This window comes from Phoenix dactylifera, unplaced genomic scaffold (assembly GCF_009389715.1).
Source record: "Phoenix dactylifera cultivar Barhee BC4 unplaced genomic scaffold, palm_55x_up_171113_PBpolish2nd_filt_p 000092F, whole genome shotgun sequence".
In the NCBI taxonomy this organism is placed as follows: Eukaryota; Viridiplantae; Streptophyta; class Magnoliopsida; order Arecales; family Arecaceae; genus Phoenix; species Phoenix dactylifera.
In genome coordinates, this window is record NW_024067680.1 from 1,385,285 (window position 1) to 1,436,875 (window position 51,591).

Genomic DNA, 51,591 nt, shown 5'->3' on the forward strand with positions numbered 1-51,591 from the left:
GGAATCTCCCGAGGCTCGGCCCTCGGATGCCAGGCTAACCCGATGACCATCCCGGGAGCAGACTAGCCTGAAGCCCCGACCGGTCGCCTCGGCTTGCGCCAGCCTTGGCCGACCAACGAGCGGAATCTCCCGAGGCTCGGCCCTCGGATGCCAGGCTAACCCGATGACCATCCCGGGAGCAGACTAGCCTGAAGCCCCGACCGGTCGCCTCGGCTTGCGCCAGCCTTGGCCGACCAACGAGCGGAATCTCCCGAGGCTCGGCCCTCGGATGCCAGGCTAACCCGATGACCATCCCGGGACCAGACTAGCCTGAAGCCCCGACCGGTCGCCTCGGCTTGCGCCAGCCTTGGCCGACCAACGAGCGGAATCTCCCGAGGCTCGGCCCTCGGATGCCAGGCTAATCCGATGACCATCCCGGGACCAGACTAGCTTGAAGCCCCGACCGGTCGCCTCGGCTTGCGCCAGCCTTGGCCGACCAACGAGCGGAATCTCTCGAGGCTCGGCCCTCGGATGCCTGGCTTAGTGCCGGAAGAATTTCCTGAGGCCTAACCCTCGGATGCCTGGCTTAGTGCCGGAAGAATTTTCTGAGGCCTAACCCTCGGATGCCTGGCTTAGTGCCGGAAGAATTTTCTGAGGCCTAACCCTCGGATGCCTGGCTTAGCGCCGGAAGAATTTCCTGAGGCCTAACCCTCGGATGCCTGGCTTAGCGCCGGAAGAATTTCCTGAGGCCTAACCCTCAGATGCCTGGCTTAGCGCCGGAAGAATTTCCTGAGGCCTAACCCTCGGATGCCTGGCTTAGTGCCGGAAGAATTTTCTGAGGCCTAACCCTCGGATGCCTGGCTTAGTGCCGGAAGAATTTCCTGAGGCCTAACCCTCGGATGCCTGGCTTAGTGCCGGAAGAATTTTCTGAGGCCTAACCCTCGGATGCCTGGCTTAGCGCCGGAAGAATTTTCTGAGGCCTAACCCTCGGATGCCTGGCTTAGCGCCGGAAGAATTTCCTGAGGCCTAACCCTCGGATGCCTGGCTTAGCGCCGGAAGAATTTCCTGAGGCCTAACCCTCGGATGCCTGGCTTAGTGCCGGAAGAATTTTCTGAGGCCTAACCCTCGGATGCCTGGCTTAGTGCCGGAAGAATTTCCTGAGGCCTAACCCTCGGATGCCTGGCTTAGTGCCGAAAGAATTTCCTGAGGCCTAACCCTCGGATGCCTGGCTTAGTGCCGGAAGAATTTCCTGAGGCCTAACCCTCGGATGCCTGGCTTAGCGCCGGAAGAATTTCCTGAGGCTTAACCCTCGGATGCCTGGCTTAGTGCCGGAAGAATTTCCTAAGGCCTAACCCTCGGATGCCTGGCTTAGCGCCGGAAGAATTTCCTGAGGCCTAACCCTCGGATGCCTGGCTTAGGGCCGGAAGAACTTCGAGAGTCAGGAGTCGGCAAGACGCTGCCAAGGGTTAAAAAGAAAAAAAAAAAGAGGAGGACGAAAGCGAGATGAAGAAACATTCGACTTATATTAATTTTCATTATTTCAGGGCCAAGGCCCATACAATTTGGCAAAATGCCGACATACAAAAAAAGAGGACAACGAAAGGTACAAGAGGTCAGCTTGGAGGAACCCCCGGGTCGGGAGCGTCGGGCTCGTCCGCAGGGGGTAGGGAGGCGGTAGGAGAATCAGCAGGCGATGGCGCCGGAGAGGAGTCGAGAAGGGAAATCCCACTCAGGTCAACTTCGGGGTACTTAGCCGACACCCTTGCCAGGCCCTCCTCGAAGCCTAAGATGAAGGATTCGGACCCCGCGTCCGACGCGTCACGGACGAACTCGTCAGACTGACGATAGGCCCGTACCGCCTCCGACATATCACGGGTGAACTCGGCGGACTGACGATAAGCCTGTACCGCCTGGCGCCCGATCTCCGCACTCTTCTCGGTCAGCGCCGCCTCTGCTCGCTCCGTAATCTGAGCCTTAGCCTCCAAGACCTTCGCCACAATCCGGTCTTCAGCCTCGGAGGAGACCCTCAGCAGATTAGCCTGAGCCTCCTTACGCCCCGCCTCGGCAGCAGTGCGAGCGGCCTCAGCTTCCTCCAGGCGCGAACGGAGCTCTTGGTCGTTCGCGCGGGACCTCTCCAAGGCTGACTCCAATTCGCCCAGTTTGGCTTCAAGAGACCGGGTTCGGTTGCGGGCGCTGTCGGCAGACCGCTGAGCCTTCTCCCACCTCTCTCGATAGTCCGCGACCTTCCGGGACTGCTTTTCAGCTCGTTCCTCCGCCTTCTTAACCCTGCTTTCGAGGCCCGAGGCGACTTTGAGTTGCTCCCGAGCTTCCAACAGTTGCTTCTCAAGGGCGGCGAAGCCGAGTGCCTGCTCTTCGGCCTCCCGGAGCCTCGCCTCGAGGTCCCCGGTCGTCCTGCTCGCCACAGCCTGGCCTCCCTCTTCCACTGCTTTCAGTCGGTCCTCGGCCTTCGCCAGAAGCCCCGCCTGTTCCTTGTAGCACTCCTCTAGACGGATCATGTACTGGGCGAGCTAAGAGATAGGAAAAGTGAGGGCGTCAGGCGGAGAACAACAGAGCTAATAAATGGTGAAAAGCGGCCAGAAGAACACTCACCGACATGAGACAGACACAGCTGGCAGCCCCGACGTCAGAGACCCCCAACTCCCGGACCCGCCGACGGTCCTTCTCCAGCAGCACTGTTTCGATGAGGTTTCGGGCGCCATCGGTAGTGAAGGCCGACCCCGATTTCTCCCCGGAGCCGGATGGTGGTTCTGCAGCCTTACCCTTATCCATCGCCTGGGGAAGAGTCCTGCTGATTGTGCTCGGGGCGGGGGTCACTCCAGGAATTGATAGGGCCCCGCTCGGCCGGGGCCTCGGCGCGTCCCTCCTCGGATCATCAGGAGCCGGCTGAGTCGAAGGCCGGGCCGGGGACCGATCACGTCCGACCCGTCCGTCTTGAGCGGGCTCGGATGATACCTCCGGAATAGCGACAGTCTCACCACCGGAGGGCTGATACAGCGTCAGCTGCCGGTCCGTGCCCACGGCGTCTCCCTGATCGGTGGGCCCGGACTCGTCGGTCGGCGTCGGAGGCACCTCCTTGCGGGACTTCTTCGCCGGCGGGGCCCCGCTCGGAGGAGCTCGTTTCCTCCTCCGGACCGCTTCCAGTAGGGACGACCTACCAACAGCCGGTCCCTTGTCCGACCGCATGACGTCGTCAATCTCTGCAACAAGAACGAGATGGTCGAGGGCTGAGAAACCGAAGGAAAGAACGAGACGAAAGAGGAGAAAAGAGTCAAAAAAGAAATGGTGGCGGGCTCACGGTCGGTGGGGACCGAACTCAGACCGACATTCACCAAGGTATCCTCGGAAATAAGGCGGGCCACCGGGGGGAGCTGGCCCTCGGCAACCAACCCCTTCAAGGCGGCCAAGCCATCGGATTCCTCCCTCGACAGTCTCGATAGGCCGATCGGGGACTTCATCGGCGTCTCCCAGGTCGCCCTGATTCCCCAAGAGGGATCTACATCGATGAAGAAGAAACGCTCCTTCCAGCCGTGAATGGAGGAAGGAGCCTCTTTGACGAGGCCGCACCCTCGCCGCGCCACAAAGCACCACCACCCTTTGTCCTGGGGGTGGCCACTCAGGCTGTAGAACTCCCAAAAAACATTCAGAGTGGCGGGAATCTCGTGCATGCGGCAGAGAACCTGGAAGACCGTCAGGGCACGCCACGAGTTCGGCACCAGTTGCGTCGGCGCAACTCTTAAACCCCGGAGTACCTGCACGACTAAGTCCGAAGGGGGAAAGCGGAACCCAGCCTGGAGAATGCCCTCATTGATGGCGATCTTCCCTGGAGGAGGATGGGACATCCTCTCCTCAGGCCCCGGGAGCGTAACGTTGCAGGCCTCGGGAAGGTGGTACCGAGCCACGAGTTTGTCTAAGTCCTCGGCGACCAGCTCCGACTTAATGTGGTCTGCTCTCACGTCGCCCATTCCTAATGGCCAATAAACCTACGGTCAGGACGGGGACAAGAAGGGGGGAAAGACCGGGACGACTGGGGTACACTAGTACAAAAGGAGAAAGTATGAAGAGCCCTAAGTAGAAAAATGGGGTAACTCACCGGAAGAGAAGGAAGAACGGCTCCGAGAGCGTCAAAGGAGAAGCAAGCGAACAGTCCGACGGCAACAACGGCAGCGCAAAGGGAAAACTCGAAAATGTCTGTAAAGAGGAAGACGGACGGGGGAGGGTCCCCGGTTAAATAGGCGGAAAGGCGGGTGATGCCTCGATGACGCCAGAGGACGCCTGGCCGCCGAAGGGTCGCTCGCGCCCCAAAGGCGAATCGACACCATTAAGGAAGGATGTCCGCCGAAATCCTCAGACTGCCAGATCAGCAACAACCGCCATACGCCATAAAGAAGGCGGGGAGCTCGAAGCGCGCGCGCCTCTCCGAGGGATGGCGGCAATCTCGAAGCATCACTCCCTTCACCCGTTCTCCTTCTGGTTCCAGGCTCGGAAGTGGGGGGCTACTGTTACGGGGGAACTAAGCCGCCATGCTCCACGTGACCGGCACGCGCGCCCATGAAGACTACGGCTGTCCTTTGATCCAGCAATCCGACCCCGAGTCGGACATCTTCGGCTCCACAGCCCGACCTCGAGTCGGCTGCCCTTTGATCCAGCAATCCGACCCCGAGTCGGACATCTTCGGCTTCGCAGCCCGACCCCGAGTCGGCTGCCCCTTAATCTAGCAATCCGACCCCAAGTCGGATGTCCTCAGCAACGCAGCCCGACCCCGAGTCGGCTGCCCCCTGATCCAGCACTCCGACCCCGAGTCGGAGATCTCTTGATAACGACAGGCTGCTTCCCAGAGGCACGCCGAGACCTCCTGCTCCACTACTCCCTACAACGGCTGTATCCGATGCTGTTCCACGATCTCCTGTATCAACCGTACAAAGCGGAACTCCACTACGCCCTGTCATGGCCGTACCCAGCGCTGCTCCACGACGCCCTGTAACGGCCATGTCAGTGGCCACTCCATCGCGCCCCACGATGACAAACCCCCCTGAGAGACCCCCCAGCCAGGTATATATGCGGCTGGGGGGGAGAAGGGGGGGTAAGCAATATCTTCCAGAGCACTCTCTTGCTTGCGATTATCATCTCTCCTCCTCCTCCAATCTCCTCTGACTTGATCGTCGGAGGGCCCCCACTACCCCAGTGGTGGTGCGAGGCTTGCTTGCAGGTTTCCCGGTGGAAGGTGGAGCGTAACCAACACCAACCAAGACAACTCAGACGGAACCCCGTTCACACCGCTGTGTCAATCGTTCTCGGTTTGGACCCCCAGCAACAATGTATATCCTGTAATAAGAGGCATTTGCCACTGATCTTGGCGTGACCCTGGATCCAATGGATAACTGCCATCGAAGCCCCTTCGAGCTGAATCTGGTTGGCTCTAAGGACAAGGTGAGCAACATGAAAAAACTTAAATATTTTCGAAGTAACATGAAAAAAAATTATTTTTGAAAAAATTATATAAACCCCTCCAACTTTGGATGACTACACATTCTCAACTAAGGGTGCAATCGAGCTGAGCCAAATCGAGTAACTAGAAGCTCAAGTTAATATGAATCTGAATATTTGAGCTTAGAACTCAACTCGAAATTAATCGAGCCTTAATATCTAAGCTCAAACTCGATTCCACAAAAAAAAAAGAAGCAATACTCGAGATTAATTCGATTCGACTCGTATATCAATCGATCCATACTCGAGCTCAAGTTAAAGCTTGGGTCATAATTAATAAAATATGATTAAAAGTTAGAAGTTAGATTAAATTAAAAATATATAAATATTATATTTTAAAATATTAAATTAATAATATTTTATAAATAAAATATAATATTATTAAAAATATTTATATTCGATCATGCTTGTGAATCTTCGAGCTAAATATTTTGCTACTCAAGCTCGAAAAACTGTTTGAGCTATTAAAGCTCAGTAATAGTTAAGTCATGTTAAGCTTGGACTCGAGTTGAGCTGAAGCAGCTCGGTTCATTTGCATCCCTATCCTTAACTTTAAAAGTTTCACATCGACCCTTCAAATTTCTGAATCATTTCAAACTAATCCTACCATTCATTTCCATTAACAAAATGGTGTCATATGACCATTATATGGTAGCATAAAAATACTATGACCAAAATACACTTTATATCAGTTGTTTGTGGGGTGAAGTCCTAGCATAGATCTCAAAGTATTCTTAGTTTATAGTCCATAGTTAAGGATCACATACTACATAGATCTCAAAGCACTCCGAACATCTTTATTTACTCCTTGGACAGATTTCAAAGCACCCTTAATATATGGCCCATATTTGTCAAGGATCATCCACTACACAGATTTGAAAGCACTCCGAGCACTTTCATTCATTCGCCTGCACGAATCTCACAAGCATCATTAGTATATAACCTATAGTTAAGGATCACCCATCGTGGAGATCTCAAAGCACTTCGAACCTCTTCAAGCATCCACATGCACAAATCTCAAAGCATCTTTAGTATATGTCTGATAGTTAAGGATCACTAACCATGCAGATTCCAAAGCCCTCCGAACCTTTTCAATCATTGACTTGCACAAATCTCAAAGCATCCTTAATATATGGTCATAGTTAAGGATCACCCACTATGCAGATCTCAAAACACTCCAAACTTCTTCATTCATCTGCCCGTAGAGATCTTAAAGCACTTTTGGCATATGGGCCATTGGTCTATCGTTAAAGATCTCCCACCACACAGATCTAAAAACACTCAACTCCTTCATTCATCTTACTAAAGAGGATGAGGGTATTTTGGTTATTTGTAATGGTAGACTAACATCGTCTGTTGGTATGGAAGCCGGATGATCAGCTTTTAACTAGTTGGAAACTTGAAGGGTCGGTTTAAAACCCTTTTAAGTTGAAGCCTTGAGGGGGTGTCTCTGGGAAATATTCATAGTTAAGGGAGTGTCACTATAATTTTTCTTCATTTTTTTGTTGATTGGTATTTTTTATATCAAGATTTATTTTTAATTTGTTGACATATATGAGACGAATGATAAAAGATGTTTTTTTCTTAAAAAAACTTGGAGTTACACCGTGAAATTTGTTGTATTTAGGAATGAATTAAGGGATAAGGATTATCAAGTGAAATAAACCATATGAGACACAGCACACAGGAACTGTAGATGTCGGACTCCAGATTTTCCTAACACTCGACAACTCCTTTGATACATTTGCGCGCAAGAAGTTCAAAATTCCAAACCAGCACTAGCAGAATTTAGGGCAACATGGTAGGGTTATGTGTATGCAGTAACCACATTACAAGCAGATCACAGTGTATTGGAAGGGGACTCCAAAATAGTTATCTCTTGGATCTCATTAGAGGCAGAACACCATTTACCTAGTCATCTTTTGATGATAGATCTTCGGAGGCTCAAAGCAAATATCACCTCATATGTTGTTAAGCATTTTTGTAGGAAGGCAAATAGGGCAACGGACTGGATGACTTCCTATGTCGCCAATCATAGTGGCTCAATATTTTAGGAGCCTTCCTCAGTTTTACTCACTTCTAAGGCTATGTAAAGCAGCCGTTCCAGCATTAAGACATCTATAGGAATTGTAATTTGTTTTTTTATTGGTTACTAGATTAAACTAGACTAATTTAATTTGTACCAATTCGTAATTTTCTTTCTGATTTAGTGAATTAGATAAATAAGATTCAACCCATTTGTGATCCAATTGGGGTCTTTTTAGGGTTTGATTTTATTTTACTAGGGTTGAAATGGATTATTAATAAGGATTTCATATTAGACTTAAGGTCACAAACTTAGCCTGTCATTTTCAGATTTTGGAGTTTAGTCAGATTTTGGGTTCACTCTTGACATGAGAGAATAATTCATAAGCAAACATAATAGCTTGGTTAGCAATAAACATATGACCTTGATTCTAAAAAATAAAATCATTTCAAGCTTCCATAATTCAGAAAGAATGAAGGGAAGAGCAATGTTATAAAAATCTTTGCAAGAACCTAGTCCATTAGGAAGCCAAAAAGAAGTTTCAAGTACATGATGAGCTAGCATGTGAGGTATTGCTTTAGTTGCAACATTGAATAGCGCAAGGACAACAAACAAATAACTGCTCCATATTCTCCTCTATCTCTATAAAGCTATCACTAAGGTTTTAAATCTTGGACAACGAAGATATCTCAGTTTCTCCATAGAATTGGATGCCACACTATCCCCCTCTATCTTGAAAGGTACCTTCCATCTCTCTCCCCTTTTTCTCTACTTTTTTCTTTGCTTTTTTCCTCTCTCTTTTTTTTCTCTTGCCTTTATTCCTTCTTTCCTTTTTTTCTTCCTTCCTTTCTTTCTTTCTTTCCTTCCTTTCTTTCTTTTTGTTATTCCTTCCTTTCTTCTTTTTTTTCTTTCTTTTTTCTTTCTCTTTCTCTTTCTTTTCTTTCCTTTTTTCTTTCTCTATCTTTCTTTCCTTTCTTTCTTTTCGTTTTCCCTTTCCTTCTTTCCTTTTACTTATTTCTTTTCTTTCATTTTTTCCTTTCTCCCCTTTCCTTCCCTTCTTTCTTTTCTTTTTCTTCTTCTTTCTCCATATAATGGGCTTTGAAATTCTAGTCTGTGTCTATCCCCTTTTCTCATAGAAATGTGATGGGATGGCTAGGACATCATCCATCCCATCGAAACTTCAAACCTTGGCTGTTATAAACTAAAACCCTATCCTAAAAAGCTAGCTAGAATATGTTATTGGATTTCGCTTTATATAAGTACCCAAAATCTACATAAAGTATAGCAGATTTCGAAGAAAACAAACTATTTTTTCAAAGATAATTCAAGCATTCCCATGTTGTTTTTAACTCTACTATAGGGGCAGAGAAATTATATATTCAAAAGGTGTTGCTGTCAGAACTCTGCTATTAAAATCCCAAACTACAAAACCTGCTCCTACTTGAAACCTCCTTAAATTTGAACCTTATTAACTAGTCAATCTTAGGGTATGAAGCTACTAAGCTAGAAATCTTCCATTGTGATAAAATTTTGCTAGAGTCTTGTAGGTATCTATGAGAGTGTGCTGGCCAAATTTGGGCACTTGATGGAATTAACGAAATGTGAAGGTAAAAAATCTTGCACTTTGGTCTTGATTGGTTTGCTTGGATGCAGAATTGGATGGTAGGAAGGTGGAATTGATGGGAAAACTCAATTTAATCTAAGGGAAATTGAGTGTTTCAAGGCATAGCTATTGCATGTTGAGATCTTTGGGGTAATCTCCCCAAGGGGATGTCTGTCGGTGTCTATGGAACCATGTTGATACAACTAGTAGCAAAATCTAATAACTCAATCAATTAGGTTAGCAACCAAATTTTGCTAGAAGCAATGAATTATTGACCGATAGAGTGCTGACCAATGAGTTCAACTACAACATTATCAACAATAGTCTTAATGTATTTGGAGATCTCCTATCCAAGAGTACTTTTGATGAAGGAACTTAGCGTTTAAGACATCTTCTTTGCGACAATTGATCCTAAAATTATATTTTAAAAAGCCTCCTATCGGTAGACTAGTCTATGGTGATGAAAGAGGTGGGATGATTCAGCTAAAAAAATCGAAAGGAAGATTCTCTTTCTTATAATTGCTAGGTCTCCTGATAAATTTAATCTATTGTTCTGAAGATATTCCCCACAGTATGAATGTTTCACTGCTGAAACCTGAAGGGCATGCTTGGTCAATTTTAAGAAGTCGCTCAACTAAAGTGTCACAGAGAAACATCAAAGGCAAACCCATGCACCATGGACAATGTGCCAAGACTAAATAGAAGAACCAAAATATTTTCAAATCCTTGAGGAGAAGGGGTTGGTTTTCTTCACACTCAATTGTTATTCTTACAAAAATAAATGTTTGTATAGACATAATTGCAGCTCAGAAACAACCACTATGATTTTCCTCAAAACTCTAACATTGCTCATAATCACAATCATTCACCAACTGCTACACTAACCTTATCTAGACTCTGTTCCAAGGGTTCATATTACCTTACATGCAAATTCAATACTCAAATTTACCTCTATCCTCATAACTGTGTATCTTATCCTCCTTCTAACCACAACCAAAGTACACACCAATGTTCCAGCGATAATCCTTTTTAGCATGGTCTCTACCACATCTGAAATATTTGTTGCCATCCATTTGTTGGTCTTGTTTTTTGCTGATCTTGTGGCCAAACCTCCAATATTTCCACTACTCCACCCTTGCATTTCACTTGACTTACTCCTCTTTTGATTTCTTTCCCTTTCTGCATGTGCTTCATTTACTTCTCTTTTAATTATATCCTTGTTCACCACAACTCCAAAAGTTGTTAACTCAAAGGAAACGGCTTTCTTCCAAATTTCTATTCTCAATCTCATCTCAAATTTGTGAACTTGGCTTTCCGCATCCTCTACTAACTTTGGAATAAATTTATCTAGCTTTGTAAACTTGGCCTCATATTTAGCTATTGTCCTACCTCTTTGCTTCAATAAGGCAAGGTACTCCTGCTCCTTTGGAGTTCTCATGCGTCGAGGAAAGTAGTTCTTATAGAATGCTCCATGGAGTCAATCCCAAGTGAATGGCTCCACCTTATGCTCATACTTGTGTTCTAGCATTTTCACCGATTAATCTTATACATCTCCCTACAACATATAGGAGGAAATGACACCTTCTCATCATCCCAACTTCTTGGAACTGCAAATGTTTTCTCTATTTCTTTTAGTCAAATCTCAGCTTCTAGGGTTTGTGGTTCCCTAGAAAGTTGGTGGTGCCAACATCTTAAACTTAGAGATACCACTATGCTGCTACTGTTGAGCCCCAAATCACTTCCGTTGCTGCGCCTGCTATTGTTGCAACGGCTCCTATTGCATCTTTTGTTGTTATAGCATCTGCTTTTGCATCTACAACATTCCAACTAATATTTGCATTAGTTGGAGCATACCATGTTCATGCTGCTCTATCTAAGTATTTTAAGATCAATGACTCCCTCCTGCTGAAGAGTGCCATCAATCTGCTAGGAATACCGCCAGTCTGCTATTTGAAGATTCCCTAGCAGCATTTCTGGTGGGCCTTTTCATCCAACATGGAGATATCTTAACCTATATCTATCAGACAATAGTTGAATATGAGAAAATCATAAAGTCATATTATAAATAACAAAAGAACATATCGCAAGTGTCCACCCCACCTACACTCATCTTATGTTTAGCTATAAACATTATAACTTATGCTCTAATACCATAATAATCGCCATGCCTCCAATTCAAAATCATGAGATAGGAACATGGCAACCACTGCATACACTTACAGAATTTTCCCACAAGCTTGCAAGGCTTCCATCATAATATCATAATAATTAATATATCCAAGTTAATAAACATATCCAAATTTTTTGTTCATGAGAGTCTTACATCAATTATTCTTCAAACATAGCTTTATAACATGTTTCCTGTATTAAACTAAGAAAGCAATATTAATTCTAAGATATGTTGGAATGATCGTCTCTCACTTCTAATTACACACCTGTAACAATACCCTGTTAGCATCTAACTCTTCAAATCTATAACAAAAGAAAAGTCTGAATAGTAAGCTCAATAGCCTAATAAGCAATGAGCATCTCAACTAGATAACTCGGACAAGTTTTTTTACTAACACTAAATATATAGGCAACGTTAATATGTTTAAATAAGGTAAATAAGACTATATGTAATTTCTTAAATACTTAGTTCATATGGATAAGAACAACTTAAAATATCATATCCCTGCTCATATATATATTTGTAAGAACCATTAAAAAATATTATAATTCAACTTAACAGCCTTTCTGACTGTGACTACACTTATATTGTGTGGCTGATAAGCTTGAAAATAGTCAAAGTATCAATAGAGAACACCGATTGGTAGGGTATCAAAATGCTAATGCATAATCATTCATGACAGGGTATTGAAGTGCCAATGTATAAACCAAACTGGCAGGGTATTGAAGTGCCAATATATAACTCCCAACAAGAGGTTATGAAAGTACCAATGCATAACCCAAAATGACAGAGTATCAAAATGCTGATGCATAACCTTTATTGACAGGATATCAAATATAATCAGGCTTCAAAATGTATCGAAGATCTTTTTATAGAATAATATACGCCATGTTCTAATTAAACTATGCATACTCTATATATAAAATCTATAATCAACATGCGTAATATTCCATAATAAGAATTTTGCTTTGGAATTACAATCTATTTTCCATTCAAATCATAATTTCATAAAATTCAAAAATCACATGTACATTGATTTATAATTTATTTTATATTAAAAATAATTTTATTTAATTAAAAAATTTACAAAAAATGGATCATTGCTCATCTTGCAAGAATAAGTAGGAGGTAAATCTAATTAATTCTGAAAGTCCTCTTACGACCATAATATCTAAAATTATATTTTATCAAACTATAACCATTATAATTCAAAATAAAACCTAAGTCTCGGCACCCCACACAAAATCATCACCAGTAATTAAAGAATATTATGATGGAAATCATGTCAATGATGAAAAATATGAGAAAAAGTTGAAGAAATATGGCCAATCGGAAAGCATCCTTCTGTGGCCACATCATGGCCATCATTGAAAAGTTATTTTATGGCAGCCACTACAGGCTGCTACTAAATCTTAATCTTTTAGTGACCAGGATCTGGCTACTGCTAAAAAAGTTGCTTTTAGTGGTGGCCACATTTTAGGTCACTAAGTATTTTAGTGACACGATTTTTAGTTACCAGTGTGGCAGCCACTACTGGCCGCTACTAAATACATTTAGCGATGGCTTTTAAAAACTTTTAGTGGTAGTCACAGTAGCTACTGAAAGTCAATTTTCTTGTGGTGAAGAAGAAGAGAGGAAGAGAGGAGAAAGGGGAGAGTGAGGAAAAGTAAGAAGGGAGGAAAAACAAGGAAGTGGTCGGTCATTCCCCTAGGAAGAGGTAGAGTGAGAGGGAAGATGGTGGTGAAAGGCAATGACCGTGGTCCTTCACTACCTAAAGACCCATATCTAGCAATAGTGGTGTGGCAGCCATGTTAGGTCTTGGCATCAATTGATGCTTCAACATTGGTCATGAGGGGTCATAGAGGAGAGGCTCGGTTGGAGGACTAGCAGTCAACGGTTGTTTGAAACGAGAAATCAGACTAGTGAACGATGAAACAAGGGAGCGGATGGGTGTTGTAATTGGGAAGGTGCTAAGAGGATGGGAATCCCATGATGTCTTGTCGAAATTAGTCTTAAAGAAAAAGAGAGAGAAAAGAGTGCCCCAAGTATCAGCTATAGCCATCGTGATGATGGCGGATGATAGTAAAATCCCCAAAAAATGAGAAAAAAGAAGAATAAAAAGAGATTTGAGGTGCGACGAGGTGGTGGGATGTTTTAGGGCCTATTTGGATAATCTTGTTGGATCATCAAGATTAGAAACAAGATTTTTAGTATTACAAAATATGAAGCCTAGCCCGACCCATGTTAATCACTTTCCCATTCCATTTCTATTGGAAGAAAAAAAAATGTTGCTAAGGTCTATTTTTTTCTCCTTCCTATTGGATTCAAGCCATCTCACTTGGAAGCTATTCTTGGGAATTTTATGAATATAGGCTTGGCCCGACCTATGGTTTTGTGTTCCTACTGCATCGTACAAGATTATCCTGACATGCCCTTAACAATTAACAGATTCTCTCCATAGACTTGTTAGAGTTTGACAAGGAAGCAGATTGAGAAATAGTTTTGGCATGCGATCCTTGAAACTTAGAATTCTTATGCTTTAGGTGAGGAAGGAAAAAATATGCAAGCCATATTGTTTAGGAGGATTGTTGAAGCCAACAATTTTAAAAGTGAAATGTATATTATGCAATTATCTTTGAAACTTTGAAGTATAAACCTTGCTATATGATTGTGCAATGTATCTTTAAAATGAAAAAGGAGTAACAAATCTATGAATATAATCAATATTTGTAATAATAATCATGTGACATTAAAATACATCTTCATTCAATTAATTTGCTCTTCATTTTACTTTTATCTCAAAAGTTTTATGGTTTCTAGTTTTACATTAATGTTGAGATTTTTGTCTCCTTGGCCATTTGTCCATGTAATTAGTAGTATAGAGCAATCTACAAAGCCTTTTTTATCTAGTATTAGCAATTATTGTTCTTAATTGTTTGAATTAGGTATCTTAGGTTTTTATGTTGTATTGATTTGAGACTTGTATCTTATCTTATTATGACAGAATCACCCCATCTCCACCCTAAGGGTTATAAAAATCTATTGAGAAAAATAGATGGCTGTGATGATAGAACTATAGATCCTCCAATATAAGGTATGCCAATCCCCATATCCATGACCTCATTAAGAGTCTGCATGTTTGAAACTAAAACATCCTCTGAACATGTCACTAGCTCCTCAGATTTTCAACTAGAAGAAGAATACCTTCTCCATTAGCATCATATAGCTACTTTCGTTGAGAAACAACAATGTCTCAACTACCATCCGTATTCTTTAGCAAATTCCTTACATTGTTCCTAACCCAAAAAATGAAGTTATTACTAATAACAAGCTACAATTGAGACATGCAATTTCAAACAGATTCAAATTTGCTTCCAATTAGAATGTTAAATTAAATACTTCCTAAGTTGTAAAAGTAATTATAGGTACCCAAAAATTCCACTAGATAACTATGATTTTGGTAAGGCTACAAATGGATCGGGTTGACCCATGACCCGACCCGACCTGCTTAGACCCGATTCGACCCATTTTGGAGAACCAGTGGGGCTGGGTTGGGTTCTAAAATTGGATCCGTTCTATTTTTCGGGTTGGATTTGGATTTATTGAATTCAGACCCGACCCAACCCGATCCATTTGAATTTTAGGCAATTTTGGTTTTCTAGCCCTACGACCCAAACCCGGTAAACCTTTTGGACCCGAAAAAGCCCCTATTGTTCTCTAAGTTATGCCTTATGACTGATATGCATGTCCTGTATATGAGCAATATTTTGCATCTTGAGTTTATAGCTCTAATTCAAAATATAGAATAATTCATGCAGTTTCATTGCTTGGTTTTGAAGGTTTATTAAAGAATAATGAGCATTTGTAGCAACAAAGTAACAACCAGGCCTCGAAATGTATGAAGACATGGGTTGTTCCCTAGATAATCTGATTTGATGAGTATTGCATGTTGTTTTTGCAGCCAGTTAACCTTATCTGGTTTGTAATTTTTTTCTTCAATATCCAAAAAAAAAGTCATTGAGGTTGCTTTCTGTTTCACACTCACAGTTATACTCTTTTATATTCATTTGGACCCGATCTGGACTCGAATTGGACCTAACTCAGACTCAATTTTTTTTGGGTTAGGATCGAATTATATATGAACCCAACTCGACTTGAATGACCCATTGAGTTAGAAATTTTAGCTATAGATCCAACCCGACCCGACTTGACCCGATCTTCTATTGGATTGAGTCTGATCCAACATTAGAACCTGAATAAGAAACCGGATTAGATCGGGGTCACTCATGACCCGGTCTGACCCAACCTATTTGCACCCCTATATTTTGGCATTCAATGTCATTATAGAAATTTGAATTGGCACCTATACCCCAATGCGAACTTGCTAAGTTACTTTTTTTGCAAAGATTATATTGATATCAAAGATTTGCCTAATAAATGTGGGAAGATATACTCATGAAAATCGACAAGACTACAATTAATTATTAGTCAAAAATAGGCTATAACGGCACAATTTTAACAATGGAAAATGTGCTTTTATCGTGAACCTCAAAGTGCTCATTCTTATAAATAGGATACTGCAGAAGTCTCCCAATTCGCAGTTCCATCACCAAGGACAGAGGCGTTTCCTTGAATCACCATCCACTTGCAGGTTAGCCACTCTTTTTATCCAATTTCTGCAGCATACTCTACAATCCTCAATAGTGAAGCAAAAGATTTTCATTTTTCAGTCTTCTATTATATCTACGGTATGCCATACTGACTCGAACTAGGTAGTATAGGGCACCGTACCATACTTATTCGATACCGGTATCTAGTACAGGTGATGTACCGACACTCGGTACATCAAAAAAAATTTCATATCATACCATACGATACTGTGCTACTGTGGCACCGATACAGGGTCCGATATCGAAACGGTGAATCTTGATTGTATCGGATGATTCCATCTTCGAATCAGGTGTTTATTCATTTAAAATTCATGAAAAACAAGAATAGTTAGGTAATATGTTTTTAATACAATAGAAATTTATCCAACTGTTTTTGGAATATGGGAAGTCTATGCATACAAGACTTTTTGCTTTTACTTTCTTTCAAATGAGAAAATTTTGTTTTCCTAGTAAAGTTGAGATATACCTCCAAAAAGGCACATTCTGAAAAAAAATAGAAAAAAAATAAAAATCTAGGCATTTTGTAGGATCGAAGAATGTAGAACCTACATACATTCTGTATTAAGTTGATTGCCTCAAAGTAGTATGCATAAAAATAGATATATGAAGACTTTATATGCTATCCACCAATCTATATAAAGTTTTCATTTTCTTCTTAGATGATAGTGGTAAACAAGAAGAAAGTATGAGGAGGATTTCTACCCCATAGGGCATTCAAAGCATGCGTGAAATAGTATGTTTTTTAAACAAAAGTGAATAAAATAAAGAAAATGGAAGCAATATACTGGAAAGTAGAATATTTATGAAGATTCTCCTTTCTTCCTTGCATATTAACTACAATTTCTGTTGATTTTCCAATAGTTTCTAAATGCACTTTCCACTTTCATAAGATTTCAATTAGAAGAATGTGCATTCATTATCCAAGCAATTGTGGTGACTGGCATGGAATGGAAACCACAGGAAAAATCCAGATGCAAATAAATAAAGTTGACCTCCTTGATAGTGCATTGTATCATAGTGTGTGAAGCGAAGGAATTTACTCCAGAAAGTCAATGTGTGCATAGTATAAAGGGGTTTTGATGACTGGGTAGTTACAGATATAGGTCATACAAAGAGGCAAATCCCTTTCTTCCCCTTTGTACCTGAAAATTTTATATTGATTTGTGAAGGATATAAAACATAAGCAATAATAAGAGAAAAAATTCCCATCCCATCCTCCTATTCTTCTTGTTATATTTTTTTTAATATCATGCATGCATGATTTTGTGGCTCTATAACTCCACAAAAGTTCCATTCAAACTCCTCTCTATTTCTGTGTCCCCACCCTGCCTTCTCCACTTATGTCTTCTACACTATGGCTTTTTAGTATATTTTTCTAATGTCATGCATGCATGACCTTGTGGCTCTATAAGTCCTCAAAAGTTCCATTTGAACTCTTCTCCTCCTCCATGTTCCTACCCTGCCTTCCCCATTTATGTTTTGTACACAATGGCTTCTCGCTGTAGGAAATTCTACTAGCATAGAAAAGGAGAGAAAGAGATAGATTAGAGTTGCCAGAGTTCTTAAGAGGAAAATCCCTCTTGGGAAAAAAAAAAGACTCAACCTTTATCCCTTGCTTCATTAGTTCTTTAGATGGGAGGCATATATGTTGGGGCCCTTCTCTAGGGGTTTTCTATTTTCAAGATGCATCTTTCTATCTCCTAGTTATAGGAATTCAAATGGGCCAAGTCTTGGGCCAACATTTAGTTTGCTTGGGCCGGCTTCTGGTGCCAACCTTGTGAAAATTTCTTCAAATCCCTTGTTGCCCAAGATGATAACCCAAGAGGAGAGATGAATTGGATTTTTCAAAAAATTTTATAAGCCTAAACAATTTTTAAGTAAAACTAATCTGAAATTAATTATGCACAACAAAACGAGTGATACATAAATGCACATGATGGAAACAAGCAAAAATAATACAAACACAAAAATTTTATAATAGTTTGGAGCCAAACTCAGCTCCTGCGTCCGCTCCTCAAGACTTCTTCTTTGAGAATTTTACTATAATTTATGAAAAAGATTTCAGTATAGTTGTTTTTCGGGCTCATAACTAAACTCAGTTTATCTTTCTGGCAATCAACCAAAATCAAGCTATTTCGCTGGTACAACTAAACCAAACCCAAGTTCTAACATTGAGGAACTCTTTGCTGATTTCTAAGCTCAGCAAAACTTAGTCAATTTTTTAGAGAATCGACCACAACCTAGCTCTCATGGGTACAACCAAATCTTACAAGACAGCTAATTTCTCATAGTATCAGCCACACCAAAATCCCACACGAGATTCTCTAATCTCATGCACAAAGAAAGATAGAAAATATAATACAAACTAACCTCTACAAAGGTTGAATATATGTCATTATAGCTCGAGATTGATTACTCCGAATCTTAGGATCTTAAAGTGAATAAATTTTAGTACTTTCTTGTTTTTCTTTCTTGCTCACTCTTGATCTTTTGGGAAACACAATAATTAAAATCTAAAGCTCTATTTCTATAGATCTTTGAAAGCTCACTCTAAAGTGGGTAGCAGCTTTGAATGGTCACTTCTCAAATTAACTCTTGAGTCCAAGCATAAGAAGTAGTGGTTGACTTGTATTCCTTTTCTTTTGCCTCATCAACTTAATCTTCATAATCCCTCTTCTTTAAGTGTTTCTATGCATTTATATCTTCAAAAAATAGTTAGAAGATATTTCTAGCTGTTAGATAAGCTGAAATAGCTGTTGGGAGTGAAAACAACTATTTTTGTTTCACAGAAAAAACTAGTTGTTACTGTTGTCGGGTGCAGATGGGTCGACTCGACTTCTTCAAGGATCGACTCGACTTTTTCGAAGGTAGACTCATAATATTTAGGGGCTGACTCTTCTTCTTCAAGGGTCGACTTGAAAAAGTGTTTGTTTTTGCTACGATCTATCTTTCATATGCGGTTATAGTGGGTCAACTCATCTATCTTTAGAGTCGACTTGAGTTTGCATATGGTCGACTCATGATCCACTAGGGTCGGCTCACAAAAGGGCTGATTTTTATTGCCTTCTATTTTCTATCTATAACTATTCTAGGGTCGACTCAACTTGTGCGGAGGTTGACTCGTGCTTGGCTGGAGTCGAGTTATAATTGTCGAAGGTCGACTCGTCCACTACAAAAACTCCCAAAACTTTTCAAAAAACTTATCCAACTTTGAGATTTATTCTTCTAGGTTTCTCCATGCTTCTCTAACCTTTCAACCTCGTTGAGCTTTCTTTAAAACAAATTAACTACTCCGAGAGTACAAATTATTAGTATCATAATCAAATATTTTGTGCTCATTAAAATCAATCTATTGGGTCAACATCTCTAGACCAAGCCAGGCCCATTTGCATCCCTACTTGTAGTCTCTCGAGGTGGTGCTTTTTATGGTTTCGACGAGTTTGACATGAATATTTAGGGTGCTTATATATTTCTTCTTGATTTTTTAATGTTAATTCCTCTTAGATCTCGCCTTTCCTTGACAAATCTACCTTGATCAAATTCTAGAACTCTTTGAGGCAACCTCCTCCTTTTAGGATACTTATAAGCCTCCAATATATAGTTTGTTTCCTAAAATAGGTGCTACTTATAAAAATATATTTCTCTTATATATTTCTACCGCTTCTCTGTCTCCATAGGAAACCTTTGAGTCATCTCGTAAAGAGAAAAAATGGCTGCTGGTGGCTCAAGAAATAGTGCTGTCATTTTCTTCACTGATGATGAATTGAAGGATATGAACGGGCTGACGAAAGGCGAAGATTTTGTTGAGATCCAATGCGGCTGCACAAGCAAATACGGGGACACTGTTGGAAAGCTCAGAATATTTAGTAATGGTAATCTAGAAATTAGATGCGAGTGCCCATCATGCAATATCATAGCTGAAAAAGGTTAGATGGTTCTCTCCTTGTGATAAATTTAAATTATATTTATTGCATTACACTAGCTTTGTATAGTCATGTTCTGTTTGGTTCAATTGTTTTAATTGTATTTAGTTTTATATATTTGGAGATTTTTTCCTAGATGTGCACTTTATGTTCTATTTAATTGTATCTAATTTTAATTTAGATTGTTTATGTATTTGGTTTTGGACAATGCTTGTTTTTGATACATAAATTCCTTCATATTGGCACTATTAATGTCAATCATCTTTCTTCCACTTTGCAAGATTTGGTTAAGCCAAGTAATATGAAAGTCCCTTAAAAGCGCGCAATGCTAACTGGTTGAGTTTTGCTTCAATTGGTTACTACAGATTTTGTAACAACCCAGGACCTCACCCAAAATGGCTAGCCGGAAGGTATTATTTGGGTTCCTTGATCCTGTATAAGTACCCAAGATCTACCCAGCGAATAACCGATGTGGGACTAAACACACGCCCGCACGGGTCCTTACATACTCCCCCCGTTCAAGTCATGACGTCCTCGTCAGGCTAAGGGTTCATATCTATTCAAATTTAATCACAAACACCACGATTGGCCCGCGGTTAGCCCCAATGGATCCGTGCTGCAGTGTTCCCTAGTCCACATATGTTATGGGCCGGGTTCGCTCTGATACCATTTGTAACAATTCAGGACCTCACCCAAAATGGCTAGCCGGAAAGTATTATTTGGGTTTCTTGATCCTGTATAAGTACCCAAGATCTACCCAGCGAATAACCGATGTGGGACTAAACACACGCCCGCACGGGTCCTCACAGATTTTATCCATGACTAGAAAGAGAAGATGTTTGATAACATGTTAATGAAAACATCCTATAGTATAACAGACTTTATCAACTTGTATATTCATGCATTTGGACAAGACCTCTCAAAACCTACAAAAAGTCTGTTGGCCAGTGCTTTCAGAAGAAAATCATAAACACTACACATATTGTTGTAATACATTTGAATATAGTATATTCTATATGAGAATCATACTCTTGAGCAACCATTCTATTCTTTAGAGTTTTCATTTAATGCAGTTTGCTTCATTTGTGCAATGTTTCATAATATTCATGAATGTGTCCTTTGGTTGTCTATTAGTTAACAATTTTTGTCCAAAATGATCAGGTGCCTTTACCCCTTCTGAATTTGAGGAACATGCACTCAAGGGGTACAAAAGATGGAAGCAAACTATATGGATTACCATTAAAGGAAAAAAAGTTTCATTATTAAGAACAACATTGCTAAGATACTATGAACAAGAGAAATCTACTAAGAGCCATAGAGGTCGCAAAAGACGTTCATGTCACCGTGATGAATTTGTTCGATGTACTACGTGCAATAAAGAACGCAGATTTACACTCAGGGACAAAATGGAATGTCGCGATTATCATGATGCATTGGCAAAACCTAATTGGAAATGCCACGACTTTCCATCTAACAAGTAAGTTTTTTTGTTAGTGTAGCATGAATATTTTAGGGGTTATTTAATAATATATTCTTTTGCGAATTAAGAAGATTTTGTTAGCTTGTTATTATTTATTTCCATCAAAAAATATAGCATACCGAGTCATGCTTAGATTATTTTGTTTACTAGCACTACATATATGAAAAATTTGCACCAATTGGTTTTTATATATGAAAATTTTAATGGCATTGATATTGCATGGGTTTAAACATCTGTTAGTTTTCTTTATTTGTAATTTTGTAATCATCTTGTATAGCTCAAAATAAAAAATATTTTATGTTTATGATAGTATCAAATTTCACATGATTGGATATTTTATTCTTGAAATAATTCGAAAGTTGGATTTAATATCTCATCAAGTTTGTTCGGTAACTACTTCATGTATAGTTTCACTTAGTCTTTTCTTGAATAGATATAAGAGTTGATAAGAATTTGTCAACTCTAACAACAGCCAGCAACTTTTGGTACCTAACTCTCCATAGGAAAGGTCTCAGGTTTAAATTTGAGTGGTGGCAAATTACCACTCAATTTCTAAAGAGAAAGACTATATCAATTCTACAAGGCATGGCATATAACTTTACCTATTTTCATGGTGACTCAAATCCGATGGGGCTTCCTTTATGCGCCCACAAAAAAATTCTCTTGCAATGTGCCAGGAGGGAATTGGTGTGACCCTTGAAATTTGCTGTCAAATATGAGGTTGTTTGATTATGGAGTTGCCAAATCAGTGGTTTTGGGCTTGATGAACCTTCTGTATGCAAATAACGGGCATCTTGAAGCATTTTCTTTAATATTTTCTACCATACATTCTTTACAAGAAACATTTCAACTCATCAAAAAAATTTCTTTTTGTATCTCTATAAAGTTTATAATTCTAAATTGACTTTAGGAAACAAGGTTATTCTCAAAAGCATGATGTTAATATAATGATGTATATTTCAAATGCTTTAAAACTTCTTCATTTCTATATTTCATTCTTCTACTGCGTGCACGTGCTCTTGTGTGTGCATGCCTGCACTATTTTGCTCCGAGGTTCTGATTGTTGAAAACTAATAATTGATTGACTATTGCCAATCTAATTTGTTTTCATTTCTGTATGTAGTTGTTAAATGATCCATTTAAATCAGATGGAATAACTATTTGATCCAAAAAGAATAACTATTTGATCCAAAAGGATCAGCAGACCCGATGTGAACCATTTTAAACAATATGAATATTTAGAAGGATCACCAGATTCGATATGGATCATTTTAGCTACTAGGGTAATCAAAAGGATCACTAGACTCAATGTGGATCATTTTGGCCACTACGGATATCCAAGAAGTTTATCAAACTTGATGTTGACTACTTTGGCCATTACGAGCAGGGCTAGACAAAGTTTAGGAGCGAGATCCACTACATCGAAAAGCCGAGTCGCAGGCTAAACTTCTAGAGGTCGTAACTTGGACATACAATACCCAGTTGAGATGATCTTTTTTTAGAAAGTGGGTAGTTTTTTTGAGATCTACAACATTTGGCTAATCTCATAGGAGGTTGAATCAGGCTAAAATTCTATCATTTAGGCTCCGAAATGGGCTTGGTTAAACCCTTTTTTTGGGACAAAACTTTGACTAGGTGTAGCTCTCTATCCAAGAAGAATCATGCCAAATAACAGAAGGCAAAGTTGATATAGAAATCGAGATCTTCCTTTTTAAGAATTTTTATTTTTTTATTTTTTTTAATTTTATTTTTTTTAGAATATTTCTATTAGTCATATTTATTTTAGGATACTTAGTCCTATTTGAACTAGGAGAGGAATCTAATCTAAATTATAAAGGAGGGACCTTACTGGTATTATAAATAGGGACTATGTACTTCAGTTTAGAAGATATGAAGAATCAATAAAAGAAAAGGGAACCTAAGCGTTATTTTTATGATTCTTCCATCTTCATCTAATTTTTTTTTGAGAGACTCAAGTTGAGCGGGTTGAAGGAATTCTTCCTTCTCTTCAATCAGATAAAGTTGGTATGAGAGCTATGCTCTTACTTAGTAGAATTCTAACTTGATCTAATCAGATCAAGTTGGTATTAGACCTTGAGTTCTCTGCATCTATAGGAGCCTTAGTGTATAGTCTAGATGGATGAGCGGTATAAGCAGTCAGAAGAAGGGCTATTCGTGCGTAAAGTATATTGAAGGACAAAAGCAAAAATGGATGTTAGTTCTACCTTGATGAATGATGAGATGATGAAACGCCTTATGCAATTAGAGGAGAAGATAACTCATCGGGATCGTATCTCGATTGACGATGCTTTCAACATAAGCACCAGCAACTCCATCTACAAAAAAATCAAGCAGTTTAGCCATAAGGTATGGAAGCATATATTTTTCTATCTTTAGTTTTGATTTAGTAGGAGCTAAATCCCATAAATAATAAGATTTTTGATCCAGAAGGATCATCAAACTCGATGTGAACTATTTTAGTCACTATGGGTATCTAGGAGAATCATCAAACTTGATGTGGATCACTTTAGTCATTACATATATTCAGGAGGATCACCAAACTCAATGTAGATCACTTTAGCTACTATAAGTATTCAAGAGGTTCACCAAACTTGATGTAGACTATCTTGGCCACTACGAACAAGGCTGGACAGAGTCCAGAAGCAAGATCGTCCATATCAGAAAGCCAAGCAACAAGCCAAACTTCCGGAGGCCATAACTTCATATAATGTCCGATTGAGATGATTTTTTTTTTTTTTTTAAGAATTGGGTAGTTTGTTGAGATTTACAACTTTTGGCCAACCTCGAGGTTAAATCAGGCTAAAATTCTATTTTTTAGGCTCTGAAATGGACTGGTTAAACCAAAAATTTTCTTTTCGGATAAGACAAAAATAGGCCAAGAATTAAGAATCATGTAAATTAATTGATAAATTTTTCTCAATAAAAAGTGATTGATAAATTAAAAATTTTAATGCTGGTTTTTCCACTTGTAGTGTGCTTACTCTTATGTAATAAAAAAGACTTTATTTATCTATTATAACAGACAAATCTTTACTATCTCTTCCATATTGTTGTCTAATTCTCTTGTCACTACATGTATCATAATATATCATCCCTTTATATATTGAAACACAAGCTTTCCTCCCCTTTCATGCGATTCCAAATAAACCAGCAAAAAGTTAATGGTCATTTTCTAATACAAAAAAAACGGGGAATTTGATATTAACTAGGAATAGACATTCCGAATAGTATCAGCCTATCTTAAAAGATCGCACTCTCAAAGTGGGATTTCTTCTCCACCAAATTGCCTTTAACTTCAAAGTAAAAAAACTTTCAAGTCTTAACGTTTGGTTCAGTCTAGGGGTGAATGATATATTTTATATAAAACCTTTTAACAAACTCCTTTGTTTCAACTAAAATATTTTTTGAAAGCCAATTGGCATATTTTGAATTGAAATGGCCGAGGCCAGCCCATAGTAGTTTCAAGGAATTAATTATTTTCATCCATCTTATTGAAATATCAGAACATTTTATTGGTGGCTAAAATTTTGATCTTTTGTGAAATTAGTTGAGAGTTTACATGATATCATTTCTTTAGTGAACCTAAATTGTAACACCAATTTATTGAATAAGCAATTTGATAGGTAGAAGAAAATTTTTCTTGAACTAGCTCAACTCAAACATCTCAAAGAAATCGTAATCATAATCATCTTGCCTTTATCCAACTATTTGGAGTCAGCCTTAAGGATTGTCATTCACCAAGTATTCTTATCTAGATCCATCTATGATGTTATTTCAAGTTTCTCTATCCCCATCCTGACAATCTCTTTATGGGAGGTTGTTAATTGAGGTCTCCATCTTCTTTATTACAACCCTTAGTACAAACAAAAATGCCTCTCCTTATAGGAGTAAAATGATTAGATCTTCATGATATACGTCCATACCATCTTAATCAATTTTTCATCACTTTCTCCTTAATTTGGATAATTTCTACATCTCATTTAATATATTAATTTCTTGATTTATCCTTCCTAAATTTATTAACATCCATCTTAATATTCTCACTTCTACTATAATTTATTTTCATATACTTTCTTTATTGCCTACCACCGAGCCATACAACATTGCAAGCCTTACTATAAAGCTTCTCTTAAATTTTCAAGGTATTTGCATATCACATAGTATTCCAAACACACCTCTCCACTTCATCCCACCAACTCTAATTTGATTAGTATATTTTTAACTATATCTCTATTATCTTATATAATAAATAAGAAAATGGATCACTTTGTGGTACTTCTTGTCTATTACATCTTCATCTCTGTTCTCATTAAATTTGCATTCTATATACTCTTCTTTGTTCTACTATATTTAAACCTTTATGCTTTAAGGATTTCCTTCATAATTCTAATTTAAAATTTAATTTAGTTTTATTTTTATAAATCAATACTATATCATCTGCAAATTATATATACCATGGTATATCTTCCTGAATATTAGATGTAAGTTCATTCATAATTCATGCAAAAAGGTATGGATTTAGTGCTGATCCATGATATAAGTTTATTGTGACTAGAAAAATATTTGTTGTACCATAATAACTCTTACTACTTGCTCATTCCCTAGCATAAATATCTTCAATTATTTCAATATACCATTTACGCATGCTCTTTTTAAAGCGCCTTATCATGTTCTTTTCTAAATCAACAAAGAGAATATGTGGATTTTTTTCTTTCTTTGATTTTTTTATCATCTAAGTAAAAAGATAATCTCCAATAAGGATCTTTGATCTGATTAGAGAGAAGGAAGATTTTCTTCAACCTGATCAACTAGAATTTCTCAAAAAAATATAGAAGAGGATGGAGGAATTTTGAAATTAGGGCTTAAGTATTTTTCTTTCAATGATAATTCATACCAAAACTAAGGTACATACCCTCTATTTATAATACTAGAGAAGTCCCTCTTTTCATAATTTGGATTGGACTCCTCTCCTAGTTCGAATAGGACTAGGTTTTCTAAAATAAATATAACTAACAAAAATATTCTAGAAAATGTTAAAATTTAGAAATATTCTAGAAAATGAATGAATTGTGTATGTGAGAGTATGAGAGAGAGGATAGAGAGAAGAGGGGGTGCAAGGATAATAATAAGAGTTTTAGGCCAAAGTTTGAGGAGATAGAAGTCCAAGTCTCTGCATGCTTCTGAAAAGCTTTTCTTCATTGATATAAAATATAATTTAAATTATTTATATTTGAGTTGTTAATACAAAAACTAATATTCTACTTATGATTAATTTACCTCAACTTAAGTATCGACACGTTACTACGTTACTAAGTGTTTGGGAAGTAATTGTATAAAAGTTTGCAGTAGGGACCTATGTGTTTTTTTTAGGTAAACAGGTACCTATGTGTTTATGATCAGAAATGTAACATTGTAAAAGCTTGTGGATTTCATTGATTGGAAAGCTATGAATTACTTAATGGTTTGTCATAGCATGCACAATAAAAAGATTTGGGGCCTGAACAAAGAGTGGGAATTTACTCATGCACCTTAGGAATTAGTATGGCAAGATATAAGAACTTGGGTGTAGATTATGATGATCAAAGAATTTTGAATTTTTTGTGTTGACAAGGTAATTGATAGGCATGAACGTATAGGATTTGAAAATTTGAACCCAGATGGATGCAACTATCCTTGCTGAATACCGTCATACATGGCACTTAGAGACTGAGATGTCAGGCATGGGGAGCCAAGACAAAGTTTCAGTGGGTTTGGGTTTACGTTGGGAAAAGCAGGGGAAAGATAAAGGGCTCGTTTGGTTCGCAGGAAAAGGAGGGGGAAAAGTGTGGTCAACGGGAAAGTAATGAAATGCCTCTTGTTTGGTTGGAGTTTTCAAAGGAGAGAGATGGGAAAGTTGTATTCCCATGGGAATATGATTCCCACATTTCATGGGAAAGTCTTTCCCATGAGAAACATGGGAAAGTTACTTTCCCATGAGGTGGGAATCACTCCTTTTTTATTTTTTCCCAAAAAGACCCTTCAGCATTAAATAAGCATTAAAGAGGCATTAAAGACCTAATTTTTATTAAGGGCATAATAGGAATTATACATAACTTTCCTAGGAAAGTGGATGGTCAACCAAACATAAGCACTTTGGAAATTTGTCACTTTCCCATGGTTAACCAAACATGCCAAAAGTACTTTCCTAGGTATCCTCTTCCTAGGAATATGATTCCCAGGAATCATATTCCTAGGAGGGAAAATACTTCCCGCAAACCAAACGAGCCCAAAGAGTATTTGCTATGGGAATTGGCATTTAGAGGATCTCTCTGACAGGGTATAGCTCTTGGTAGGAAGTTAACAAATATCAAAGGACTAATTAAGTTCACCCTAAATATTTGTGATCTTGCTAAGTGTTATAGTAGACTCACTACCTTCAGGGATATGATTCACCTTTTATGGTGAAACTCTTCCATGATTTTTATTTTGTTATGCCATCTAAAATTGTAATGCTATAAGGGCTGTGATACTTCAGTATAGTAAAAGAATTTCAGGTCTTCATGCCTGTGAAATCTAGCTTGCTTAGATATGTTCTTATTTCAACTAATTAAGTTCACTTTTCAGAGTAACTTGAGTTGGGATTAAAGTCTGCAGTCTTTGTTTGCATGGATGTTTCGCTTAGAATTATTTATCAGTTTTCATTTCATACGAGACATTTTTCAGACTATTGAGCCCGGTTGGCAAAATACATGCAATCAGCTATTGACTGATTCATATAAACTGTGCAACATTTTTTTGCTTGATCCATATGACTGCCAAAGTTTCCACTAAATCCCCTATCCTTTATTTTCTTTTTTCTTTTTCCACTTATTCTTGTTCAGTGATGCATATGTAAGATAAATTGACCGCCAAAGTTGCCAACGTACCGGTATTCTCTTTCTTCTTGTTGAATTTTGCTTCATTCTTCTTTTGATACTCCAGCTTATGTATACTGGCTGCACTCTTTTATCAGACTCTCCTGTGATGATATTGAAGAGAGACAAAGTCGCAGAGTTTTAAGGAGATGCTTTCGTCTCCCATCATGCAAAGGGTGCGCCCATTGTATCTGCTCGGGATGTGAGATGTGTCGTTTCCCCGACTGCAGCTGCCAGACTTGTGTTGATTTTATGAAAAAGACAGGCATTTGAATCCCTTTTTATGGAGCTATCATCTGTTGAGGCATTTTCAGTTTCTGTAGTTCTTGGCAACTCTTATTCTGAAGTTTTCAGAGACATGCTTAATGTTCCTGTCAGAGGCTATTTGTTTAAGCCTGTTGAGAATCTGTCTCTCTTGGATTATGGACAATATGTTAGAAGTCTAGGGAACAATAAATGATCTCTATGTCTTTTGGGTGCATTTACATTATTGCTTTCATTGTGGTTGTGTTAACATCATTAGAATCATGGGATACTGAAAGCTGTCCATGAAGATCCTCCTGCTCCAGTGTGAAACTGAAATGACTTGATTGCTGCCTGAATATGACCATGGCGACAAAGTTAATATGGCTATTCCGGCTGGACCGAGGTTAAATGAAATCAACAGGCTATATTGTCAGATTAACTGTGATGTGTGCTTCCCATGTCCAACTCTTGTTCAACTAGCCAGATTGTATGAATTTTTGTCTGAAATATGCTATGGAGTGCCCAACATCTGCCTGTATTTCTCCATCTGATGCTTCTTTTTTTTTTTTTTCTAGGTCTTTATTCCTAGAGCTCGTAGGGTTGCCTTGATTATCAAGCCTTCGTTATTAGTACCCTCAAGCCTTATTATAGGATCAAGTTCTACTATCAGCCTTATCCACCCTAATTCCCTTTAAGTTTTCCAATTTGTATCTAGGAGAGCCCCAAACCATCACTACTGCTAAAACTTTAGCTATTTATATTTTGATGTCAAGAAAAGCTATAGTGGAAAAAAGTTGCCACTATAAATACAAAGTTTTTAGGATGTAACTTTTTTTGCTTCTATAATTATAAATAACTTTTAGAAGCACTTATTTTTGCTACTATGTATAACTTTATCTATTATTTGTACATAGCCAATCCAAAGCTGGGATAAAGCAGGAGAGTTGCAGTAAGTTGCCAGCCAATATAGACCTAAAGTCATATGTTATGAACATAAACCCATATAAGAAAATCGTTAGGAGCTTTCCTATTAGTGAAGCGCTGCATCTAGCCCCGACTGTAGTATAATGTTAGAAAGGATTAACTAGGTGTTCCCTAGAAGTGAGACACCAAATTAGCACTCAGAAGTACGAAAGGGTTCTCGTATAATGAAAAGATGTGGGTAAAAAAGTTAGCCTAAGAAAGTAGCAATTTGGAATATAGGATTGTTAATAAGAAAATTGATGGAACTATAGTTACAATAACCATGAGAAGAATTAACATAGCTAGCTTGCACAGACTAAGTGGATGTGAGATAGAATAAAAAATAAAGAAAGTTGATAAGATGGGTTATAAACTCTGTATACTAGAAAAGGTTGGAATAAAAATGGAGTAGGAATTATTATAGTTAAGAGTTCAAAAATGAGATTGTAGATATTAAGAGAGTAGGAGATAGAATAATCTTGATAAAATTAGTATTATGAGATACATCTATTAATATCATAAGAACTTATATTCCTCAAGTAGGATTTCATGATGCTACAGAGCAGCATTTTTGGTGGGACATGGATGGACTAATTTAAGAGATTTCTAGTGAAGAAAAAATATTTATCGAACAAGAAAAAATATTTATCAGAGAAGATTTAAATGAGGCATGCTGGGAAATATGGTATAGATCTTGAAAAAGTACATGGAGGTTATAGTTTCAAAGATAGAAACGAGAAATGAAATGCAATTATGGAGTTTGTAATGACATATAATCTAGTATTAGCTAAACTTGCTTTGAAAAGGACTCTTCACTTGATAACTCTTAAGCTTGGGTATAATACTAGTCAAATAGATTTTTTTTTGATTTTCTTGAAAGTTAGTTCGAGTTTTATGTAAAGATTGTAAAGTATATAAGAGTTTGGCTAGCCAATATAGATTGGTAGTTTTCGATGTGTATCAAGAAATGAAGAACATGGGGGAACCCGAGGACTAGATGATAGAATTTGTGAGAAGAGCAACAAATGGCTTTCAAGGATAGAGTGTTGAAGGAAGGAAAATAGGGTCTACATGGAAAAATTAATACCACGGAAAGAGATGGCTAAAATTATCAAGAAAGTTCATATAGAAATATTGTAAGAATCGAAGAAAAAAGAGCCATCCAGTAAAAAAATTTGGTGGTGGAATGAGAAAGTTCAGTTGGTAGTTAATGTTAAAAGAAAGAGCTATAGAAGACTAACTATCTCAATGTAGGAATAGAGAAGTATATGAAAGCTTTATGATGGCTAAGAAGCAAGTTAAGAAGGTGGTATGAGAGATTAGATTCAAAGCATATGAAGAGTCAATATTGCAAGTTAGAAACAAAAGATAGGAAGAAAGATATCTATAAGATTACGAGATCAAGAGAAAATAAATTAGAAAGTACTTCACTCAAGTTAAGTGCATCAAAGATGAAAATAAAAAAAAATTGGTTAAGGAGGACAAGATCAAAGAAAGATGAAGGTGTTATTTTAATACGCTATTCACTGAAAGTTGAGTAAATGGTTTAGGATACCTTATTAGTTCCATTGAGGATAGAAATATCAAGTATATAGATAGAATTAGAGTATCCGAGGTAAAGGAGACTATGAAAAAGATGAAAATAGGAAAAGCAGCTGGACTTGATGGAAGTTTTAGGTAACAAGGGGGTAGCTTGGTTCACTAATTTGTTTAATAAGATTTTAAAAACTAAGAAGTTGCTTGATGAATAAAGGGTAATATAGTACTGATCTATAAGAATAAATATGATATTAAAAATTATTCTAATATCATGATATTAAACTCATGACCTATATTATAAAACTTTGGGAGAGGATGATTGAGCATAGAATGAGATGCGATATAAAATATTAGAAAATCAATTTACTTTTATGCCAAGTAGGTCGATTATAGAAGCTATTTTCTCGTTTGGAGGTTAATGCAGAAATACAAAGAAAAGAGATGAAATCTTGATGTGGTATTCATTAATTTAGGGAAAGTATATGATAAAGTTCTTAGAGAACTCTTATGATATTTGTTAGAAAAGAAAGAAGTTTTGTTTTTTTTAATATGATATAGAACATGTATAATGGGCAGTTACTAGTGTCAGAACTACTAGTGGTAATACTAACGAGTTTCAGATTACAATAGGTTTTCATCAAGGACCTACTCTAAGTTCTTATCTTTTTGTACTAGTTATGGATAAGCTTGTCATGTATACTTAGGATGATATTCTCAGTGCATACTATTTGCAGATGATTTTGTCTTAGTAGATGAAACTAAAGCTAGAGTTAATCATAAATTCAAATTATAGAGGAGCTCATTAAAATATAAAGGTTTTAGGTTAAGTAGGATCAAGATGGAACTTTGAATACGATTGTAGTAAAATTAGAAATAAAGATAATGATGTAAAAATTAAGGATCATGAAGTTTCAAAGAGTAATTATTTTTTATATTTAAAATCAATTATTCATAAAGAAGGAGAGATTGACGAAGATGTTATCTATAGAATTAAAGCAAAGTGGTTAAAATGGAGAAGTGTAACTATGATACAATGTGATCATAAGATACTGATCCAAGAGTATCATCGAACTCGATGTGGACTAGTTTGGCCACTTGAGTATTTAGGAGGATCACCAAACTCTATGTAGATACTTTGGACACTGTGAATATTCAAGAGCATCACCAGACTCGATGTAGAACACTTTGGTCACTACGACTATTCAGAAAGATCACCAGACTTGATGTGGAATACTTTGACCACTACGACCGATGTTGGACAGGGTTCAAGAGCGAGATCTATTACATCGAGAAATCGAGTGGCAGCTAAACGTTCGGAGGCCAGAACTTGATCATACGATGGCCAATTGAGATCAATTTTTTTTTTAAATTAGGCATCTTTTTGAGATCTACAACTATGTGGTAAATTGAGATGAAATTGCACCATTAGAACCCAAAATGGGCTAGTCAAATCAAAAATTTTTATTTTGGATAAAACTTTGACCAGGCGTAGCTCTCTATCTGAGAAGAATCAGGCAGAGTGATAGAAGGCAGAGTTGATGTAGAAGTTGAGATTTACCTCCTTAATATATTTTAACTTTTTTCTAGTAGAGATGTCTATTTTAGAACAAAGAGTCCTACTAGGATTAAGAAGAGCAATCCGACCTAAATTGTATTAGGACGGATATTACATTATAAATAGAGGCTATGTACCTTATTTTTTTGAAGGATCAATGAAAGCCTTACTTTTGAGATTTCTCCATCTTCTTTTAGTTTTCTTTTGAGAGATTCGAGTTGAGTAGGTTGAAGTAAATCTTTCTTTTCCCCTACAGGATCAAGTTGGTATTAGAGCCATGCTCTTACATGGTGGAATTCCAACTTGATCTGTTTAGATCAAGTTCGTACCAAAGCTTCGGTCCTCTACATCTATGGGAGCCTTAGTGCATGGTCCAGATGTGCAAGTAGTACAAGTAATCAGAACAAGATATATCCGTGTTTGAAGTATATTGAAGACAAAGATGAGCATGGTTGCTACTTCTACCTCGACGGATGATAAGATGATGGAACGGCTCGCACAACTAGAAGAGAAGATAGCCTAACTCACTGAGATCGTATCTCGATTGACGATGCCTTCAATAAAAGCACCAACAGCTCTAACCATATGGTTCAGCCGTGCGGCAGGGAAGCAAGTATTTTTTCATCTTCAGTTCTGATTTAGCAGGAGCTAAATCTCCTAAACAAAGAGAGTTCTGATCTATAAGAATCATCGGAATCGATGTGGGTCAGTTTGCCAGTACGAGTATTCAGAAGAATCACCAAATTCGATGTGGAATACTTTGGCCACTACGAGTATTCAAAAGAATCACCAGATTCGATGTGGAACATTTTATCTACTACGAGTATTCAAGAGGATCACCAGACTCGATGTGCAACACTTTGACTACTACGAACGAGGCTAGACAGGGTTTAAGAGTGAGATCCGCCACATCGAGAAACCGAGTTGCAACCAAACTTTCGGTGGCCATAACTTGGTTATACAATGCCCGATTGAGATGACCTTTTTTTTGAAATTGGATATCTTTTTCAGATCTACAACTAAGAGGTTGAATTAGAATGAAATTATATCGTTAGACCCTTAAAAGGGCTGGTCAAATTGAAAGTTTTTTTTTTGATAAGATTTTGATTTGGTGTAGCTCTCTATCTGAGAAGAATCAGACGGAGAGATAGATGGCAAAGTTCATGTAGAAGTCAAAATCTACGTCCTCAAAATTTTTAGCTTTTTTCTACTAGAGATTTCTATTTTAGCAAAAAAAAATCTTACTAGGATTAGAAAGAGGAATCCAACCCAAATTGTATTAGGATGGACCTCACATTATAAATAGATGCTATGTACCTCAATGAAAGCCTACTTTTGAGATTTTTTCATCTTTTTTTTTTTTGATAGATTCGAGTTAAGCGAGTTAAACAAAATCTAGCTTCTCCTCGATTGGATCATATTCCTCCCAAGTTGAAGAAAAAATTCTCTAGAATAGTCATTCGACCATCTAGCTTTGTAGTGCTGAGTATTGGTAACTAGAAAACAATATATGCACAAGATATGTGTCGTTGAAATGAGAATGTTGAGATGAATGTATGGTGATATAAGAGAAGATAGAATAATAAATGAGATCACTTGAAAAGGAAGAGATTGCACTAATTAAAAATAGTTGAGAGAAAGATGACTTAGATGGTTTAGACATGTACAATGTAAGCCAAAGAATGTATCAGTATGAATGAGTGATTTGATATAAATAGAACAGAGATAGAGGCGGAGCGAAAATCACATAAGATGAAATAGTAAGGAAGATCTGATATCGCTATATCTTTCATAAAGTGTGGCCTTAAACAAAGCAAAATAGAGGAAAATGATTTATGTGGCTGACCCCAAGTTGGGATGAAGGCTTGTTGAGTTGAGTGTTTTTGCTGCTATATATGCAAATCATTTTTAGAGGCAAATATTGTTGTTGCTATAAAACTCGTCACTGAAACCCTATTTTCTTGTAATGCACCAAGAACACTCGCGACCAAGCTACAAAAACTTCTAATTCAATTCACTATGATGCAAAAAATATCTTTCATTCAATTCATTATGTTGCAAAATGATATGAATAAAGGTGGTGTTTATAGTGCTTCAGGGCCATCTAGAATGACTAGAATATCTGGGTACTTCTACAATTCGACTAGGACTGCAAGAGCATCCAAAATAGGGCTTCCATAAACTATTCCCATGACTTAAGAGCACTATTAGATGCAGAAACATCTTAAGTAGACCTAGCTGCTGTTAGATTGAACTGTTAATAACCTAGGTGCAATTGACCCTATTTTATACTAACTCAGTTATTGCAAGAAAACTTGGACTCAAATTCCTTCTGATGTTAAGTTTTTTCTTGCCAAATTAAAACTGAATTGATGGTAAGGGTATTACCATCAATTTATTAACTAAAAATTTGAATCTTGCTATCAATTTATATAGACATATTGTATGGACAGATCTTTCGTATTTTGCCTATAACTTTCCCGTCCATCCTCCAATTGATATGATAAAAGTCTACTTAGAAAGCTTTATCAACAACTGATACAATGGAAGTGGATTTCACCCCGAAATTCTACTTGTGTTATTTCCGGTCAAAGTTTCTACTACCTATGATGCATCCTAATAATACAAACTTTTAAGCTCTTAATTTGATTACTTATATGTCAATTTAAGCTCCTTATGAGTTGGCCAAGATGCTTTGGTGATGTTTATTTGACTCTTAACATTTCTCAAGGCACGGGTAACCTATATCAGTTCAATAGGATGGTGTGGATGCAAGTCTAGGAATCAAAAGTACTGATAAGGGGAAGAATGTAAGAGAAAAAAGTAAGAACAAGAAGTATGGGGATTTATTTTAGGTCTCTACTAAAGAATAGGGCTATAAGAGACAAGGGAACAGCTAAAATTTGAGACAAAAGGTTGTATGAGTAAAGAGAAAATTGGATGGAAATATTTGCAAGTTTCATACATATCAAGGTGCAGTATTTCAGCTTACATCAGTCCAATAGGTTGTGACTAGTGTAGGGATTACTAGAATTGCTAAGAGGTAGAATGTAAGAGAAAAGGAATGAAAATAATAAGAATTGCAAGAGGGGGTTATTTTAGGTCTCTATGAAATAGGGTATTTGTAAGAATTTGTAGGGCTCTGCGAGACAAGTGAAAGCTAAAACTTGAGATGCAAAGGATCAGTCAATAGAGAAAAAATTGGATAGAAATATTTGTAAGTTTGGTACAGATCTAGTTGCAATTTGTGCAAGTATAAAGGATCATTTAGGTTAGATTTAGGATGTGATCAAGAATCTAAAGAGTTTAATTCGGAAAAATATGCAAGAAATCATTGATTAGGGGGAAATTGAAATTGTAGTATGAGGAACTTAAGCCAAAAGGTGATATGTGAAGGTTGGGTATGCAGTTAGCTATGGCATACATATATTTAGGCCACTGAATTGAAGAAAACTTAATCTTTGCTGCAGTTAGGAGGTGTCTACACCTTATATGGGGTAGTCTTGCACAAACCTAGCTCATTTCTAGCCAAATAACTACTTTAGTAACTTGCCTCCTAGATATCATGTGTGTATATAAAATATATAGATAGATAGATAGACAGGTATGTTCATGTGTATGCATATAGATGCACGTTCATACATGTGTATGGATCTCTACATGCATGTATGAATGTACGAATGAATATGGATAGGCCATGTGATGACAAGTCACGCTTTGGTTGCACATGAATCTGACTCAAAAGCTAGACTAAATGTGGTCCAAAACAATATGATGCTTCAATTGTTTCTCTTCCTACATGCTCCTCCAAATATACTTTCAATGACCATATGCTTCTCCATTTTACCATTAGGCTCACCTTCATGAACCAAATCCAATTTCAACCTTAAATTTCTAGCATTAATCCTTTATCAACAATTTACCCTATTACTTCCTTATTCCTGTATGTATTATCAGAAATCTTTTTGTAGATAGGGTTGTAATGATTATCTAGTTGCATTTATTTTTTTCCCATCTGTATGTGGTCTCATATATCAAAATTGATGTGCCCCAACCTTATTCTAACACATCGATAATGCATACTGGATGATGCCATCAAGATTGAAATCTGGGTTTTGATGGAAAAGAGAAGGAAAACAAGGAGCAAAAGGGGTTAAGTTTTTTAGAGTCAATTCACTGTATTTTTCATTTATTTTCCCACATTTCAGTTTATATAAGTCTTTAGTATGATCTTGCATGTTTAGGTCACCATGTAATAGAAAACTGAAAGAAGATATGTTATGTCCAGGTCAGCATTAACTTCTCCATGTCAACGAACTTGATGACCAAAGAAAGAGGTTGTATGTCCATCTCTTCGCACAATCAATAGAGAAAAAAAGAAAATAAAAGAACACAAGGGAAACAAAGAAAAGTAAGAAAAAAGAAGAGAAGAAATAAAAGAGAAATCAGCCCTCCATGCCATCCAACCTATTTCCCCTTCACATGCTAACAAAAGATATTTGCTATTTCTGCCTTTGTCTCCACAAATAGATTTATTAGAATATCTTTCTAGCATAGATTTTGAATGGGTGAAGAGGAGATGAAGTGACAGATTTATGAATGATTAATTCAAGTTCCAGCTTTCTCTTTTGTCTTCCCCTCTTTCTTTTATTTTCTTCAATCATTGGTTGATCTCTGTTGACTTGGAGCTTGCTCGATAACCTCTAGGATGCGTTTGTGTCCCCATTTGTTGAAAATGTTCAGCCTCTAGCCAAAAAACCTAGAGTTGAAATAAAAATCAGATCTTAAGATTGCAGGTCCACATGCATTTGTGCCTTTCAAAGTTATCAATTCCTATTAAAAACATCTAAGATGCATGCATTCCTCACTTACTGATTTTTTTCCCCATTTACCATAAAACCTCAAATGCGAAGTAAATGCCAGAAATTATGATTACATAAGTTCTGATCTAAATATTTACCATGTTAATTGGTATTGGAACAAGGTATTTGACACTGAAGGGCTTTAATGTATCTGGATTATTTTCAAATTCAAAATATAAGCCTATGAAGCCACAAAGAAACTCCTAGATATTCCATAACAATTTAATTCTGAACTTCGAGTTTTAGGAGATGAAGTACAGGGAGCCAAACATACTGGCAGCATGTTTTCTGCCTAGTGAGTGGGTTCTACGGTTAGCAGCGATGTGCTACATTAAGTGCAGGAAAATAAATCTAAGGAGGATAAGTTATCATAAATCACCAATTGAGAGGCCAAACAAGGAAAATTCTTGCTTCTTTCTCACAAAGCATCAGACCAATTCTATGGAGTTCAATTAAGGATTTGAGGCTCAGCAACTTTTTCCACACCAGATCCATGTGCTGCAAATGACTATCTGTAGTTATTAGTAGTAGGAGCTTTGCATATTCCATCTCCCCAAGAGCCGAGAGACTGAGATTACATTGTTATATTCTCTCTCTTGGATAGGTCAAGAGAGCAACATTATAATTTGGCTCCAATGCCTATTGCAATTCATATTTCGGCACCTACTAGGCAGGAAAAGTTTGAAACTTGACTTCAGTTTCACTTTTAGCCAGGCTTGTGGAATGTTAATTTTGACAATTTCACTAACTGTTTCAGAGATTCAATCATAAAAGTCAGAAAAAATAAAAATGAAAAGAAAAATATAAGCAAAACAACATAAGAAAACTTGTTACAAAGCATTTAAAGTATTTTATGATGTGAAGGTTCTTCGCTTAAGTAGTTTCAACAGTTTTAAGATGAAATTAGTATTTGCATGTCAAGAAGATTTATAAAGCATACTGAAATTTTGTACTACCATGAACATTTATATCAATTAGTTTGTGAACTTCTCTTGTTCAAAAATTCAGCAAATGTGAAGCTTTGCAATGTCTAGTACATTCAAATATTTCTTTCTGGTCAATTTTTAGTAGAAATGACAAATATATTAGATTTGTTTCTTTCTCATATTTTAAGGTTGAATAAATATTTAATTAAATTCATGTAGTTATAGAATGTTATATTTATTTTAAAAAGATATCATTACTATGAGTAACGGTGTCTTCTATTTAGTTGTTTACTTGGATCTCTATAATATATTGTAGTAAGGGCCTTTCGAAGAAATTGGCTTGCTAAGCATTATTTTTATTGTTTATCTGCTCTTTTGACTCTAGAAAAGAAAAAAGAAAACTATATAGTCTGTGTATATAAGGAAATAAAGAATAAACCAATATGATGCTCTAGAAAGGCATACATGGTTAGTTTTGTTTAATTTCATTTAAAATTGGTTGAACCATCAAAATAGACTGAAATTAGTAAGTTTCAAAAGAAATCATTTGAAAATATGGAAACACAAAATTTGAGGTCAATTTTTGTTTGATCTTTGCTAAAGGCAATCTTTTCCAACCAAATCCCCTGTACGCACGTATAGTATGGAGAAGTACTTAAGACTGCAAATCGTTCAATATTTGAACAATATGGATCTTTAATGAGAGTAGCGCACCCAATAAGGACGGCTACCACGTATTCTTAGACCGATAATGACAATTATGCTCCCTCTAAAGAGGAGAGAAAGCTCCAAGCTAAGGCAGTTCTCTCATTTGGTTTGGCCAATTCATAGGAGCTGAATTCCTCTTCCTCTGAGAACTGGAGCAAATACAATTGAATATATATAGAAGAAATGGAAACTTAGAAAAAAAAGAGTTCTAAATCCATATTGCTTTACTTTTCATTTAGTTCTGCTGTAGTTTCGGTTTATAAGGGTATTAGGTACGATCTTAGGTGTTTATAATGGTTGCTTTTAGTTTGTTTTGCTAATAAGGTTCTTAGGTGTAATTCTTCTTTATTTATCTTAATTCAAATCAGCATATCTTTATCCATGTTATAGTATGGATGACCGGATAAACAAGGAGGACCCTCATCCTTCTTAGAAAGAGAGAAAGAGGCCATTTGCTCCTCTCTTCTCATAATTGATGAGGCATGCTCACTTCTTTTTCAGGAAAAAGTAAATAGAAAAAAAAAAGGAATGGCAAAAAGGAAAAGGAAAAAAAATTGGAGAGCAACCATCATCACTTGCCATGAACCCTAATTCCCTCTTGCTCTAGCTATCCAAAGGAAACTTCTTTTCCTTTATTATCTCAAGCCTAGTATTTATTGGGATGCCTATTATGCAATCAGTTGATTGTATTATTAGGGGTTTTAAAATGTGTAAATAGGTGTAATGCTAACCTTCGAGAACTTCAGACTTTGGGATTAGACTAATAATGCTAAAAAGTTTGACTTGGGCAAGACAACTCAAAATCTCAAATGAGTAATGACCTATCCTGCATCAGATACACATAATCATAGCCATCCAACCTTTTTCCAACTATTTGAGGTCGACTATTTAAAGTCAGCTGTATGGATCCGACAAGCATTCCTATTTAGGACCACCTTTGATGTTATTTTAAGCAAGGTTCGCTGAACCGATACCGAGATCGGTACTGGTCGGCCATTAGTCGGTATAATACTAGTTAGGTACCATGCAGACACACGATGTAGGTTGGCATGCTGGTCATTTGACCGGTACACCATTTGTTTTTTCAATTTTTCCTTTCTTAATCTTTTTTTTTTTGAGTTGTACTTAGAAATTTGATTGGGATTGCTATCTATTTTGTAATTTTAACCTTGTTTTGATGTCTTTTTATCATGAATGCAATTGGAATAGACCAACCAATATATTTACAAGTAAAAAATACATATAATACAATAAATTCAGTTGATTTTAATATAATTAAAGCATGAAATACATCTCGATATCTAAAATCTGGTTGAGTGTCAATGTGCCTCGTAGACAACAGGATCATAATAGTATTCTAGAGGAGCTTCACACTAACTCTCCAAGAGGAGAATATTGTGATAGTCCTTCCCAGTGATCATTCCATAGTCCACAGAATAGCTACTCTGGGAAGAGTCATCCGTCTGAGATGGACTGGCCATTCGAAGATGCCGACCGCAAAATCTAACCCGAAAGATGGTTGAAACTATGAAAGATAGTAATCACTCGAATGCAACATCTTGGGCAATCCATGTACGTATGGGTCAAAGGCTATATTTATTTATATATTATATATATTATAATATAAGTATACATATATGCTTCTCGCCCTTGAAGACGACTCTTCAATACTTAAAAAGGTCTCTCCACCCCGTTCTTCGGAGCCCCCACTAACACCATCACCTCCCGTATCGCCGAGTTAGTATATGTCCCCCTCGAGCCCTACATTTCAGTAGACCGCCCTACACATTCTTCCAATCGACATAAAAACCAATCAGCCAGCACAGCTGCCTCCTCCCCACATAGAAATGAAAGGAGGATCTTCCTTTTTGTCTAGATGAGAGTCCCTTTTGAATATAAAAAAAATGATCAGCTATCTCGTGAGGGAGGGGCAAAACTGGTAAAGCAGGAATTGTGATGTGAAATAGGGTTCGATACGTGACTCGGCACCATCTACATCCAAAGACCCTAGTCCATATGCAATGTCATCTACCATAGCAACATCAAGACTTGAACAACCATGAGGAGCCCATCTCCTGTATGCAATGGTATCCTTATGGGCTCTACTAGATCATGCACCATAGTTCCTATCTTGTGTAGCAAGAGTAAACTGAAACTCACCGGTGAATCAAAAGCCATCCTAGGCTGAGTCATAAATCATGGTGCTTTATGCCTCGCTACCTCCCTAACTACCAAATGCATCATCGCTCAACCTGATCGCTAATGCCATGTGATGATCTGTGTAACAGGTCATCAGAGGACTCGTTGGTCTCCAAATCAGAGTGAATAGATTCCTCTTTGAGTCTCTTCAAAGAAGATGCAATTGTCTTTCCTCTACCTTTCTTGCCGGCTTGAATAGCTGCCTTCTTGCCTTGATTTTGTAGGAAGGATCTTTTATGCCCTCCACCCTGAGTAGACAGGGAACATGATGACCTCTCGTCAGCATCTCTCGATCAAATCACTGGAAGGATATCTCCGACAGAGAGTCATGGGATGATCAACTCTCGCCTGACCTCTATGGCTAATCAACTGGATGTGAGCATGAAATATATCGTTCTGGCTATTGCTCTACATCCACCCTAGCCTCCCTGGTTATAAAACTAGCTAGTTGAGGAGGCAATCCTGACTCATCCAGCTTAAGCCAATCAATCATCCGATCCTCTTCAGTATGCATGAAGTCATCATAAAGTGGATCATTGTATTTCAATTCCACTTCTTATACAATGCACTTCAACCACAAACGAATATTATAGTGGACATGCACAAGATCATTTAGCTCTTTTGTGTGAGACAATTTCTTTGTTTACTATGAATGAGGGCGAAGGTAGACCAATTACACTCACAGCAATTGGAGAAGACTATCTGTAAGAGGATCCAAATGGTCAGCCGTCTTAGGTTCTTAAATGACAGGCTGAAGAAAACTACCACATCTATATACTAATTATATAACATCCAAGTAACAGTTGTAGTCCATATCTTAAAATACTTGGATTCATTTTTTGCTTTGCTTACTACAACTGGCTGGTCGCCGAAGCTGCCCAATTATTTACTCGACTTGATAAAATTAACTCACCTCTTCCAGATAGTAGGCAAGGACTCTCAGATCAGGAACATTGCACAGGGTAGCAAGAAGTTCCTCGTCCATACCTATCCCAAGGATGTTATATTGGGATTTCGGGTTTAGATAGTAGATAGTTAACATAGTTGCAATTGATTTAGCATAACAATTGCACTTAAAACACAACAGTATATGACGAACAGGTATATGAGTAAAATTACTTTCTAAATGCAACTCCTTATTTATCTGATAATCACACCTTTGGTTGATCATGTCGATAAACTCCTACACATGTTTTCCATCTCCTGCCTGATCTAAGCCTCGGCAAACATCATGATGTGGTAGAGGAAGCCTATTAGGGATATCTCTCATTATCCATGACTCTCAGCACTCCATACAAGGAATTGATAGCTTCATAATCCTTTCAATCCGCTGCCAAAACTGCTGACACATCACCAAGCCTTCCACATGACTTTCCTTTCTGCTGGCTCGGGATATCTGCTCTCTTGCCACTTAGCACCAACAAACATCTAATACTAGCCTATTTTCTTCTCAATGAGGATATTGAGTGGAATGTAGTCTATAATAAACTACGTGACTGTTGACCTCAAGATGTCACCCATTGTGTACTTCCTCATCAAAGCAAGCACCTATGTGTGGTTGTCTATGAACCATGTGATGGACTAGATACTTCACTCTATGAATCTTCTATACTATGAACTATTATTAGTGACCACTTGCACGATATCGTGCTCTCCTAGCCGATCAAGCCCTCCATCATTCTAATGATATATTGAGCATCATGCACCTGATTAGAAATATCAACTTGTGGAAGAAAATTTTTATGTCACAATTAACATATAAGTCAGAGAGTTGATGATGCTCCGCTTGCTAGGACCCATCCAACTATCAAAAATCACAATCAACCCATACATGTCCCTCTCACTCTTTTAGGAGGCTACCCAATTCTGCAACTCCTCCATATTGCTATCTAGAAGATCATCATAGATATCCTTCAGCCCTGGTGGATCTACATCCTGTCTAGTTCTCTGGATGGAGATGAAAGTAGACCAGTAGTACATATTTTCTACCCCATTTACAGGATATGACTGAAGTAGAACCATGATGCAATGGCTCTTGACATATCATTCTTGTCCTTGACTAGAATGGTGACTATTTTCTACTACTTCGAATCTCTACCCAAAAAGGTATGTGGATTTACATCATGAATAGTGATCCCTGGTGGAATCTTCGTAGAGGACTTCTTCCCTTTTCTGCTAAAAAAAGGTCCTAAACATGGATGCTAACTGGCTGCCATCCCTACTGATAACTTTCCAAATTGAGGAGGTCCTTCTGAACTCCAGATCTACTCTGATAGCCCCCAACATAATCATTTTCTAGCCTCAAGGGATTTGAAAGAGGTGGCTGACCTTCCTCCGGGTGTGGTTTTGAGGCCAAAGAGTAGATGCATTGGCAAAAGTATATGTAGAAGCTGAAACTGCTTATTTAGAACTAGAGCCTGACTCATAGTATAAGAACTCAAACTGAGCCCTATGCCTGGCAATCTTCTCTATCGGTCATTGGTCATCTAGCCTCACCTAGATGAAATGCTGGATTTGCGCCTTCGAAAAATCTGGAACAGAGGCCTGCTCCAAATCTTTAGAGTGATATAATGGTGGTTGTGCTTCCTGATGTTCCACCACCGTCCTCTTCGTAATAGCATTTTGCTTCACTGCATTGAAATCGGTGAAGTAGTTCTTCATAAGTTGTCAGACCTGCTGTGGGTATTTCCAATACTAGGACGTGTCAAGGTAATCACTAGCAAAATGTTATTTTAATCTAATTAACCCTCCCACCTCGAAGACTATGTCACACCACTTGTATCTCTTATGGTACAGTTTAAGAGCATCTGCCCATGATCCAAACCAATCTCACAATATGGGTTCTTCTTTCTAGGTGGATCCATTCCTACAAGTCTATCGAGCACATGCCAAATATTTTTATACAAATTGATATTTAGATAATTAATTATTTAAAATTAGTAAAATTATATTGTAATTAAAAATTATCAAAAATATCAAAAAAATAGCTATACATTATCTATATGTAATACGATTTTTTTATAATTTTTACACTTAAATAATCTTAATTAATTCTTATATAATAAACTAACATTTAATTAGAAAATATATAGAGATTTTATTCTAACTTAGAATAATGTAGAACTCTAACAAGGATGCTACATGTACTTTTATCTCCAAATAATATTATTTAATTAATTATTTAAAAATAGTGAATTTTTACTATAATACAAAAAATCAATTTTCAACTTCAAAAAATATTTTTGAATTATCCATACATAATACTATTTTTTATACTTTTTTATTATTTTTTATTATTTAGTTTTAGTAATTTGTTATTTAAAAAATAATATTTTAATATAAAATATTTAAAAAAATAATTTGACTTTAGATCAGTGTAGCATCCTACCAAGGATGCTACATATTTTTTTCTCAACCCATGGGCATACACAAAACACCACTTATTTTCCAGATTTATTCAAATTTGGGTGTGTGTCACGATGCATATGATCACGCCAAAATTTAAATAAATTAATATATAACCCTAATCATGCTACTAAATTTATAAAATTTTTCTACCAATAATTTTATTTCTTTCATTTTTAATCCAAAAATATTTTTTTATTTAAAAATAAAAAAAAATAATTTTGGTGGCATTGGATGGATCATCCATAGATCTACAAGAGATTATGAAATCATGCCACAATCAAAATTTTGATATGACCTCCCCCCATTTTTCCATTTTATTGTTGATTTTAGGCTTCAAAATGAAAAGAAAAAACAAAAAGGGAGGAAGAGGAGAGGGCCATTACCTTTTCTTACATTGGATCTGGCTTAAATTTGGCAAAATCCATTCCTTTCTCCATATTTTCATGATTTAAAGAAAAAATAAGAGAGAGAGGGGTTGAAAAGACACAAGAGGCCTTTCCAACCTCCCTCCTCTATTGTTGAAGTGGAGGAGGGTAGGAGGTGCTTGTCACGAGACCAAACTGAACTAGTGTGAACCGTATAGTTCGACCCCTATTTTGAACCAACAGCGCGAATGTCCCAGTTCACCATCGGTTTGGTTCAATACATACTGAACTAGGCGGGTCGGGATGGTACAACGAACTATATTTCCAAGCTTCTCTATATCTGCCCCCAAACCCTCTATCAAGAAAACCATCAAAATTCATCAGCTAATAATAGTAGAGTAATGTTTCTCTGTAAGGTAGATAAAACCATCCATGCAAATGTTAAAAACAACAAATATAAATATTAGGGTGATTTATGATCTAGATATTTTTAAGGTAATTGAAATTATGTTTATTCAATTAACACGACTGTAGACTAATATAAAGAAGAAAAAATAGTTATTTATACAATTAGTCAAGAAATGATGTATCTTAACATGTCAACTAGTATTTTTGAACTTGCTTATCTTTTTGTGTCAACATGCCAAGCGTCGCCATGAAATAATATGTAAGCATATAAAAGCCAAAACATGGCCAACAAGAACACAATACACAATATTACTATCATTGCTCCTATAACAAGGAAATATAGGATCTTTTCGAAACATGGCCAACAAGAACACAATACACAATATTACTATCATTGCCCCTATAAGAAGGAAATATATGATCCTTTTCTTATGTCGTATTCAATTTTGACTAAGGCCTCATTTTCATTGTTACTCCAAAATAAAATCAAGGCATAAAGTTTGTTTTAGCTTTTCCAACTACTAGAGCATGATCCTCTAAACATTTCTCCATAGTTATGATTTAGATTCATCAACTTTACTCCTCTACCTATCCCAAAATAGTAAGGCAGTGTTTGGTAGGTGATATAACCAAGGAATAAAGAATTTTTTCTGTGGTTATAATGCCAGACACCATTTTTTGACTGGCGGAATAGCCTTATACCCTAAGAAGGGATAAGTAGGGAGGAGAGAGAGGGGGGGCTTTAATTCTATTCCACCAATTTGGTGGAATAAACATATCACAGAATAGGAGAAAGTTAAGTTCTCTAATTATATTTTTGCCCTTCTCCACTCTAAACATACAAAAATGTCGGAGGGCAAATTCAACCTTGTGACAAAATCCAAATCATCACGAAATCTGGTGCATGCTAAATGCAAGCACTTACTCTTTGCACTTATCCCTTCAACCAAAAGCTACCCATAGTCTATTCATTTATCATGAGTGTAAAAATATATGGGCCTAATATCAATGATCGATGTACTTAATTAAACTTTGAATTTACCCTCTTTTTGATCTTCACCTACTACCAAATTCGATCTCTAGAAGAGAACCAATTTTCCTAATATATATATATATATATATATATATATATATATATATATATATATATATATATATATATATATATATATATACACTATAATTTTTATACTGTGGCCAATAAATTACTTCATGATAGCTAGTTCAAGCTTGCATAGCATATACATTCTTACAGTTGGATACCACAATATTTCTTCTGTTATTGCGCAATTTACTTGTTTACAAAATTCCCATCCGGTAGCATGCCAACCATGTAAGGCATCTTCACCCATAAAATTCCTTACGCCAACCAAACATATCATCTTTTTCTCATGCCATATCCTTTGCATCATGTTCAAAGCTATTTCTAATCGAGCCCTTCAAATTGAAGAACAATAGACATACCAACACATTGATATTGTTCTTTTGAATGAAAGATTTTGGTACTTTTTTATCAAAGGCAACCTCATATATCTTCCAAATTATCTTTAATATAGAGCCAGCATTGCAAAAGTAAAATCCAATTATCCTCCAATATTGCATTCAGATTTTAGCCTTATTCACATCTCAAAAATAAACATTATATATTCTGCAAAAACATTTACACCACCAACACTGGCTAGTGGATGTTGACATCCAGTGTGTAATCTGTACATTGAAATTCTTGCACTTCATTTGGTCAACATATCCAATTGGGATGCTTCTTCCTCGATGCTCAGCATATCAGATCATCTCGTATTTTATCGTACACATTCTGTAAGTTGATAGAAACCACTTGTAAGTTTTTTACCTTCTCTACATCCTTCCATCAATTTCTTGAGCAAGTAATGATGGTTCGCTTTCCTCCCACATATTTAGTTTAGAACCTTGTTACTTGTCTATATATTTGTTGCATGAGCCACTCCAATATCTCCATATTGTCACCTACAAGTTTAAAATAACTGCAGTTTATATGACCTTTACAAGTCCTAATATAATGTAGATTGCTTCATCAAGGGAATTAGCAGAAAATAATTGACAAGTAACAGCCTATGATAAAAAGCCTAGGTGAGAAAGTTTAAGTTGGCAAGAACGAATCTATGATGGTGCAACAGTTCATCTAGCATGTACAAACACACACACACACACACACACACACACACACACACCAAAAAAAGAAACACAAATCTTTTTTATCTATTCAAAAGAATGGAGTTCAGGGTAAGCAAAACAAAGTTACAAAGGGCCTCTTTGCCCACTTTATAGTGTGTGTACAGTTGGGCATACTTCATCGTGGGGCATGTTTCTTGAGGCATTTCGGTGCAAAAAATGGTAAGAGTACAAGAATTGTAAATTCTAGAACCGTACTTTGTAATGCATGGGCCGGCGTTGCCTATTCCGGCCTCTTCGTGGACCACAAATGCTAGTAATCAAGGAACTACCAAGAGCAAATGTACTTTTACATCCCATAAGTTTTAGGCCAAATTTTTTGCATAGCAACATTAATCTACCCTTATCATCCCCACTTACCAGTTGTATGTGGTGTGCTTGCTCCCGGGATAAAATAGCATACAGATGCAAAGCTTGAAACTGTGAATCTGTCAACTGCCTTTGTTCCTCTGATTCTTCTTCCGAGATATAGCTCCTGCAAGCTTCATTTTTGGATGTTCCAAAGGTAACCCTCATAAGTCCCATTGCCTTAGGATCCTCCATTGTGATCGTATCGAACACAAAAGAAAAGTTCCCAAATGCTAAATCTGGCTCCTTAAATAGATCCAAGAGAATGTCATTGCAAAATCTCAAGTTCTTCTGCAAGCACTTCTTAGGATCAGCATTCCCATTAGTTATACTCCTTGAGGCATGAAGAATACATGATGCCTCTCTTAATCCACTCAAGAAAGCTCCATGCATTGTAGCTGGATATTCCCTAGTTGTTGCTTCCCCCGCAAAAAAGAGTCGTCCCCCAACATTCTCAGCGAGAATATCATAATCACTACCAGATGACCCTACTCTGATATGGGAGTATGAACCGCGACAAAGAGGATCGCTACCCCATCTTGTACAAACTGTTTGAATCGGATCGGGAACTTGAACACCTCTTGGACCATAGATACCTGCATTGTCATGGAGCCAAGACTGGAGATGAGTACAAAGACACAAACACTTAATGCTCAGAGAACAGTGTGCAAATGAAAAAAAAAATGCAAGGAATTTGGAGATGGTTAAGCTTGGATTAAGGTTCAGTTTGTTACGAATTTTGCTGTTAAATTGAAGTAATTTCAGCTTTTTTACTTTCGATGAGATCTTAGTGAATCGTTCAGAACAATTACGCTCAATTCTGAAACAAACAAGTAAAGCGAAGTCAGACGAAAGGATGCTTGAGGATCAATACCTCTAAGAATCTCAAGAACTCGATGAAGCAAAATGACCGGATCAGTGGATTCAAAACTCAATGCAGCTTCTCCTGCCACCAAAGCAATAAGCACAGGACCTCCAGAAACTGTATGATAACTATAGAACAGGAAGAATTCGCCACGCTTGCATCGATCCCTGTTAAGACAACCAAATGTATCGAGTTCCTCACTCCAAAAGACATAAGGAAAGACCATGGCCACTTTGTTCAGCAACCCAAAACCTAGTCTCTTGATAGCCTCCAGCTTCCGAGATGGCAATTCGGGATGAAACTTAATATTCCCACTTTTCAAGACACCAAGTGGCACAGTGCAGAGCACCATATCGGCCTGAAACACTTGTCCACCGGCGGCAACCACCACCACTCCCCCTTCTCCATACTCTATCCTTGTTACCGTCTTTCCATACAATATGGGCACGTCCTCACACAGTGCATTGATCAATCTCCAATTGCCTCCTGCAAGGAAGCAGTGATCTCCACCCATCTCATAGGGATCATCCTGGTCCCAGTAGGCCAGCGAGAGCTCCGTGAGGCACCCGGCATTAGCGTACTCCAAATTCGCAAGATGCCAATCAAGAAGCTCCCTCTCCTCGCCGCTCCTCGCCATGCCATACAACTTCCGAAGCCTTTCGATGGCAGAACCCAATGAAATGCCATCGGCAAACTCTCCCAGCACCTCCCTCAGCTGCGTAGCCTTGTCAAGGAGCTTGTTGAACACGAAATCCACTTCAAGATCCAATTTGTCATCGACATCCCTCCCGTCCGGCCGGAACAGAGGGCACCTGTCCCTGATCTTGTGGAGCGGAACGCCGAGCTGCCGAGCCAGGACACCAAGAGGGTTCGCATGAATGCCAGTGATGACGCTACCGCCGAGGTCGACGGCAGCGAAGTTCCCTCTTTTACCCATCTTCATGGTGTAGACTCTGCCGCCGGGCCGGTCCCTGCCTTCCAAAACCAAGACCTTGAAGCCAAAACCGAGGAGCTGCCGCGCCGCCGCCAGACCGGCGAGGCCAGCCCCCACGACGACGACCGACCCTTTGTCGTTCTCCTCCTGGAACTGCGCCTGGATAGCGGGGGACACGCCGAAGTTGATGTAGCCCCGCTCGGAGAGGAAGTCGTAGGCGCGGGAGATGAGGTGGTCGTAGTCGCTGCTTACGGTCTCGCGGATCTGAGACTTGGAGAGGAACGAGCGGACGTTGGCGCGCCAGCGGGCGAGGATGTGGTTGCGGACGACGATGTAGTCGTTCTGCTCGGCAGCGAAGGGAGCAGCGACGCCGGCGGCGAGCTCGGAGTCGAGAAGGGCGTCGATGGGGAAGCCGAGGGAGAGAGCGATCATGGCCTCAGTCTCGGTCTCGCGCTGGCGCTCCTCGAGGGTCTTGTTGCGCTTGCGGGAGGGGACGGGACCGCCGAGTTGGTCGTGGAGGAGGGCATCGAGGCGGGACTCGTCGTAGTTGGTGGGCTTCACCGAGCGCCGCCGCGGCGGGCGTCGGGGGGCGGAGGGGGGTGGCGCGGGATCCATCGGCGGCGGGGAAAGGTGGGATCTTGGTGGGATTTGGAGGGGGATTTGGGAGGAGAGGAGGAGAGCATTCGAGAGGGAGGGAGGAAGGGGGCGGTTGCCCTCACCTTCCGGTGAGCGTAAGGCAGCAGGGTGAATAAGTTCTCCTTCAGCTCACATTGGAAAGTTCGTACTTCCCTTCGAGAGAACACGCGGAGAGGGAGAAAGATAAGCTCAAGAGGAAGAAGAAAGGATTTTTACGTAATCATCATAGAATTATCTGAAATTGCATGGAAGTAGTCGTATTTCAGATCCGAGAATTCTGCAGAAAAGTTCCACTATTTTTACTTTTATCACAGTTTTTTTTTTTTTTAGCAAAAGAATCTAGTTTGGACTTTTTTCAACCGTTATGCCCCTGTCAACAACTGAATATAAATGTTAAGCTTACTACATATTAAAATGGATGGATATGCTATAGACATACAAGTTGGTGCTAATATACAAATATTCTTATAAATAGTTGACAGCATAGGAATATACTGATGTGGTATTTTTTAAAAATAAGATCATAAAATTCAACATGGATCTTTTCTACAAACTACAGATATGGCTCTTTTTTGTAAATTCAAAAATTAATTAATTTTTATCCGCAAAATTACATCAAGTTTAAGCAATTTTGCAATTTCAATTCACTTTATTTTTGAATATATCTTTGGGCATGTTAAAAGTTTATTGGTCTACCATGCTCTATCATGAATATGAAGGCAATTTGATGCCCACACAATACATCTTAATGCACACACAATGCATCTTTATGGACATAGGAAAAATGTTTTTGTTATAGTCATGTTAGCACCAATTTAATGGTCAAGTCCAAAGTGGACATTTTCTTTTAAAAAAATAACATTGCTTTTTTTGAAAAAGCAGATTAAGAAATAAATTTTCTTCACAAAAATATTCTATTGATGATATTGAAATATCTAAACCACCTTTGAACATTTTTTCAGTATTGAATTAGTTGATCAAAAAGCCTCTCTCATGTTTTTTTTTGTCTCCTACTGATGACTTCGAAGTGGATTTTGACTTTAAATTAGTCTTGCGCTTCTCTCATCATCATTGGCCAGTAAGTTCGAGGACACCCAAGTGAGAACCTCTTCTATATAATAATTCAGAAATTCAGCACTAGAGATTAGTAG

The 51,591-nt window shown here is 38.1% G+C and overlaps 1 protein-coding gene across 4 annotated transcripts; it reads right to left on the minus strand.

Annotated features, from left to right (window-relative positions):
* Positions 1 to 36,897: 36,897 nt before the first annotated feature.
* On the minus strand, positions 36,898 to 50,639 carry LOC103724047 (lysine-specific histone demethylase 1 homolog 2). 4 transcript variants are annotated; one of them, XM_039116471.1, is made up of 3 exons: positions 48,880 to 50,639; positions 48,018 to 48,601; positions 36,898 to 37,332 (listed from the first exon to the last, which is right to left on the minus strand). In XM_039116471.1, exons 1-3 carry the CDS (start codon positions 50,417 to 50,419, stop codon positions 37,234 to 37,236), a joined length of 2,223 nt encoding a protein of 740 aa, XP_038972399.1. In that variant the 5' UTR covers positions 50,420 to 50,639; the 3' UTR covers positions 36,898 to 37,233. The 4 variants fall into 4 exon arrangements, with proteins under 4 accessions (XP_038972399.1, XP_038972400.1, XP_038972401.1 ...); XM_039116472.1 differs by lacking the exon at positions 36,898 to 37,332 and adding an exon at positions 47,023 to 47,432; XM_039116473.1 differs by lacking the exon at positions 36,898 to 37,332 and adding an exon at positions 47,361 to 47,449.
* Between the last annotated feature and the right edge of the window lie 952 nt (positions 50,640 to 51,591).

Coding starts and splice junctions, on each gene's coding strand:
- LOC103724047 (XM_026800343.2), bottom strand. CDS start 50,419: ATGGATCCCGCGCCACCCCCCTCCGCCCCCCGACGCCCGCCGCGGCGG. Junction 48,602..48,879: donor AGTTCTTGAGATTCTTAGAG/GTATTGATCCTC, acceptor ATGACAATGCAG/GTATCTATGGTCCAAGAGGT.